Source organism: Sceloporus occidentalis, unplaced genomic scaffold (assembly GCF_023333645.1).
Source record: "Sceloporus occidentalis isolate IW3139 unplaced genomic scaffold, rSceOcc1.0.p SCAF_237, whole genome shotgun sequence".
Classification (NCBI taxonomy): Eukaryota; Metazoa; Chordata; class Lepidosauria; order Squamata; family Phrynosomatidae; genus Sceloporus; species Sceloporus occidentalis.
In genome coordinates, this window is record NW_028317217.1 from 1,040,318 (window position 1) to 1,112,406 (window position 72,089).

General features: G+C 42.9%; 2 protein-coding genes across 2 annotated transcripts; both read right to left on the reverse strand.

Moving 5' to 3' along the window:
* Positions 1-2,131: 2,131 nt before the first annotated feature.
* LOC149276492 (uncharacterized) lies at positions 2,132-36,372 on the reverse strand. The gene is made up of 7 exons (XM_089503604.1): positions 36,200-36,372; positions 35,247-35,367; positions 31,614-31,757; positions 30,406-31,580; positions 12,560-13,287; positions 6,933-7,285; positions 2,132-2,262 (listed from the first exon to the last, which is right to left on the reverse strand). Exons 1-7 carry the CDS (start codon positions 36,269-36,271, stop codon positions 2,132-2,134), a joined length of 2,724 nt encoding a protein of 907 aa, XP_089359730.1. The 5' UTR covers positions 36,272-36,372.
* Positions 36,373-58,755: 22,383 nt separating this feature from the next.
* On the reverse strand, positions 58,756-60,416 carry LOC149276493 (uncharacterized). The gene has a single exon (XM_089503594.1). The coding sequence runs from the start codon at positions 60,219-60,221 to the stop codon at positions 59,232-59,234; it is 990 nt and encodes a 329-aa protein (XP_089359720.1). The 5' UTR covers positions 60,222-60,416; the 3' UTR covers positions 58,756-59,231.
* Between the last annotated feature and the right edge of the window lie 11,673 nt (positions 60,417-72,089).

Sequence of the window (72,089 nt, forward strand, 5' to 3'; positions counted from 1 at the left end):
GTGGATTACAGTAATAAAATAACATACAATTTCAGAACTACAATTAAAATTCAAAAAACCCCAACCCTTCTCCCAATTATAAGAACATTAATCAACCCTTAAAAAGCTAATAAACAGTAAGAAAATGTAAAACATCCAAAACACAATACAGTAAAAAAGTTTTTTCGAGCAAGAAATGGGTCATTTTCTGAAGGCGAGAGGGGAGGGCAGGAACGATACATCGGCGGGATACAGACAGGCAAAAAGGGGTGTATTCATGACGTCATGAAGGTAGAGCCTTCAGACGGGCCTTACCTGAATGCCGCCATGAACACGCCCCCCACACGCCCCAAGCGGGAAGAGGCGGCATTAAAAAGGTGCTGCTTTTCTCCGCTTCTTTTCCATTTGATGCGCAGCTGCGCAGCTCCGTCTGTAAGCTGCTGCACCGGTACGCCAGAATTGCTACGCCGCTAATTTAAGTTGCCCATTTAAAAGCTCCGTGTCTGCTGCGTCGCATAATGAGTCGGGGTCCTGGAACATGCGCAGTTTGCAGTCAGGCTTTAATTGCAGCGTCAGCTGCCATGCAGGTGTGGAAGCTGCAGCACAGCTGCAGCGCATTTTAAGACTCGTAACCCTAACCCTAACCCTAACCCTAACCCTAGAGCAACATGTACGCATGCGCTGCTTGGAAAGTTTGGACTTTAAAGTGAGCCCCTACACACATTCCTGTGCCATTTTCTCCTAACAATAAAAACCGCTAAAACTGTAAATATTTACATATATACAAGGGAGGTGATGGGGGATGGCAGGGGGACAGCGGTGGCAGCGGCGACAGCTGTGGCTGTGCATTGCAGATTCAGCAGGAGCGCGGGGACCAAAGGAGAGGAGGCATCCATGATGCTGGTGACACTGGCAAAGTGCAAGCGGGCAAGGATGCCAACACCAGCTGATCACCAGCTGGCAGGAGACCACCATTGTTCTTGGGCAGAGCGGGGGAAAAAGTTTTAAAGGGGCTTGGGCACTTTAAATGTGCCCATAGGCTTTCTGCCGCAGCTGCTTAGCGCTGCAGCTGCGCAGCTGCGCATCCGCCAGCCGGCAAAGGAAAAAAAAAAGCCCCGTTTTTGGCTTCCCGTGAGGAAGCTGCCTCTCTCTTTGCAGCGTCCTCCGAGGCGGCGGTTTGGAAACTGCGGGTCAGAAACGGCCCCAGGTGAGGTGTCTTCACTGCCCCCCATGTGGAAGCCCCATCTCCTGAGCCACGCCCCCGGGGTGGGCGGTCTGGAGGCTCCGTATTCAGCAGAATACACCTCCAAGATGTCTTCCCCTGCCCGTTTGTATCCCGCCATCAATAATAATTTCCATAACAGTAACAATGGCAAGGATAAGTGTCATGGGGAGTCAGAAACAACTCAATAGATCTAATCCAGTCTGGAGAGGCCTGCCTGAAGGGATCTTTCCTAAAGGCTTCCAAGGTGGAACTATGAGGGACCTCATCTGGAGGTCGTTCCAGAGCCTGGGAGCGGCTGATGAGAAGGACCTCTGGGTCACTGCTGAAAGTCTGGTCTTCTTGAGTTGCAGCAGGTTCTTCCCAGAGGACCTGAGTCTGTGGGTGGATTGTATGGGAGAAGGCACTCCCTCAAGTAGTCAGGACCCAAGCCAAGTAGGGCTTTAAAGGTTAAAACCAACACCTTGTATCTTGCCCGCAAACTAATGGGCAGCCAGTGGAGGGATTTAAGAACCAGTGTAATGTGGGCAGTTCTAGAAGTGCCCGTAACCAACCTGGCTGCCATATTCTGTTCCAACTGAAGTCTCTGAATTTGGCACAAGGGTAGCCCCATGTAGAGTGCGTTACAGAAGTCAAACTGAGGTGACCAGCGCATGTACTACTGTTTCAAGGTCTCCCTGCTCCAGGAAGCAGCGTAATTGGCCTATCAGCCGAAGCTGATAACAAGTGCTCCTGACCTTTGCATCCATCTGAGCCGTCAGATGAAGTGATGAATCCAGGAGACTCCCAAACTGCGGACAGAGTCTTTCAGGGGAAGTGTGACCCATCCAGAACTGGTTGACATAACTCCATTCCCAGATTAGGGGTCCTTCTTACAGTTATAGTTGTAGTTATAGTAGTAACTGGTTATAGAAAGCACATAATGGAAAATTATAGAAGGACAGTTGGAGTGGCTTTTAGATGAAGGAGGGTGTTTGGAGAGGGGATGAGGTTGCAGCTGGACTGTTTATCAAGGAGGAGTGAAGCTGGCTTGGGAACACCGTTCTTCAAGGTGAAGCTGTCTGGGAGAAGGAAAGGGAAGTATAGGCAACCTTGGTATCTATGCAACCTCCGCTTGTGTTGCTTTAGCTTGGGAATTGGGGGCTGGCTTAGGGAGGGGTTGAGCAAGTTCCTTTGGACTTCAGACTTTGCAAAAAGGTGTTAATGGATGTTTCTGCCTGGATTCATCAATAAAGCTTCTTTTGTTTCAAATGAGTTTGATTTTTTTGAGCACAGGATTGACTCTAGATCTCACAGTTTGCAACTTCAGGTTGATGCCGCTTGCCTGAGAGATTGAGACTGTCCCATTGTGACCTCAGTCTGCTGCTCCTTACCTGAAGGATTGATACTAGCCCATTGTAACTTCAGTTTGATGCTGCTTGCCTGATAGATTGAGATGGGACTATTGTGACTTAAGGCTGGTGCTCCTTTCCTGCAGGAATGAGATGAGACTATTGTTACTCCAGACCTGGAGGATTGATGCTGGTCCTTTACGACCTCAGGCTGACGCTCATTGCCTGAGAGATTGAGCCTGGCACAGTGTGACTTCAGGACTATCTCCTTTCCTGATGGATGGAGATAGGACTATTGTGACTTCAGGCTGATGCTTCTTTCCTGAAAGGCTGGGAATGGCTCATTGTGACCTCAGGCTTATTCTTGTTGCCTTAGAGATTAAGACGGGCCCATTGTGACTTCAGGCTGGTCCTCCTTACCTGAACGAATGAGACTGGCCCATTGCGATTGTAGTGATCCCTGGGAGCAATGCCCTGTGCGTGGCTCTTACTCCCAGGGAGTCCCTTTGAACACTTCCCTTCTAGGATCTGCTAGGTCTCCCTTCACACTCCCTGCTGGGTTGAATGGGACCTCTTGAGATCCTGTAGTCTGTGCTGCCACCACCCAGTGAATCTCAATGAACTACGTTTTCCCTAAGCATACACTGGGACTTGCTAGGGAGAGAGATCTAGTTTAAGCAATCAGTAATCAGCAACCGAGCTAAAAGGCATGTGTCCGGGAGCAGAGATTGACAGCAGGTACTTTTAAAGAAAGATATTTATTTTAAAGAAATAGAATAGGATATGAAGATATCATTCATGCAAAGCCTCCTTGCCTTGCAGGTACAGAAAGCATATTTACAAAGTATTCATTTCAGGCAAGCTATTTGGATAAAACATAATAAAAGCCTAGACGCGCTATCTAACACATTTTCCTAACTACTCACGCAGTGATGGGATTTGTAGTCTGTGTTGAGTTTTCAGATACAAGGAGCTGGCCCTCATGGCCTAGCTCCACTGGCATTCCTCCTTGAATGACCAGCCATGAAGAGCAAGGGTCGAGAGGGAAGTTGTCGTCTTCACACGTCCAAGGAGCTTGTCCATGTCCTCAGTATTCAGATTCAAATTGATCCAGTATGATCTTACTCATGGACACCTCACTTATAGCCTCTGCAATAATGCTGACATCCAATTTGGCTCTTTTCAGAGATATATTATCTGTGAAATAGTCATTGAAAGCATCATAGTGAGCTGTGGAAGACTCTAATAATGGGCTCCGGGAGAAAGTTGCCTGAATCAGGTCCCAGATCCCCACCCCCACCCCACTTCAGCAGTCCCTTTATGCTTCTCTTCCCTTGGTACTTTCACTCCTTTATTCCTTCCTTCTCCTCTTTTAATGTATATCCCTTCAAGGGCGCACAAGGCCCTTTCAGTATGATCCCAGAATTGGGAGGGAGGCATTCTGTAAGACGAATGAGTAAGTTCTGACTTAAACCCAGAGCTGAAGAACCGAAGAACCAAGGAATTGTGCTTTAAACATAGCTAAAGGAACAAACAAGATGGTTCTGCGCAAAGCACTGATGTGATGAAGGTATTTGGCAACCGAGGCGAGGAAAGTCTGAAAACTTGGAAGCTGAAGCGGGGTGCCGTCCAGGTGTGACGAACCATGACCGGGAAGAACCTTATCTCCTGAGTCGCCATGATGAGGAACAGACAGGACAATGGAGAACTTTGAACAGAACGAGTTGCTTTGAACACGGACTGATCTGAACAACCTGTCTGTCCTCCCAAAAGAGGAAGTTGAGTAATGGGCTGCAATATTGCAAGACTTCAGCAGCCAAGAGCCAGAGAGAAGAAAAAGTATAAAGACCCTGGACTTTCATCTCCATTTTGTTGGCACCATCCGCGGCAACGGTGTCATCCCCAGCCTTCGAGAACAACTGATCAATGTTCGGCGGAAGGAAAGTGTGTGTGAGTATTGTATGAATGTGTGAGTGAAAGAGCTCTTGATAATCAATGGTTGTATTACTTTGTGATTCAATAAATGTTACATGCATGGTGTTTAAAACCAAATTTGGTGTCTCAATGTCTGTGTCAGCCCTACTGTGAATAAGTTCACGGAGAGGAAGATTCTCATTACACGCTCTCAGGATAAACAGGTTGCCCTTACAATCTTGGGCATAACATTCTTTCTGTAGCTGTGGGTCTATCTGCTGGTCCTCCTGTGTAAGGTTGTTGTGAAGGGAAAGATATGTATATGGGGGGTACACCAACAACGAGCAGCAGGCTTACACTTAGACAGTCTGAACAAAAGGGGACAATGTTGCTAATTTTAGCAGTGAAAGTGGTTCTACTGCTGCAACATAATATTAAAGTTCAAAATCTAGAAAGCAATAATAATAGATGATGCTTGGAGCAAATGAACTTGAAGTTGGAACTGATAATATTGGCTGGTAGCAGGGTCCTAAATGGGTTGAATTCAGACGGGACGGCTACCTCCGGAGTCCTGTGTGGCCGTATCGACTCACCAAGGTCTTCATCAGCATATTACTTTCATAACCGGATTAATATTGTACATTATGTGTTCCAGACTTCCACGACATTGAGCAGCTTGACTTGACTGATAAGAAGAATGCTGCTAAAATTAGCAACATTGTTCACATGGACTGTTATCACTCCACTTTTCGGATGCATATTGGCAATTGTTGATGTCTTTTATAATTATGTACCCTGATATATATAGCTTGTAAATAGAAGTAGTCTAGTAGTTACACAGATCTCTTGTTGTTCCCTTTTGTTCAGAATGTATATGGGGGGTGCCTAATCCAGATCCTGTGGGCCTTTAAGCCTAGTTCCCAGATTGCCAGGGGGGTGTCAGTCTCCCCAGAAGGGGCTTTGGGGTCCCTCCATATCCCTCCTCTTGGCTTTGGCCTAAATTTTGGCTCTTCTCTGCCCCCCCCCTCCCGCAGACAGAGCCCCCTCCGCCCAGGATCCCAGAGAAAACTTCCTCCCCTGAATAATGTTGTTTCCAATGCTTTTGCAGCCTATGCTGTGTGATGCTCTTTATTTGGCACAAAAATCCTCTCCTCTGCCCCACTTTCCAGGAGGAAGAGGGTTTCTCAAAGACCTTTTTACTTTTGGATCCCCCTCCCCTCCATAGCCATGCCTCTCTCCAAGGGTTCCCCCTGCCCTCTTTTCTCATAAAAAACCCCAAGTAATCCCCCAAGGAGGGGGCAGGGAAGGAAAAAGGGAGAGGAGGCCTGGCAGGCCCCTTGCCTTTCTTTGGGGGGGGAAGAGATCTGGGTTTCCTTCCTTCTTACAACAACCCAACCCCTCCAGAAGACCCCCCCCCAAGCCATTCCCCCATATGAACGAGGGCTCTCCCCACTTCCCTCCCTCAGAGCAGGCTGCGAGGGCAGCAGCTTCAGGGATAAGAGTGTGCATGCGCAAATGCCCCAAAGGACCCTCCTGAGCATGTGCAGGGATCGTAAGGCCCTTGTTGCTGCTGCAGGTTATTCCACTGTTGGCCTTTGGAAGAAGGGAAGGACTACGGCCTTTTTTTCCTTCCTTCCGGAATGGAGCCCAAGTTGGGGAGCTGAACTCAGGAGGGAAAGACTGGGAAGGCTCTGCTTTGTACATATACCTCTGTCTCTCTGAGTGTGTGTGTGTGTGTGTGTGTGTATTTGCCTTTGTTTTTATGGCTGGGAATGGAGCTGAGGGCTGAGGAGAGAAGAAAGGGTCAAATTTGTGCAAATGCAGAACTTCTGTACACCAATGAGTCCAATGCGTTGAAACAACAAAGAACTTTATTAAGAACACATAGTCAGAAATTCAGTGTTTAAGTCAGAACTGCCCTCCCCAAGCCAAAGAATACATTAAAGCCCCAAAACCTAAAACCCCACCCTCTTCCAAACCAAGCCCCCACCTCCAATTCCCAGTCTATGCCCCACAGGTAACAAGGCCCTCTTTGCCATTAACAGAAACTAACCCTTTCTGTTAATATCTGCCCCCAATTGTCTTCAGCCAACATCCCACACAGTAAAAAAGGTATCATTCCTATAACTATTCTAACCACATGCAATAAATTCCACCCCTCTCTCTAGCTAATCTATTCCACAACCCATAATCCCCACTCAAATTTATAAACTAAAGTAATGGTCTATACAAATAGCAATTAAAACCTAAACTTAACAAAATATAACTTTAAAACATAAACAGACATATGGACAGACAAACCAAACACACAAAATCACAAGGGCCTTTTCTTATCACCACAGGATTAAAACTATATTCTTTGTATTGCTACTTGACAAAAGTAACGTTAATTTATTTCTGGGATTTGTGTGGCCTCTATCCTGTGTGGCCTCTCTGGTGTTTCACTAGGTGTGACTTCTGAGAAAAACCTTTCCCACAATGCTGACATTTGTATGGCTTCTCTCCTGTGTAGACTCTTTGATGGGTCACTAGGCGTGACTTCAAATAAAAACATTTCTCACAATGCTGGCATTTGTATGGCTTCTCTCCTGTGTGGACTCTCTGATGTTTCACTAGGTTTGAGTTCAATGAAAAACATTTCCCACAACGCTGGCATTTGTATGGCTTCTCTCCTGTGTGGACTCTCTGATGTGTCACTAGGATTGACTTCTGAGGAAAACATTTTCCACAATACTGGCATTTGTATGGCTTCTCTCCTGTGTGGATTCTCTGATGTGTCACTAGGTGTGACTTCAAAGAAAAATATTTCCCACAATGCTGGCATTTATGTGACTTCTTTCTTGTGTGGACTCTTTCATGACTGACAAATTCTTCTGTAAAGGAGAACAATTACAGACAAGACTGAATCTCAGTGTCGAGAGGAAAGTGTTACCCCAAGATTTAGTCCCACGTTCACCCCTCTCTGTTTGAGATTAAGTTAATAAAGTTGGTGTGAGTGACCTGAGCATGACGCTGTTCTGGATGCCCCTAAATCCATATAATGATTGTATCCTTACTCATAGGAGCTACCAAAGAAGTGATTGAAGGGGAACTGCCATGAGGAAATAAGTGGAAGGAGATATTCAGGCCGTTGAAAAATATTCCATTAAATATATGTAAAAGTATTTTAATTGAAAAGTGGCATCACTTCCTGTGAGACTGCCATAAAGTGTTGAGTCAGAGCACATGGCATGATGCAAGCTAACTGCAGAGGATGCTTCATGCTGTGTGGCACCAGGAGAGGACTCTGGAGTTCTGTGTGCTTCTGGGCCTGGCATAGTTGGGATGAATCCCGAGGTCACTGTTGCCTCAATCTCTCCTTTGAGCTAAGGATGAAATTCCCCTAAAAGCATAGCACTTGTGGGTATCCTCCCCGACTCCAGCATTTCAAGTGACAAAGGGCCTCTGGAATCAACCACGGAGCTAAGCAAGGTCAGGTTGGAAAAGAAACAGTAGAGAATAAGGAATTTTTGTATTACCCTTTCCTCTCTTCATTGCTCATAATTGCTAAATGTAACCCTTAATATGTATGAAAACAAGGGCCTGATTTCACGTTCAGTTCTTAAGTTCAGTGCTCTACATGGGGCTACCTTTGTATCAAGTTCGGAAGCTTCAGTTAGTTCAAAATGCGGCAGCCAGATTGGTCACCAGAACATCTAGCTCAGACCATATAACACCAGTGTCTCTACATTGGCTGCCAATTAGCTTCCTGGCGCAATACAAAGTGTTGGTTATTACTTTTAAAGCCCTACATGGCTTGGGCCTGAGCTACTTGAGGGAACTCCTCTCCCTACACAATCTGCCCCGCAATCTCAGAACATCTCGGAAGAATCTATTAGATTACCCAAAGGTCAGGCTAAGAACAACTTTCCACAGAGCGTACACAGCCATGGCCCCCAAGTTATGGAACAACTTGCCGGAGGAGCTCCGTCTTATCACCACCTTGGATGCTTTCAAGAAAGCACTTAAGATGGATCCCTTCCAGGAGACTTACCCACCTGACCTCTTGTAAAGAACTTAAGGGAAAATCCCACTTCTGATTGCAATTGTGCATTTTAAACAATGTTTTTATTTGTCCCGAATTGAGTTTAAGCGACTTGTTGTTTTACTTTGTGTAAATTGGATGCTATTGTTGTTTTGTGGTGTTTTTTTGGGTGTAATACTATTATTATTATTATTATTATTATTATCTGTCAGGTTAGTGGCTGCCTCCAAATCCCCAAGGCCCCTCTCCTGGCCCTTCCCAGAGGTCCCTTCCTGTCCACGTAGAGCTAGGCGATCCTGGCTTCCCCTGTCTCCCAGAGGCCTAGAATCATAGAGTTGGAAGAGACTGCAAGAGCCAACCAGTCCAACCCCATTCTGCCATGCAGGAATCAAAGCATCCCCAACAGATGACTATCCAGCCTCTGTTTAAAGGAAGGAGACTCCACCAAAATCTCAGAGGGAGCATGTTCCACCGTCAAACAGCCCTTACTGTTAGGAAGTTCTTCCTAATGTTGAGGTGGAATCTCTTTTCCTGCAGTTTGCATCCACTGTTCCGTGTTTTGGTCTCTGGAGCAGCAGAAAACAAGTTGGTTCCCTCCTCAATATATCCCTTCAAATATTTAAACAGGTCTATCATATCACATCTTAACCGTCTCTTATCCAGGCTAAATATCCCCAGCTCCCTAAGGCTTTCCTCATAGGGCATGGTTTCCAGTCCCTCCACCATTTTAGTTGCCTTCCTTGGGACACGCTCCAGTTTCTCCACATCATTTTTGAATTGTGGTGCCCAGTATTCCAGGTGAGGCCTGACCAAAGCAGAATAGAGTAGCACTATTACTTCCCTTGATCAAGACACTATACTTCTATTGATGCAGCCTAAAATCGCATTGGCCTTGGTAGCTGCTGCATCGCACTGTTGATTCATGTTCAACTTGTGGTCTACTTGGACATCTCTAAGACAGTTATGGGCTACTGTTGGGGATGGGGGGGTCACATTGGCCCCCAGGGGATCTCAGGGGCAACCGCACATTATATTGCCTTAAAATAATAATAATAATAATAAATAATAATAAATTTTTATTTATATACCACCCTGTGGCGAACCAATCCGGGCAGTTTACAGCATTAAAATAACATACAGCATAAAAACAGTTTATTTCCCTCCCCCCTTAAAAAGTAATTAAACAACATATCTAATTTAAAACCACAATAACTAGTTAAAATAACAATAAATTAAACAAAATAATACCAACCAATAAACCACTGCAACTTCAGTTCTAAAGAAAAGGGGGCTTTGGAGACATTACTGAGGAGGGGGAAATCCTAAGATCCTGAGGCCGGGATATTTCAGTCTGGGAAGGCCTGCCTGAAGAGATCCGTCTTGACAGCCTTTTTGAAGCTGTCCAAAGATGTTAATTGACGGATCTCATCCGGCAGGCCGTTCCAGAGCCTAGGGGCGACAACAGAGAAAGCCCTCCGGGAGGTCGCCGCAAGCCTCGATTTTTGAGGCTGCAACAAGTTCCTCCCAGAGGACCGGAGAGCGCGGGGAGGATTGTATGGGAAGAGGCGGTCTCTGAGATAGCTTGGACCCAAGCCATTTAGGGCTTTAAAGGTAATAACCAACACCTTGTACTGGGCCCGGAAACCAATAGGCAGCCAGTGGAGGGACCTCAAAACCGGAGTGATATGGTCCCTTCTGGATGTTCCTGACACAAGCCTGGCTGCCATGTTTTGAACCAGCTGTAGTTTCCGAACCAGGCACAAGGGTAGCCCCATGTAGAGCGCATTACAGAAGTCAAGGCGTGAGGTTACCAGCGCGTGCACAACTGTCTCGAGATCCCTTACTTCCAGAAAAGGGCGCAGCTGGCGTATCAGCCGAAGCTGATAACAGGCGCTCCTGACCGTCGCATTAACCTGATCTATCATCAGGAGCGACGAGTCAAGGAGCACCCCCAGACTGCGAACGCAGTCACTAGAGGAGAGTGTGACCCCGTCCAGGACTGGTGGTTGCAACCCAATTCTTGGTTTCGGGGCTTTAATAGAAGATACTAGAAAGAGGTAGAGAGATCATGGCTAAAGAATGTCCTTGTTTGCTAGGATTGGAATGTGTGGGAATCACCCTTCTAACAGAGGCTTGAGTTTAAAAGACTGGTCTCTGTAAAAGGAGGGGGAACATAGTTATTGGTATCATTATATTGTATTATGCTGTTATGTGTTTATGCTTATTATATTTTCATATAGTATCATATTAGATTCGGATTGATGGGAGATATATATATATATATATATATATATATATATATAGTTAAGCCATAATGTTAATTAAATTGTTGTGTGGCTGAGTTCTGTGGTCGAAAGTCACAGGTGCAGTGATTGAGAAAAGGCACATGAGAGCTTAATTGTTTTTAGAAACGCTGCCAGAATCCCGGATGGAAGGACACTGTGTGGGAAAGGGCTATCCAGTTAATTAGCTTTATTGGTTAATGGGGTCAGGTTAATTGATATGGTTATAAAAGTGATATATGTATACTTTCTTTCATTCCTGACAAAAAAGTCACTTCTATTGCATGTATTTCCTTCAATAAAAGCTGATCTTTTTTAAAATACTGCCTTTTGTGTTGCAAGAGGGGCTGCAGTTAGGAGCCTGACAGATATCTCTCTCCCCTTCCATTCACCCCGCTATCCCAAAAGAGCTGGAGAGCATACCAAATCAACCACAGAACCTTTCCCTTCTCTTGTGTAATGCCAGGTCAGTCAAAAATACAATGCAGATAGTCCAGGATCTCCTACTGGACGAAGAGGCTGACCTGGCTTGTTTCACGGAGACCTGGCTGGGCGATGATAGCTCTGCCACCTGGGATCAGGCCTTACCAGCCGGGTTCTCCATCAGTGAGCAGGTAAGGGGACGTCGCTTTGGTCCATAAAGACAATCTTGCTTTGGCCAGGATACCTAGCCATACGATGGACCACATCAAATGTATTTGCCTCAGCTTAAAGACTAGGGAAATTCTGGGGATTCTGTGGGTTTACTGTCTGCCCCATTCTTTAACAGATTCCCCAGCGGAGCTAACACAACTGGTCTTTGTGCTGCTGCTGGATTCGCCTAGGCTTTTGGTCCTGGGAGACCTCAACATCCCCCTTGATGCCCCTCCTCAGCATGCGCAGGGATTGCCAGGGCCTAGATGCTGCTGCTTGTTCCGCTGGGGGCCTTTGCGGGAAAGGAAGTTATGCTCTGCGGGTTCAGCGGCCTCCCCTTCCTCCCTTCCTTCCTTCCTTCCTTCCTTCCTTCCTTCCTTCCTTCGAGGAGACTGCAATGGAGCCCAAGGTTCAGAGCTGGACTCAGGAGGGAAAGGCAGGAAAGGAAGGCTCTGCTTTGGAAATATAGTTCTCTCTGTGTATCCTGTATGCTTGTGTGTGTGTGTGTGTGTGTGTGTGTGTGTGTTTGCCTCTGCTGTTCTTATGGCTGGGAATGGAGCTGAGGACTGAGGAGAGAAGAAAAGGTCAGTTTCGGGCAAATTCAGAACTTCTGTGCATCAAAGAGTACAATGTGTTGAAACAGCAAAGAACTTTATTGAGAACACATAGAAATCCAGTGTTTAAGCCAGAACTGCCCACGCCAAGCAAACAGTACATTAAGACCCCAACACCTATAACTCCCCCCTCTTCCAAACCTATCCCCACCTCCAATTCCCAGTCTCTGCCCCACAATTAACAAGCCCCCTTTGCCATTCCCAGAAACTATCCCTTTCTGTCAATACCTGCCCCCAAACTTTCTTCAGCCAACATCCCCCACATTGCAAAAGCTATCATTCCCATAACTATTCTACACATCTACAACAAATCCCAGCCCCCGAACTACCTAACCTATACCACAACCCACAATCCCCAGCTAAATTTACAACCCAAAGTAATTATCTATACTATTAGCAATTAAAACCTAAAAATAACAAAATACAACTTTAAAACACAAACAGACATATCGACAGACAAAGCTTACAAACAAAATCACAAGGGCCTTTTCTTGGCACCATTGGATTGAAAATATATTTTTTGTATTCATTATTGACAAAAAATAATGTTAATTCACTACTGAGATTTGTGTGGCTTCTCTCCTGTGTGGATTCTCTTGTGTCTCACTAGGTTTGACCGCCGAGAAAAACCTTTCCCACAATGCTGGCATTTGTATGGCTTCTCTCCCGTATGGATTCTCTGATGTCTCTCTAGGCTTGACTTCTGAGAAAAATATTTCCCACAATGTTGGCATTTGTACGGCTTCTCTCCTGTGTGGCCTCTCTTATGTGTCACTAGGTTTGACTTCTGAGAGAAACATTTCCCACAATGCTGGCATTTGTATGGCTTCTCTCCTGTGTGGCCTCTCTTATGTGTCACTAGGTCTGACTTCTGAGAAAAACATTTCCCACAATGCTGGCATTTGTATGGCTTCTCTCCTGTGTGGATTCTCTGATGTTTCACTAGGACTGACTTCACTGAAAAACTTTTCCCACAATGCTGGCATTTGTACGGCTTCTCTCCTGTGTGGATTCTCTGATGTGTCACTAAGACTGCCTTCAAAGAAAAACATTTCCCACAATGCTGGCATTTGTACGGCTTCTCTCCTGTGTGGATTCTCTGATGTCTCACTAAGACTGCCTTCAAAGAAAAACATTTCCCACAATGTTGGCATTTGTACGGCTTCTCTCCTGTGTGGCCTCTCTGATGTGTCACTAGGTGTGACTTCCGAGAAAAACATTTCCCACAATGCTGGCATTTGTATGGCTTCTCTCCAGTGTGGACTCTCTGATGTGCCACTAGGACTGACTTGTAAGCAAATTTTTTCCCACAATGCTGACATTTATGTGACTTCTTTCTTGTGTGGATTCTCTCATGACTGACAAGTGATTCTGTAAACAAGGAAAATGACAGACAAGACAATCTCAGTGTTAATAGAAGATGTTACCCCAAGATTTAGCCCCACATTCACCCCTCCCTATTTCAGATTAGATTAATAAAGTTGGTGTGAGTGACCTGAGCATGACCCTGTTCTGGATGCCCCCAAATCCATATAATGATTGTATCCTTACTCATAGGAGCTACCAAAGAAGAGATTGAGGGACCTTTGATGAGGGAATCAGTGGAAGCAGATAGTCAAAGGACTGTTGAAATAATATTCCATTAACCATGTGAAAAAATACTTTGATTGACAGGTGGATTCATGTCCTGTGAGACTGCCACAGAGTGCTGAGTCAGAGCCCAAGGCATGATGGAAGCTAACTGCAGAGGTCCCTTCATGCTGTTTGGCTCCAGGAGATAACTCACAACCAGTATACAGCTCACATGCAGATTGATGTGGATTGGATTGGAGTTGTGTGAGCAAGAGATGGTGAAGTTGATGGAAGTCAGAGTAGAGCTTGCAAATATTTGTATTATTTTGCAACTCGAGATAGAGAACCTCCAAGGATTTAATTGAAATGAATTGTGTTTCTGATTTATTTTTAAGTGAAAAGTGGTCAGTGCATTGCCAATATCTATGTCTGGATATTTGTTTCCATATTTTGCTATGTTATTGTTGAGCTGCATCTGGGAGTGTCACCCTCGGATTGCACTGTATATTGGCTTTTGAACGCAATAGGAATTCAGAGCCAAGAAGGACCCAAGAGCCAATGTGCTAATCCTTTTTGTCTGAGATATTTCCACCAAGCACCCATTATATTCAATTTGGTTTCAAACCATTCTCTCCCTCAGGAATCTTTCTAAAATGATATAAACCTTTCTGAACACTTGGTTTCTGACCCCAAGAAACAATCACAGAATAAATATCTGCCCTGACTGGCTGTTCTTTGACATCAGTCCAATTAAAGACAGACAGTCTGTTGGTTTACGTTGCTAAACACCTCACTACACTCGCCAGCTCCACTTGCCATGGATGTTACTGACTTCTCTCCCCATTCTGGACCCTCAACAATTGCAATCAAGATCCACCTAGGTAAAGTTTTACCATTAGCCTCACACGTTTCACCCACCTTTGTTACTAGTTCTTGTGTGTGTGTGTGAACACCTATATCTGTACATGTGTGTATATTGCTTTTCCCCTAAATAAAACATAAAAACCTATTTCAAATGCCTTTGGAGTTCTGTGTGCTTCCGGGCCTGGTATAGTTGAGCTGAATCCCAAGGTTACTTTTGCTCCAACCAAACTATATGTCTGCTTTCAGCTAAGTACCACATTCCCCTAAAAACATAGCTCTTGCGGGTGTCCTTCCCAGACTCCAGCATTTTGGGTAACAAAGGGCCTCTGGAATCAACCATGGAGCTAAGCTCAAGTTGGAAAAGAAACATTAGAGGAAAAGCAGGTTTGTGTCCCCCTTTCCTCCCTTCATAGATATTACTCATAATTGCTTAATGGAACCCCTAAATATGTCTACAAACAAGGATTTGAGTCGATTCTCAGAAGTTCTCTCAAACCACTTCTTAAAATTTGTCAGGTTTGTGGCTGCCTCACAATCCCCAAGGCCCCTCTCCTTTGGTGTCTCTCTAATAGCGCCTCACTAAACTACAAATTCAAATATTCTACAGGATGTTGCTATCACAATTAAACTACACTTGAAAGGGATCTAGGACTCCAAGTAGATCACAAGTTGAACATGGGCCAACAGTGTGATGCGGCAGCTAAAAAGGCCAATGTGATTCTAGGCTGCATCAATACGAGTATAGTTTCTAGATCAAGGGAAGTAATAGTGCCACTCTATTCTGCTTTGGTCAGGCCTCACTTGGAATAATCCTGTGTCTGGTTCTGGGCTCCACAATTCAGTTGGAACATGCCCAGAGGAGGGCAACCAAAATGGTGAAGGATCTGGAAACCATCAAGCCCTATGAGAAGCACCTTAGAGAGCTGGGTATGTTTACCCTGGAGAAAAGAAAGTTAAGAGTGGATATGATATCCATGTTTAAATATTGGAAACGGTCATCATATTGAGGATGGAGCAACCTTGCTATCTGCTACTACAAAAAAAGGAGACACCACAGTGGATGCAAGCCACATAGAAAGAGGTTCCACCTAAACATTAGGAGGAAACTTGGGACAGTAAGATCTCTTCCACAGTGGAATATACTCCCTTAGAGTTTGGTGGAGTCCTCTTCTTTGGAGGTCTTTAAACAGAGGTGGATGGTGCTTGGAATGTGTATTCCTGCATGGCAGAAGTGGGTTGAACTGGATGGCCCTTGTGGTCTATACCACTCTATGATTCTATAATGCTAGTGGATTCCGGTTCCTTACCCACAGAGGCCACGTTCTCATAATTCTCCATCATTATATAATTATACATAAGCCTCTGCTTCTTTGTCAACAGTTTCCATTCGTCGTCGGTGAAATATACAGCCACATCCGCAAAGGTCACCTGCAACAGAAAATAGCCCTCATCCAGAGAGTGATTAAGCAAAAGGGGAGGAAAGCACATGGTGCATCCAAATATTATTTGATCACTTTAGAATTCAGTCCAGGAAATAAACTTTAAATGCTGTCCTCAAGAAAAAAGCTACTGCCTTTGAGATCCAGTTTGTCTTGAATCCTTTCAATATAATATACAATATAATTTAGGCCATGGCTGGGATACTGAGGATGGATTAGGATACTGACTATCCCAACAGTTACAGTACACAAAAGAATTATGGTGCATTTAGCCATTTCTTGCCAAATTGTAGAACCAAATGTCATTATTAAAAAAACATTTCTGGGAAGCAATCTGGACTTGAGGTCCACTGGGCCCACCCCATATTTAGATCCAGAGATGTTCTCCCACATCCCCCAACTTTTCACAGATTGGAAAAGCAATACACATGTGGACAAGTAATCCAGAAGGCGGTGGAGATGGCCAAAGTTATTTATGAGGAAGATCACACAAGCTAGGAAGGGCACAGCAGTTTGCTGTTGCTTCAGCTTCCTGGGAAGGGCAATACCCTGCTTCCTTCCTTCCTCTCCTCTCCCCACTTTTGAGTTGATGGGGTGCGGACTCCACTGCACTCAGGAACTGAAGTGAGCTAAGAAGGGGGGAAATGGGAGGATAAGAGAGCAACCGGGACATTTTTAAAAGCCCCTGAAAAAGTGGGGTGACAGAGGATTAACCAGGACTGTCTCTGCTAAATTGGAAGAGTATGTTCTCCTCCTGCTTTCAAGAGCTGGCCCAGCAGTGATACAGATGAAACTAATAGTCAAGAACCTCAACTCACCAAAGAGTTCTTGTACCTCTGCATCTTCTTTCTCTTGGGGCCCAACTCCCTCCGCTTGGCCTCTGTGTTGACCATTAGGCGGGAAGGGGTCCTGGTGGTCTTGCACTTGGGTCACTTCCAGCACAAGATATCCCAAAGCTGTGTCCAAAGGGGCCAAGATGAAGTTCCTGCGAAAAGAGACCAGAGATTCGAAAAAGGACGCAAATTGGATCTCCTATAAAGAATTAATCCAAATAGATAGAACTGTTTATAGAGTAAAGACACGAGAAGATCCTAATGATCAGGGTAATGATCTTTCATGGTTCTTTGACAGACAATTAAGAAAGCTCTTCCTAACCGATAAAAAACCAATACTTTATTGGCAAATCAGACACTGATCTAGAACAGGAAAAAATGTTGACTAAAGAGAACAGCATCCTGCTTGTGAGATACGCAAGTGACATATGCCTCCTTTGGGCTGATGCAGAGGTGGACTTCCCCTTCCTCCCTCTGCTTCAAACAAAGCCCCCTGGACCTAGCATAGATTCACTGCAGATCCCCTACACAACAGATACTCCATGACTTATTAGAGTGGTGAAGGATGAGGGGATGGGGAATTGGAGAGGGCCCTGGTTATGTCCCCAAAGCTAGATGTGAAATGAGTGCATCATAAATAAATAAATAAAACATCTGCTGAAACCTCCAGAGTTCTCCAGTGCTTTTCCCCATCATCAGCCCCTTTCCCAAGAAGGCTGCATCCACACTGCAGAAATAAGACACTTTGACACCGCTTTAAACACTCAGTGCTATAGAATCCTGGGCTTTTACCTTTGGGACACTTAGCCTTCTCTGCCAGAGAGCTCTGATGCCACAACAGACTACAAATCCCAGGACTCCATAAGATTGAAACAGAAGAATTAACTCACTTTAGAACTGGACTATTTCTGCAGTGCAGATACAGCCTGAGTTGGTTGTAAAAGGGCAGAAGCACCCAAGTCTTGTTTTTACCTTCCTAATAATGGTTTTCCTTTAAAAGAAATAAACAGTCTGCTTATCTGTCTAATCCTTATTTTTATTGTTCTTGTTTGTTTCTATGTTTACTTGGTCATATGAAATGGTCTGGTCAGTCAGCTTCCTTCTTTCCTGAAAATCTCTTAATAAGAAAACTGAGGAGACTTTTAAAACCTCCCAAAGGAGCTGCTTTTGGCCTTGTTTGAGGGGCAAGCCTCCTCTTAGTAGCCAAAGCCCGATGTTTGTGAAGAAGAAGAATAAGGCTTGTATTAAAAGTATCCTCCCCATTTCTGATCCCTTTTAAAACCCTTGTTCCCCAGAAGGAGCAGAGCTGTGTAATAAGAAAACCCTCTTCAGAAAAGAGACACAAAAGACACACAAAGAGACACACTTCCTTCCTTTTGGCCCAATGAGTCTAGCCTCCTTCTGACTCTGGAGCCTCAGGAGAGAAAGAGGAGCCTATGTTCAACTGAGGCTCAGAGAAGGTTCCAGAACATTATTCCCAACAGTCACAAGCAACACAAAATGGCCACTGGAAGACAAAATGGCCAGGGATGGTGATAGGGACTGGGGTTCTGGCCAATCAGGGCCAGGGATGGTGGGAGGGAGGGAGGGGATTCCAGCCAATGGCAGCCCTCAGAGTCTCCTCAGGAGACAATCATGTGTTAAATACATATCACAAAAACATCACAAAGTATAAATTTCCAATTACAGTAATCACAGGGCAATTATGCTGTTATGACTGGAAGTAAATGTATACACAGTTATGATTATATATACATACTGATGTTGACCAGAATGTGGGGGTGTATACATGCGCAGGTGCATCCATGTGCATTCATATGTACCTCCATATTTCTCCATGCATTTGCTTATGTTTAAATTGTATGCAAGTAGAAGACTATATATAAATGTGTGTGTTTATTCTAGCCAGATGCAACAAATCCCAACCCCCCTCTACCTAACCCATACCACAACCCACAATCCCCAGCCAAATTTACAGCCCAAAGCAATTATCTTTACTATTAGCAATTAAAACCTAATCTTAACAAAATACAACCTTAAAACATAAACAGACATATGGACAGAGAAACCTAACAAGCCAAATCACAAGGGCCTTTTCTTAGCAACACTGGATTGGAAATATAATTTTTGCATTCCTTATTGACAAAAATAATGCTAGTTCACTACTGGGATTTTTGTGGCTTCTCTCCTGTCTGGACTCTCTGATGTGTCAATAATAATAATAATAATAATAATAATAATAATAATAATAATTATTGTTATTTATAACCCACTTTTCCAAAAATAGATCAAAGCAGGGTACAGCAAAGGAAAAAAGTGTAGCACAATATGCAATATAAAAACATACAGTATAAAAACATCATAAAATAACCCAATACTTTAAAACACTATAAAATCTACAACAAGCGTTAAAACCAAAGAAGACAAACTAGCTAGTTAGAACCATTGCATATCAGGGGAGAACAGCATGTAATCAGGGCACATGGGCAAAAGCCTGTCGGAAGAGAAAGGTCTTTAATTCCTTCCTAAAAAGATCAAGGGAGGTGAAGGAGCTTGACTTCATAGAAAACCTTTCTCACAATGTTGGCATTTGTATGGCTTCTCTGCTGTGTGGACTCTCTGATGTTTAACTAGGTTTGATTTCAATGAAACACATTTCCCACAATGCTGGCATTTGTATGGCTTCTCTCCCGTGTGGACTCTCTGATGCCTAACTAGGACTGACTTTGATAATATTATATGTACTTATATATTCTTCTATATATTATACTTATACAGTCTGCCCTTCTTAAACATGGATTTTTAATAGCATCCACGGCCAGAAAAAGTTCCACAACAATATAAATATAAAATATCAAACCTTGATTTTCCAGTTTTTATTACGGACTCCATTTTGCTCTCTCATTATAGTCAATGGGACTTGAGCATCCACGTATTTTGTTATACAATGGGGATCTTGGAACCAAACCTCGACCTACAACAAGGGTCCACTCTGTGTGTGTGTGTGTGTATGTGTGTGTATATATATTATCATCATATATAATCCATATATCTATATCTATATCTATATTTCATGTTAAAACCCATCAATAGTTTTTCCAGCAAGCCTGGAGTTTTTGGCGCATGCGCAAAAGCCTCCTACAGCGCCATCTGCTGTCCAGCAAAAGGTTTGCGTGGGAAGGCCCTGTGGCGAATAGAGCCTCAAGCTGACCAATGAAAAGGCAGCTAGAGTTCAGCCAATCAGGTGCTGGCTGAGAAGAGGGGAAAACCAACCAGTGGCTGTCAGTTGGAGAAGAGTCCAGTTGGGACTTTGGACTCTGAGGGGAAGGCTCTAGCCAAGGCAGTGTGAGGGCTTGGGTTGTTAGCAGTCCTCCTGAGGGACTGGAAACGGGGTTTTCCTTGAGTCCAAAGGGAAGGACTAGGGTTGCAAACAGACTCTAGGAAAGAGAGGGATGAGTTGTGTATCTTAACTGTGACTATAGCCTATGGGGCTTGGGCCCTAGAAGGGAATTTGGTAGCACTAATTATTTATTCATATTGAACAAGCTTTGAAAGGAGTTATATTTATTCCATCCTGTATTACAATAAGCCTTCGTTTTTATTTTAAACACCACTTGGATCGTGGTTAGGGTTGCCATAAGTCAGGACCTCCAAACCAGGACAAATGCAGGACAACATTTTCAAATGTAGGACACAGTTTTAATAAATGGAGGACATGCGAAAAAATTGATGCTTTTTAAAAAATGTTAATATAAATGCATGTTTCTTAGGCATGATCCAAATGGAGGACATTATGAAATGTGACAGAAGAGGACATGTCCTGGAAAAGGAGGAGGATGCCTGGTCACCTTGTCTCTGGTCCAAAAGACACTGCAGAAATAAAACAATGCTGGACTGAAATGCCCAGAGTTCCTCACCAAAGCTGCAGCCACACTGAGGAAATAATCCAGTTTGAGAGTGAATTAACTGTCCTGGGTTAGTGCTGGGAATGCTGGGAATTGTAGTACACTGTGGCCCCAGAGCTATCTCTGACAGGAAGTCCCATAACCCTCCAAACGTAGTTGAACTGCAGTGCCCAGAATTCCTCCCCAGGTGCATCCACACTGAGGAAATGGTCCAGTTTGAGACTGCTCAGTGCTGGGGAATCCTGGGAATTGGAGTCTATTGTGGCCTCAGAGCCATCACTGACAGAGAAGTCTCAATGTCTCCCAAACACTAGCATTCCCAGGATTCCCTAGCATTGAGTTAAAGCAGTCTCAAAGTGGGTTATTATTCCTGCAGTCTGTGAAAGAGATATAAAAGCTAGGGATTGGCGTGATTCATTAACTCACAAAAGGAGGATGTCTGTGTCCAAAACACACTGCTTTGACTGCCAGGGCTCAGTGCTATGGAATCCTGGGAATTGTAGTCTATTGTGGCCTCAGAGCCATCTCTGACAGAGAAGTCTCAATGTCTCCCAAACACTAGCATTCCCAGGATTCCCTAGCACTGAGTTAAAGCAGTCTCAAAGTGAGTTATTACTCCTGCAGTGTGTGAGAGAGATAGAAAGGCTAGGGACTGGATTCGTTCATTAACTCACAAAAGGAGGATATCTGTGTGCAAAACACATTGCTTTGACTGCCAGGGCTCAGTGCTATGGAATCCTGGGAATTGTAGTTTATTGTGGCACCAGAGCTCTCCAACAGAGAAGGCTAAAAATGCCTCACAGACACCAGACTTCCAGAGCATTGAGCCCTGGCAGTCAAAGTTAGAAAAAATACACAGGGACAACATAAATATTGAAAATGGCCACGCACCTCCTCCTCCTCCTCCTCTTCCTCCTCCTCCTCCTCCTCTTCTTCCTCCTCCTCCTCATCATCCTCGCCTCGGTGCCAAAGGAAATGGCCCTCTCCTCCCCCCTGCTGCCTTGCTGGGACCAAACAGAGGAGGAGCTCCTCTTCCTGAGTCTGGCAACCTCCAATAAGCCTCGAAGACAATTCCCCAAACGTTTGGCCAAAACTCACCAAATCCCCCCGTATCTCACCAAATATTCAGTCAAAATCCCTGAAAAGTCCCTGTAATGTTAATATGGCAATAAACCGTAGCCCTAATTGAATAAAAATAATTGGAACTTATTTCAACTCTCAAAATTGCCATTAAAACCAAGCACCAAAATTACACCAAAGGCTCTGAAAAGTACCCATTTTGGTGTGAAAGTCACCAGATTGGCAACAGACCAGGAGTCAAGGAGGAAACCGTGCAGGGACGCCCCCTAGTGGTGAAAAACCGGAATGTCCCGCCGGCAGGAGGGTTATGGCAACCCTACTCATGGTGAGGTTAAAAACAGCAACGCTACCTATAGTTTAAAATCTTTGGTGTGCCTCACACATATTTTGGTGGCAGTGGTGGGATAACAAAAGTCCCAAGCACCTGCCACAATAGAAAGGTTGACCCTCACAGGCCCAAACTCCTGAGGTGAGTTTTGGGTCCTAAGGCTGGGAGTATTGGTAGTGTGCTTTGCTTTACTCTGCCCAGAGACAATGCCCAGAGGGTGGAATCGCTGGACAGATGGGGAGGTCCTGTACCTCTATCACTGTCTGGAGAGGAATGTGGACCTGGACCTCATAATGGGGTCCACATCCCACCCTAAGAGGGCAAACTACTCCAAGATTGCCAGAAAGATGAGGAGAAGGGGTCTGAGAGGTCACAGAAGCAGGTGGCCTCCAAAGTGAAGGTGATGAGGACAGCCTTCTATCTTGCCATGCGCGAGCATGGCAACAGCTGCGCACCATAACACAAACCTCCAGTTTTTGATGAGATGTGGCATCTCTGGATGCTGGCTGGGCATCCTATATTGGACCTCAATGCCATTGCGGGTGAGCCTTGGTTGTTGACATTTCCTGTACTGGGGTGCTATGATTGGTTGTCTTGAGGCACCTGAGCTCATTTCTGCACTTGTGTCTCCTGTTCCTCTTTCCTCCGCACAGAACACCTGGGGAGGCGACACAGGGCGGCCATGCGGAGTCCACCTCGCCCAGAGGAGGAAGACAATGGGAGTCCACGCCATCACCCTGAAGGTTGGCTTATGAATATATACAGTCAGCCCTCCTTATACACGGATTTATTATACATGGATTCAAGCATACACGGTTTGAAAATGTTCCAAAAAAGTATAAATTTCAAATATCAAACCTTGATTTTCCACTTTTTATAAGGGACACCATTTTGTTCTACCATTATATTTAATCGGACTTGAGCATACACGGATTTTGTTATACACGGTGGATCTTGGAACCAAACCCCAGCGTATAACAAGGGTCCACTGTATATATATGTATACACACACACACACACACACACAGTTAATATATATACATATATGATATATATATATATACACACACACATTTATGTATATATAAAATATAATTATATATACATACACATATGTATGTAAGTACGTGTGTGTGAAGATGCACACGTTCAGACAGATATCTATGGTTATGTATGCAAAGACATGTTCTATGCAAGATTTATGTTTAGAGATTTGCAACGGTTAAGAGTTGCCTTCAGGCACTGGAGCTCATTTCTGCAGCCACTAGGTGTTCAGATTAAGGTATAAGTCTGAGTGCACTTAGATAGAGATGCCTCCACATATATACATATATGCACACATCTATCTATTGTTGTCCATTGTTCTGGTTCGTTGTTCCAGGTGATGCTGGAGAAGAGGCCCTGCCTCCAGCGGAACCAGAGGCTGCAGGCGATGAGCGAGAGGGACTCCTTGCCCAATGCATTGCTCACCTGGAGGTCCAGCACCAGGAAGGTCAGTTCCCCACCTTCACAAAGGCCCCATTCCCACTTGGCCCTGTTTATTTGTTCCTTTCCATGATTTTCCCATTCCTCTATAGTTATAGATTTATTTATATCAGGTGCCCATCTTACCATGCTGTGTTTAATAATTTCATCTTCTAGATCTCTTTCTTTTAATAGTTTATAACATTTGGATATGTGTTTACCTTTTTGGTCCATCATAATTTTATCTATTTCATTGTTATCCATCGTTAACTCAAGAGCTAACCCATACCATGACCCACAATCCCCAGCCAAATTTACAACCCAAAGCCATTATCTTTACTATTAGTAATGAAAACCTAATCTTAACAAAATATAACTTTAAAACATAAACAGACATATGGACAGAGAAACCTAACAAGCCAAATCACAAGGGCCTTTTCTTAGCACCACTGGATTGGAAATATAATTTTTGCATTCCTTACTGACAAAAATAATGCTAGTTCACTACTGGGATTTTTGTGGCTTCTCTCCTGTCTGGACTCTCTGATGTGTCAATAATAATAATAATAATAATAATAATTGTTATTTATAACCCACTTTTCCAAAAGCGGGGTACAGCAAAGGAAAAAAATGTAGCACAATATGCAATATAAAAACATACAGTATAAAAACATCATAAAATAACCCAATACTTTAAAACACTATAAAATCTACAACAAGCGTCAAAACCAAAGAAGACAAACTAGCTAGTTAGAACCATTGCATATCAGGGGAGAACAGCACGTAATCAGGACACATGGGCGAAAGCCTGTCGGAAGAGAAAGGTCTTTAATTCCTTCCTAAAAAGATCAAGGGAGGTGAAGGAGCTTGACTTCATAGAAAAACATTTCCCACAATGCTGGCATTTGTATGGCTTCTCTCCTCTGTGGAATCTCTGATGCCTAACTAGGACTGACTTTGATAATATTATATGTACTTATATATTCTTCTATATATTATACTTATACAGCCTGCCCTTCTTAAACATGGATTTTTATAGCATCCACGGCCAGAAAAAGTTCCACAACAGTATAAATATAAAATATCAAATCTTGATTTTCCAGTTTTTATTACGGACTCCATTTTGCTCTCTCATTATAGTCAATGGGACTTGAGCATCCCCGTATTTTGTTATACAATGGGGATCTTGGAACCAAATCCCAGCCTACAACAAGGGTGTGTGTGTATGTGTGTGTACATATATTATCATCATATATCTATATCTATATTTCACATTAAAACCCATCAATAGTTTTTCCAGCAAGCCTGGAGTTTTTGGCGCATGTGCAAAAGCCTCCTACAGCGCCATCTGCTGTCCAGGAAAAAGTTTGCGTGGGAAGGCCCTGTGGCGAATAGAGCCTCAAGCTGACCAATGAAAAGGCAGCTAGAGCTCAGCCAATCAGGTGCTGGATGACAAGAGGGAAAACCCAACCAGTGGCTGACAGTTGGAGAAGAGTCCAAATGGGACTTTGGACTATGAGGGGAAGGCTGTAGCCAAGGCAGTGTGAGGACTTGGGTTGTTAGCAGTCCTCCCGAGGGACTGGAAACGGGGTTTTCCTTGAGTCCAAAGGAAAGGACTTGGGTCGCAAACAGACTCTAGGAAAGAGAGGGATGGGTTGCGTACCTTAACTGTGCTGATCGCCTATGGGGCTTGGGCCCTAGAAGGGAATTTGGTAGCACTAATTATTTATTCATATTGAACAAGCTTTGAAACGAGTTATATTTATTCCATCCTGTATTACAATAAGCCTTCGTTTTTATTTTAAACATCACTTGGATCGTGGTTAGGGTTGCCATAAGTCAGGACCTCCAAACCGGGACAAATGTAGGACAAATGTAGGACACAGTTTTAATAAATGGAGGACACGCGAAAAAATTGATGATTTTTAAAAAATGTTAATATAAATGCATGTTTCTTAGGCATGATCCAAATAGAGGACATTTTGAAATGTGACAGAAGAGGACATGTCCTGGAAAAGGAGGAAGATGCCTGGTCACCTTGTCTCTGGTCCAAAATACACTGCAGAAATAAAACATAGCTGGACTGAAATGCCCAGAGTTCCTCACCAAAGCTGCAGCCACACTGAGGAAATAATCCAGTTTGAGAGTGAATTAACTGTCCTGGGTTAGTGCTGGGAATGCTGGGAATTGTAGTACACTGTGGCCCCAGAGCTATCTCTGGCAGGGAGTCCCATAACCCTCCAAACGTAGTTGAACTGCAGTGCCCAGAATGCCTCACCAGGTGCATCCACACTGAGGAAATGGTCCAGTTTGAGACTGCTCAGTGCTGGGGAATCCTGGGAATTGGAGTCTATTGTGGCCTCAGAGCCATCTCTGACAGAGAAGTCTCAATGTCTCCCAAACACTAGCATTCCCAGGATTCCCTAGCACTGAGTGAAAGCAGTCTCAAAGTGAGTTATTACTACTGCAGAGTGTGAGAGAGATAGAAAGGCTAGGGACTGGATTCATTCATTAACTCACAAAAGGAGGATATCTGTGTCCAAAACACACTGTTTTGACTGCCAGGGCTCAGTGCTATGGAATCCTGGGAATTGTAGTTTATTGTGGCACCAGAGCTCTCCAACAGAGAAGGCTAAAAATGCCTCACAGACACCAGACTTCCAGAGCATTGAGCCCTGGCAGTCAAAGTTAGAAAAAATACACAGGGGCAACATAAATATTGAAAATGGCCACGCACCTCCTCCTCCTCCTCCTCTTCCTCCTCCTCATCATCATCCTCACCTCGGTGCCAAAGGAAATGGCCCTCTCCTCCCCCCTGCTGCCTTGCTGGGACCAAACAGAGGAGGAGCGCCTCTTCCTGAGTCTGGCAACCTCCAATAAGCCTCGAAGACAATTCCCCAAACGTTTGGCCAAAACTCACCAAATCCCCCCGTATCTCACCAAATATTCAGTCAAAATCCCTGAAAAGTCCCTGTAATGTTAATATGGCAATAAACCGTAGCCCTAATTGAATAAAAATAATTGGAACTTATTTCAACTCTCAAAATTGCCATTAAAACCAAGCACCAAAATTACACCAAAGGCTTTGAAAAGTACCCATTTTGGTGTGAAAGTCACCAGATTGGCAACAGACCGGGAGTCAAGGAGGAAACCGTGCAGGGACGCCCCCTAGTGGTGAAGAACCGGAATGTCCCGCCGGCAGGAGGGTTATGGCAACCCTACTCATGGTGAGGTTAAAAACAGCAACGCTACCTATAGTTTAAAATCTTTGGTGTGCCTCACACATATTTTGGTGGCAGTGGTGGGATAACAAAAGTCCCAAACACCTGCCACAGTAGAAAGGTTGACCCTCACAGGCCCAAACTCCTGAGGTGAGTTTTGGGTCCTAAGGCTGGGAGTATTGGTAGTGTGCTTTGCTTTACTCTGCCCAGAGACAATGCCCAGAGAGTGGAATCGCTGGACAGATGGGGAGGTCCTGTACCTCTATCACTGTCTAGAAAGGAATGTGGACCTGGACCTCATAATGGGGTCCACATCCCACCCTAAGAGGGCAATCTACTCAAAGATTGCCAGGAAGATGAGGAGAAGGGGTCTGAGAGGTCACAGAAGCAGGTGGCCTCCAAAGTGAAGGTGATGAGGACAGCCTTCTATCTTGCCATGCGCGAGCATGGCAACAGCTGCGCACCATGACACAAACCTCCAGTTTTTGATGAGATGTGGCATCTCTGGATGCTGGCTGGGGGTCCTATATTGGACCTCAATGCCACTGTGGGTGAGTCTTGGTTGTTGACATTTCCTGTACTGGGGTGCTATGATTGGTTGTCTTGAGGCACCTGAGCTCATTTCTGCACTTGTGTCTCCTGTTCCTCTTTCCTCCGCACAGAACACCTGGGGAGGCGACACAGGGCGGCCATGCGGAGTCCACCTCGCCCGGAGGAGGAAGACAATGGGGGTACACCCCATCACCCTAAAGGTTGGCTTATGAATATATACTGTATATATATGTATACACACACACACACACACACACACACACACAGAGTTAATATATATACATATATGATATATATATATATATACACACACATTTATGTATATATAAAATATAATTATATATACATACACATATGTATGTAAGTACGTGTGTGTGAAGATGCACACGTTCAGACAGATATCTATGGTTATGTATGCAAAGACATGTTCTATGCAAGATTTATGTTTAGAGACTTGCAACGGTTATGAGTTGCCTTCAGGCACTGGAGCTCATTTCTGCAGCCACTAGGTGTTCAGATTAAGGTATAAGTCTGAGTGCACTTAGATAGAGATGCCTCCACATATATACATATATGCACACATCTATCTATTGTTGTCCATTGTTCTGGTTCGTTGTTCCAGGTGATGCTGGAGAAGAGGCCCTGCCTCCAGCGGAACCAGAGGCTGCAGGCGATGAGCGAGAGGGACTCCTTGCCCAATGCATTGCTCACCTGGAGGACCAGCACCAGGAAGGTCAGTTCCCCACCTTCACAAAGGCCCCATTCCCACTTGGCCCTGTTTATTTGTTCCTTTCCATGATTTTCCCGTTCCTCTATAGTTATAGATTTATTTATATCACGTGCCCATCTTACCATGCTGTGTTTAATAATTTCATCTTCTAGATCTCTTTCTCTTAATAGTTTATAACATTTGGATATGTGTTTACCTTTTTGGTCCATCATAATTTTATCTATTTCATTGTTATCCATCGTTAACTCAAGAGCTTTATTATCTGCCTTAAAACGATTGTTTAATTAGTTGTATAAAAACCAATCCTTCATGTTTCCTCTTTCGTTAACTTCTTCCATAGATTTCATATTGTATTTTCCTTCTGGTGTTTTGTTTATTAAATCTCCATATCTTAGCCATGGAGTATCTTTGTCCTTTGTTCTATTGTAATAGGCTTCTTGCAATGACCCCCAAAATTGATGTCTCATTTTATACCATACTTTTAGCAATGATCTTCTTATAACATGATGGTTAAAAGCATTATTATATTTTGGTTTTGTATACCACATATATGCATGGATACCAATATTCAGGTTAGCTTTTTCTATATTCAATAAATTCTTGTTTTCTTATTTGAACCATTCTTCTAACCATTTGAGACAAGCTGCATAATAATACAGCTTAAAGTATGGTATGTTACATCCCACCTTGAAGCAAAGATCATTTACTAAGGCAACCATAACAGTTTCGACTCCGTATCCCATCCTGAGGCCAGTTTGAAATGGGTCCAGATAATCTGTTTCATCCAAGACCGCTTGGAGATGAAGAGCAACTGCCCTCAAAATTATGTTGGTTAGAAATGGAAGATGGGAGACCGGTCTGTAATTGTTCATCTCCAAGGGATCTAGGGAGGGCTTTTCCATAAACGGCCGTAGTGCCGCTTCTTTTAAGCATGATGGAAAATAGCCCTAACTAAGAGATGCATATATGATATATCTCAGGTGATATAAAAAGGGCAAGGGTCGGGAGGACAAGTTCTCCTCTTCACACTTACAAGGAGCTTGTTCATGTCCTCAGTACTCAGATTCAAATTGATCCAGTATGATCTTACTCATGGACACCTCACTTATAGCCTCCACAATAATGCTGATTTCCAATTTGGCTCTTATCTGAGAGATATTATCTGTGAAATAGTCATTTAAAGCATCAATGTGAGCTGTGGAAGGCTCTCATAATGGGTTCCGGGAGGAAGGCGCCTGAAACAGGTCCCATATCCGCCCCCCCCCCCCCCCAACTTCAGCAGTCCTTTTATGCTTCTCTTCCCTTGGCACTTTCATTCCTTTATTCCTTCCTTCTCCTCTTTTTACATACATCGCTTCAAGGGGGTCCAAAGCCCTTTCAGCATGGTCCCAGAACAGGGAGGTTCCCCCAAATGAATGCGGGCTCTCCCCACTTCCCTCCCTCAGAGCAGCATCAGGGGCTGAGAGTGTGCATGCACAGATGCCCCCAAGGACCCTCTTCAGCATGCGCAGGGATCATAAGGCCTTTGCTGCTGCTGCTGCTGCTGCTGCTGCTGTTTATTCCACTGTTGGCCTTTAGAAGAAGGGAAGGACTACGGCCTTTTTTCCTTCCTTCCGGAATGGAGCCCAAGCTGCAGAGCTGGACTAAGGAGGGAAAGGCTGGGAAGGCTCTCCTTTGTACATATAGCTCTGTCTCTCTGAGTATATATGTGTGTATGTGTGTTTGCCTCTGTTTTTATGGCTGGGAAAGGAGCTGAGGGCTACGAAGAGAAGAAAGGGTACATTTTGTGCAAATGCAGAATTTCTGTACACCAATGAGTCCAGTGTGTTGAAACAACAAAAACTTTATTGCAAACACATAATCAGAAATTCAGCGTTTAAATCAGAGCTGCCCTCCCCAAGCCAAACAATATATTAAAACCCCAAAACCTAAAACATCACCCTCTTCCAAACCTAGCCCCCCTCCAATTCTCACATTCTGTGCCACACAGGTAACAAGGCCCCCTTTGTCATTCCCAGAAAATAGCCCTTTCTGTTAATGCCTGTCCCGAACTTTCTTCAGCCAACATCCCACACATTCCAAATGCTATAATTCCCATAACTGTTCTAACCAGCTGCAGCCAATCCCACCCCTCTGTTTAACTAACCTATTCCACCACCCATAATCCCCACTCAAATTTATAAACTAAAGCAATAATCTATAATAATAGCAATTAAAACCTCAACTCAACAAAAGATAACTGAAAAACATAAACAGACATATGGACACACAAACCTAACACACAAAATCACAAGGGCTTTTCCTTATCACCACAGGATTTAAAATATATTCTTTGTATTGCTTATTGACAAATATAATGTTAGTTCATTTCTGGGATCTGTGTGGCTTCTTTCCTGTGTGGACTCTGTGATGTCTCACTAGGCTTGACTTATCAGAAAAACATCTCCCACAATGCTGGCATTTGTATGGCTTCTCTCCTGTGTGGACTCTCTGATGTGTCACTAGGTCTGACCTCCGAGAAAAACATTTCCCACAATGCTGGCATTTGTATGGCTTCTCTCCTGTGTGGACTCTCTGATGTCTCACTAGGCTTGACTTACTAGAAAAACATCTCCCACAATGCTGGCATTTGTTTGGGTTCTCTCCTGTGTGGACTCTCTGATGTGACAATAGGTATGACTTTGAAGAAAAACATTTCTCACAATGCTGGCATTTGTATGGCTTCTCTCCTGTGTGGACTCTTCGATGTATCACTAGGTGTGCCTTTGAAGAAAAACATTTCTCACAATGCTGGCATTTGTATGGCTTCTCTCCTGTGTGGACTCTCTGATGTTTCACTAGGTTTGACTTTGAAGAAAAACATTTCTCACAATGCTGGCATTTGTATGGCTTCTCTCCTGTGTGGACTCTCTGATGTCTCACTAGGTCTGACTTCGAAGAAAAACATTTCCCACAATGCCGGCATTTGTATGGCTTCTCTCCTGTGTGGACTCTCTGATGCATCACCAGGGCTGACTTCCAAGAAAAACATTTCCCACAATGCTGACATTTGTTTGGGTTCTCTCCTGTGTGGCAACTTGCATGTGCCAATAGGTATGACTTTGAAGAAAAACCTTTCCCACAATGCTGGCATTTGTATGGCTTCTCTCCTGTGTGGACTCTCTGATGTATCACTAGGTGTGCCTTTAAAGAAAAACCTTTCCCACAATGCTGGCATTTGTATGGCTTCTCTCCTGTGTGGACTCTCTGATGGATCACTTGGACTGACTTCGAAGAAAAATATTTCCCACAATGCTGGCATTTGTATGGCTTCTCTCCTGTGTGGACTCTCTGATGGATCACTTGGACTGACTTCGAAGAAAAACATTTCCCACAATGCCGGCATTTGTATGGCTTCTCTCCTGTGTGGACTCTCTGATGCATCACCAGGGCTGACTTCCAAGAAAAACATTTCCCACAATGCTGACATTTGTTTGGGTTCTCTCCTGTGTGGCAACTTGCATGTGCCAATAGGTATGACTTTGAAGAAAAACCTTTCCCACAATGCTGGCATTTGTATGGCTTCTCTCCTGTGTGGACTCTCTGATGTGTCACTAGGTGTGCCTTTAAAGAAAAACCTTTCCCACAATGCTGGCATTTGTATGGCTTCTCTCCTGTGTGGAATCTTTGATGAATGACTAGGACTGACATGTAAGCAAAATATTTCCCACAATGCTGGCATTTATGTGACTTCTTTCTTGTGTGGTCTTTCTCGTGACTGACAAATTCTTCTGTAAAGGAGCACAATGACAGACAAGACTGAATCTTAGTGTTAAGAGAGGAAAGGGTTACCCCAACATTTAGCCCCCCCTTTCACACCTCCCTATTTGATATTAAATTAATAAAGTTGGTGTGAATGACCTGAGCCTGACCCTGTTCTAGATGCCCCCAAATCCATATAATGACTGTATTCTTACTCATAGGAGCTACCAAAGAAGTGATTGAAGGGGAACTGCCATGAGGAAATCAGTGGAAGGAGATAGTCAGGTCGTTGAAAAATATTCCATTAAATATATGTAAAACTATTTTAATTGAAAAGTGGCATCATTTCCTGTGAGACTGCCATAGAGTGTTGAGTCAGAGCAGATGGCATGATGCAAGCTAACTGCAGAAGATGCTTCATGCTGTGTGGCCCCAGGAGATGCCTCACAACCAATACAGTATACAGCTCACATGCGGATTGGAGATGAGTGTAGAAGAGATTGTGAAGTTGATGGAAGTCAGAGAGGAGAGCTGGTACATATTTGTTTTCTATTGCAACTCAAGCTAAAGAACCTCCAAGGACCTGGAGGAAATCAACTGTGTCTGTGAGTTATTTTTAAGTGTGGATAGTGGTTAGTGCATTGCCAATACCTATATCTGTTGATTTGCTTCTGTACTCTGCTATGTTATTGTTGAGCTCCAGGAGTGTCGCCTTCAGACTGTGCTATGTATTGGCTTGTGAATGGGACCAGAATTTAGAGCCAAGAAGGACCTGAGAGCCGGTGGGACAATCCTGTTTGGATGAAGTATTTCCACCAAGCACCCATTGCATTTATTTCAGTTTCATATAATTCTTTCCCCTCCCAGGAAACATCCTAAAGCAATTTAAACCTTTTCGAATGCTCGGTTTCTGCCCCCAAGCAACAATTTCAGTATAAATCTCAGCCCCAACTGGCTGTTCTTCAGCGTCAGTCCAGTTGCAGACTTACACTCCATTGGTTTACATTACTAAACACCTCACTACACTCGCCAGCCCCACTTGCTATAGCAGTTACTGACTTCTCTCCCCTTTCTGGACCCTGAGCAATTGGGATCAAGATCGATCTAGGTAACGTATTACCATTAGCAAAGCCTCACACCTTTGTTACCCAATTCTTGTGTATGTGCGTGAACACCTATATGTGTATATTTGTGTGTGTGTGTGTATTTTGCTATTCCCCCTAAATAAAACACAAAAACCTATTTGAAATGCCTCTGGAGTTCTGTGTGCTTCTGGGCCTGGTATAGTTGGGATGAATCCTGAGGTCACTGTTGCCTCAATCTCTCCTTTGAGCTAAGTATGAAATTCCCCTAAAAGCATAGCACTTGTGGGTCTCCTCCCCAGACTCCAGCATTTTGAGTGACAAAGGGCCTCTGGAATCAACCACGGAGGGAAGGCCTCTCCCTACACAATCCGCCCCGCATTCTCAGAACATCTGGGAAGACTTTATTAGATTACCCAAAGGTCAGGCTATGAACAACTTCTCACAGAGCATACACAGCCATGGCCCCCAAGTTATGGAACAACTTGCCGGAGGAGATCTGTCTTATCACCACTTTGGATGCTTTCAAGAAAGCACTTAAGACTGATCCCTTCCGGCAGGCTTACCCACCCGACCTCTTCTAAAGAACTTAAGGAAAAATCCCACTTCTGATCGCAATTGTGCATTTTATACGATGTTTTTATTTGTCCCGAACTGAGTTTTAAGCAACTTGTTTTTTTACTGTGTGTAAATTGGATGCTATTATTGTTTTGTGGCTATTATACAGGTAAATACAAATAAAACCTATTATTATTATCTGTCCGGTTGGTGGCTGCCTCCCAATCCCCAAGACCCCTCTCCTTGCCGTTCCCAGAGGTCCCTGCCTCTCCGTACAGAGCTATGCAATCCTGGCTTTGCTCCTGCCTTCCCCTCCTGGCTCCCAGAGGCCGGATCCCCTTCCGTTTCTCCCTCCACTCTCCAACCTTCCCTCTTGCCCATCTGCACTGCTTTACCTTTTCTCCTTCAGCATCTCTTCCCTGCCTTTCTGTTTTTCACATTGCCTCCATCGCTCGATCACAGACACACACCCACATAGTGTGATGCATAAAAGGGACACTTTGAGGCTCATTTCTTGAGAAAGGCAGGGCCATCAATATACAACTAATGCATTAGGAAAGGCAGAACAAGGGGTGTGGTACCTGGTTTTTGATATTAGTGCGGGTCAAGTGCCAGGGTCCACCTTAAATGGGTCTAGATAATCTGTTTCATCTAAGACCGCTTGGAGATGAAGAGCAACTGCCCTCACAATTATGTTGGTTAGAAAGATGGGAGACTTTAAGACATCTCCAAGACTGGGATGGATTACTGTTGGGGTTTGGGGGGAGGGCATATTGGGCCCCAGGAGATCTCAGAGCGGAGGTGGGGCCATTTTGCCACTGTTGTACCCTCTCTGATCCATTGCAGGGGCAAGGGAAGTCCTTTTCCCACAAAGCCTCTCCAGAGCCTCAAAAGGCTGGAAGAGGGGCCACAAAAGCCAGGAAACTTGCTCAGGAATGGGCTGAGGACCATTTAGGGGCAAAAAGCATTAATCTCCATGGCTCCTTCCCACAAAATTCCAGAACTGGCAATTTAGGATTGGAGATTTAGAATCCTTACGAAGTGGAGAACAATAGTGCCTCACTAAAATTAGAAATTCCAAGATTCCACAGGAAGTTGTTATGACAATTAAATTACGTGTGAAAGGGAACTAGGAATCATAGTACTGCACAAGTTGAACATGTGTCAACATTGTTATGCAGCAGCTAAAAAGGCCAATGTGATCCTAGGCTGTATCAATAGTATAGTGTCAACATCAAGGGAAGTAATAGTGCCACTCTATTCTTTGTTGGTCAGGGCTCTCTTGCAATAATCCTGTGTCCAGTTCTGGACACCACAATTCAAACAGATGTGGAGAAACTGGAGCATGTCCAGAGGAAGGAAACCAAAATGGTGAACAGTCTGGAAACCATGCTCTCTGAGGAACGACTTAGGGAGCTGGGTATGTTTAGCTTGGAGAAGAGAAGGTTAAGAGTGGATATGACAGCCCTGTTCAAATATTTGAAGAGATGTCATATTCAGGATGAAGCAAGCTTGCTTTCTGCTACTCCAGAGAAAAGGACATGGAACAATGGATGCAAGCCACAGGGACAAGAGATTCCACTTAAACTTTAGGAGGAACTTCCTGACAGTAAGAGCTCTTCAACAGTGGAATATAGTCCCTCAGAGTATGGTGAAGTCTCTTTCTTTGGAGGTCTTTAAACAGAGGGTGGATGGCCATCTCTTTGGGGTGCTTTAAATGTTTATTCCTGCATGGCAGAGAACTGAACCGGATGGTCCTTGTGGTCTGTTTCAACTCTTTGGTTCTATAATTCTAAAGTGGAATCACAACGCTCTGACAGTAAATTATGAAAGGGCCCTCATTCTTCACAGGAAGGGCAATGGATTCAGGTTCCTTACCCACAGAGGCCACATTGTCATAATTCTCCATCATTACAGAACTGTACATAAGTTTCTGCTTCTTCGTCAACAGCTTCCATTCCTCCTCGGTGAAATATATCGCCACATCCGCAAAGGTCACCTGCAACAGAAAATAGCCCTCATCCAGAAAATGACTAAACAAAAGGGGAAGAAAGCACATGGTGCATTGCAAATATTATTTCAACACTTCAGAATTCAGTCCAGGAAATAAACTTCAAATTCTGCAAGCAAGAAAAAGCTACAGCCTTTGAGATCCAGTTTGTCTCGAATCCTTTCAAAATAATATATACTATGATAAACAATATAATGTAGGCCATTTCTGGAATATTATTGATTGATTAGGATACTGACTATCACAACATGTATGAGTTAAAGTACATTTAGCCATATATCACCTAATTTCAGAGGCAAATTTTAAAAAACAGTTTAGGGAGTACTCAAACTTGAGGACCACTTGGCCTACCCTCAATTTAGGTACAGAGATATTTTTCCATCTCCCCCAGCATTTCACAGACTGGGAAAGGAAGACACATGTGGCTAAGCAACACCAGAAGGGGATCAAGATGGCCCAAGTTGTTAATGATAAAGATCACACACGCGAGGAAGGGTGCAAAAGTTGGCTTTTGCCTCCGACTCCTGGCAAGGGCAAGACCCTGCGCCCTTCTTTCCTCCCCTCTCCCCTCTTTTGAGCGAATCAAATGCACACTCTTTTGAACTTGGAACACATTTTGCAGCAACTGAACTGACCTGAAAACAAGGGGGAAAGTGGGAGGAAGAGAATAAAATAGGACATTTTCAAAGTCCCTGAAAAAAATCAGGTTACAGAGGATTAATCAGGATTCCCTCTGCCAAACTGGGACAGTATGTTTCCCGCTTGCTTTCATGAGCCAGTCCAGACATAGATGAAAGTAATAATCAGGATGGTAACTTACCAAAGAGTTGTACTTCAGCAGCCTCTTTCTGTTGGAGCCCAGCTCCCTCGGCTTGGCCTCTGTGTCGGCCATCAGGTGGGAAGGGGGTCCTGGTGGCCCTGCACTTGGTCACTTCCAGCAAGAGAGGCCCCAAAGCCGTGTACAAGGAGGCTGAGATGGAGTTCCTGAGAAAAGGGACCTGGATTAGGATTGACTTGGCAAGAAACCCTGCAGCACTCAAAGACACAGAGAACAGCATCCTGCTGGTGACATACGCAGGTGACATAAGTCTCCTTTGGGCCGATGCACAGGTGGGCATCACCTTCCTCCCTCTGCACCAAACAAAGCCCCCTGGACATAGCATAGATTCACTACAGCTCCCCTACACAACAGATACTCCATGCCTTATTCAAGTGGGGGGGGGGGGGTTAGGGGATGGGGAATTGGAGAGGGCCCTGGTTATGTCCCCAAAGCTAGATGTGAAATGAGGGCATCATAAATAAATAATTCATCTGCTGAAACCTTCAGAGGTCCCCAGTGCTTTTCCCCAGCATCAGCCCCTTTCCCAAGAAGGCTGCATCCGCACTTAGAAATAAGGCACTTTCATACCACTTTAACCGCTCAATGCTATGGAATCCTGGGATTTTACCTTTGGACACATAGCCTTCTCTGCCAGAGAGCTCTCATGCCAAAACAAACTACAAATCCCAGGATTCCATAGGATGGAAACAGGAGAGTTAACACACTTTAGAACTGGATTATTTCTGCAGTGCAGATACAGCCTGAGTCAGCTTTAAAATAGCAGAAGCACCAAAGTCTTGTTTTTACCCTCCTAATAATGGTTTTCCTTTAAAAAAAGTAGTTTCTTTTAGTCTCTAATCCTTATTTTTGTTGTTGTTTGTTTGTACGTTTGTTTGTTTCATTCTTGGTAATATGAGTTATTCTGGTCTGTCTCCTTCCTTTTTCCCTGAAAATCTATTAATAAGGAAACTGGGGAGACTTTTAAAACCTCCCAAAGGAGCCACTTTTGGCCTTTTTTGGGGACAAGCCTCCTCTTAGAAGCCAAAGCCCAATGCTTGTGAAGAAGAAGAATAAGGCTTGTATTAAAACTATCCTCCCCATTTCTGACCCCCTTTAAAACCCATGTTCCCCAGAAGGAGCAGAACTGTGTAATAAGAAAACCCTCTCAGAAAAGACCCACAAAGAGACAGACTTCCTCCCTTTTGGCCCAAGGAGCCTGGCCTCCTTCTCTCTCTGGAGCCTCAGGAGAGAAAGAGAGGCCTCTGTTCAACTGAGGCCTCAGAGAAGGTTCTGGAACATTATTCCCCACAGTCACAAGCAGAACAAAATGGCTGCCGGAAGACAAAATGGCCTTGGCAGTTGCTTGGCAGTTAGAGGCCTCAGCGCACCAGTGAAGCCTACCACTTCCAGGCCTTGTCCCTCTGCTTCCTCTCCACTCCCCACACTTTCTTTCTTTCCTTCCTTCTTTTCTGTCTGTCTCTCCTCCTCACTCTCTCTTCCCAACACAGATCTAAATAGAGAGGCAGAAGCTCCTCCTCTTCTTCATTCTGCCTCCTGTTCCCATGTACAACCTGAGAAATAATTGCACTTTTTTCCTATTCTTCATTTTTGTCTTCAAGTCGTTTCCAACATATGGCAACCTTATCATGGAGTTTCCTTGGCAGGTTTCTTCAGAGAGTGGTTGCCACTGCCATCCTCTGAGGCTGAGAGAGTGTGACTTGCCAAGGGTCACCTAAGTCCAAAACACACTATAGCAATAATCCAATCTGAGACCGCTTTAACTGCCCTGGCTCAGTGCTAGGGAATTCTGGGAAATGTAGTTTTGTGAGACATTGAGCCTTCTCTGTCAGAGAGCTCTGGGGCCACAATAAACTCCATTTCCCAGGATTCCCTAGCACTGGGCCAGGACAGTTAAAGCGCTCTCAAACTATTGCTGCCGTGTGTTTTGGACCTTTCTTTGCCACAAATTGTCCATAGCCTGCAATGCATCTCCTAATTCTGTTGGCAGTCCCTCCCTCCCAACACTTTCTCATTTCCCCCCAAAACCAGCGCAAAGCTGGCAGATGGAAAGAGGTTTTAAAGCAGCATTTAAATCTCCCATATTTGTTTTAAAAGACTAAATGTCCCAAATGCTATTATCAGTTTTGTAGCTATTATTACAGAAAGACGTAGAGTGCAAACTCCTCAAGTACCTTTATTTTCTGGAGTGAGATGGGCTTTTCCAACTGACTCACTTTGATGATCTCCGTTGGTCCAAGCAGCCAAACTGCGGTCCTGAAATAATAATAATAATAATAATAATAATAATAATAATAATAATAATAATAGTTTTATATGCCTCTCTTCAGCCAAAAGGCTATCTGAGTGGATTACAAATTGTTAATTAGACATTTAGAAATTATGGCTCTTAGCCCAGCAGACCCTTAAATTCCTGAAATCCCGCCGCCATCATCCAGTGAATCATAAAAGGACTTCCCTTAACCTACACTGGGACCAGTTAAGGAACCTTATTTCTACTTCTTTACTGATCTTCCCAAACATCAACCGATCCAAGACACATGTAAGAGGAGCATTGAGTAGTAGATACTCCATGGAGGTATTTACTATAAATAACAAAATATAACTGAAATATAAGTCACACAAGGTATTAAGAATCTTGCAGGTACAATATTTGTAAGTATATAATATTCAATTCATACAAGCTATTAAAGAAAGAAATAAACCCAAGCGTCCAATTCTGAGACTAACTTCCAAGATCCGCTCTTTAACTCTCTCTCTCGATCTCCAACCGACACAATTCCCCCAACTGTCTCTTGGTCTCTCAGTCCTTATATCTCCTTCTCACGGAAGCTTCCAGAAGAACCTTCATCTTGCTCTCTGATTGGTCAAGAGAGCCTTCCGTAGCAGTGATGTCATTCTGCATTTGCATAAACCTCCCTTTTCTGCCTGAAGAAGACCTCCATTGACTGGAGCCCAGTCATTACGCAAACAGTTCAAGGATTTGTGCCTAACGATGACTAAACCGCTTCTAAACTGCATCCAAACTACTCTTAGTCTCCTGGACGCTCAGAAACGCCTCACAAACGAAGCCGGAAGCGGCGTACCCTCTAAATCAATTCTATCAATTATAGCTTTCCATTATACTCTACATTTTAGCTATTTCATGCTGAAACTCAGGCAAGGGTATTAACAGCATGGGTATTTAAAACATCATAATTTTCTAAAAGATAACTTTCTGAATGATGATTAATTAATCTTATATGTTCGTTTTTAAAAGAAAGTCTTGCCTTTAAATTCTCAGCTTGACATAAAACATGTGGGTGTTTCCATCCACTCACAATCCCAGTGGTATCAAATTTCAGGCTGGATCATTCCACAATCATGTGTAAATTTTTATCATCTTGTAATCTGATGTGAAGAGCTCAAGAATGTTTGGGGAATACTGCTGAAGGTAAACAAGGGATGAACTGGCGTCTGCTTGGACTGGAGACTAAAGAAAGTCTCAGTTAAGGTGCTTAGGGCTCTACAAATGTTTAGTAAGACATCAAAGCGGGGTCATTGAAAATCAGTCCACAATGCCAATTTTTATAAAACTTCCACCTTGAAGTTCACTGCATGAGAGATTTTGGTGGCTACTGTAAGAAGATAAACACACAACAATTTCCAGATCTTATTCAATTCAGTCAATCATGCTTCAGTTACTACAGCTTTACTTCATACAGTCAGTAGATAGGCATCACCTAAGCACCAATTCTTTTATTGTTGTTGTTGTTGTTAACTACTTTCAAGTTGACATCTAAATTACATATCATTGGGGTTAACCAATATACACATATACATTCTGTCAGCTGTTATCACCTTGAGAAACAAAACCTTCACTTCCACTTCAACTTAATCTATACCCAGAACATCATTTCCCCCCATTCTTTTTGGAGAAAGAGCATAATGTCTTTCCAATCTTCTTTATATACATTCTTGGATCCATTCCTGATTTCTCTCTAGAGTTTGTCCATCTCCATCGCGTCTAATAACTTGAGCATCCAGTCCTCCTTAATAGGCATTTCTTTCAGCTTCCATTTCTGGGCGCAGACTATTCTTGCCGCTGATAACATATAAAATAACATTTTACCATATTTACTCTCTAAATCAAGATCAATTATATTTAACACAAAAACTTCAGGTGAGAACTTCAGAGTTATGGCAGTTATTTTCTTGACTTCAAAGAAGATTGATGTCCAAGGTTTACATGCTTCCCGACAAGTCCACCGCATGTGAGAGATTGAGCCTTGCTCTTTCCCACATTTCCAACACAGGTTGGGACAATTAGTATACATTTTGCTGATCTTAAGCGGAGTTAGGTACCATCGGAAGTAGACTTTACAATAGTTTTCTCTAAGGTTCTGGCTACAGGTATATTTCAGTCGCTTTATCCACTTATATTCCCATTGGTCCAAATCAATAGAAAAACCAAAATTTTGGGACCACTTAATCATACTGTCTTTGCATCTTCTTCTTCAATACACATTTCAAGAATACGTTTATACAGTCTTGACAATAAGGCATCTTTCTTTAGCATTAACTCCCGCTCTAACTCAGAACCTACTTTACCAATCTCATACTGGTTTTGTCCATAAGAAATGGTTCGCTTAGCTGTCTGCAAAAGAACCACGATATTTGATACCCTTCTTCAGTAAGGTTTTCCCATGTCTTTATCTCATTTCCATTATTATTTATCACCATCAAAACTTCATATATAACCCAACTCTCTTTCTTAGGGTGATATTTAAAAAGGGCTTCATGGGCAGATGCCCAAACAGGGATTTTAGGACATATTAGTTTTTGTATTCTTTCCAAGTTCTGAGTAGAGCGTGTCTCACAATGTGATTATTAAAGTCCCGGTTTACTTTATCCTTGTCATAAAGTAGGTAGAAGTGCCAGACAAATCTCAAATTCACGCTTTCCAGATGTAATAAATCCTCCTCTTTTAGAATGATCCAATCTTTTAACTACGACAGACAGGCTGCATCCTAATATACTTTGAGATTTGGCATGGCAAGTCTCTCTCTTGAACCCTGAAGGTATTTCATTTTCACTCTTGCTTTCTTACCCTTCCAGATAAACTTAGACAAGGCCTTTTGCCATTCTACAAATGGCTTTTCATTTACAATAATTGGGATAGATTGAAATAAAGAAAGAAATCTTGGCAATATATTCATTTTGACCACAGCAATTCTTCCCAACAGTGATAGATACAAGTTTTTCCAATTTCCTAAAGCCTTTTTAACACTGGATCACAATCTTTCATAGTTATTTGGGAATAAATCAGAGTTTTTACTTGAAACCCAAATTCCGAGATATTTAGTTCTTTTACTTGAGTTAAAACCTGCAATTGATTCTAACTCTTTTACTTCCGATATCGTCATATTTTTAGTTAGTATCATTGTTTTATCTTTATTTAATTTTAGTCCTGAAATTAATTCAAAATCCTTGAATACCTTTATTAGTTCTTTGGAGTCATTAATGGGATTACTAATAGTTACAATAAGGTCATCCGCAAATGCTCGGGTTTAGTGTTCAGTTCCTTTAATCTTTAATCCTTTAATTTTCAAGTTATTCTTACATTTTGTAACAGCACTTCAATAATCAGCACAAAAAGTAAAGAGACAAAGGCCATCCCTGCCTGGTACCTTTGTAGATGTTTATCATTTCAGATCTCTCTCCATTCACATTAAGTCTTGCATGTTGTTATTGATATATGGCTTGTACCCAACTTAAAATCCTATCCCCCATTTCCAACTTTTGCATAACACCAAATAACAAATTCCATGAAACGTTATCAAAACCCTTTTCAATATCAAAAAAGGGCAGCCAATTTCTTATCGATATTAATTTCGTGATACTCAATCAAAACTCCAAAATGCCTAATGTTATGTTTAATATATCTTTTGAGGATGAACCCTCTTTGATTGCTATGTATCACTAATGGTACTATTTCTTTAATTCTCTCTGCCAAGATACTTGCATACAGCTTATAGTCATTATTGAGTAGAGAAATCGCCCTATAGTTCTTTAGTTGTGTTGGGTCTCTTTCGTCTTTGGGTATCAAGGGAATTACCGCCTCTTTCCAGGTTGGTGGAAAAGTGTTTTCTCTTATACTGTTCATCATGTTTCTTAGTGGATCGATTAGTTCTAACTGAAATGTCTTATAGTACAAGGCAGGGAAACCGTCTGGACCAGGAGCACTGCCTGGTTTACTGCATTTAATAGCGTTTAGGACTTCGGTCGCAGTTATTGGTTGGTTCAAAAGGTTTCTTTGTTCTGTAGTTTTTCTGGGTCATTCAGTGTTTTGTAAATAGGAATTCATTTTGTCCAAATCTTCTTCCTCTTGGTTATACAATTTCCCATATCATTTATGATGAGCCTTTTTTATTTTGCTTTGTTCTGTGACCATCCTCTTAACAACTTGAATCTTCGTTATCATCTTCCTTTCTTTCTTTTCCCTAACTTTATGAGCTAACCACTTCCCCGGTTTATTAGACTGTTGGAAATTATTTAATTTGAGATGTTTAAGCTTGTTCTCCATCTCTTCAATTAGCATAATAGAGAGTTGTTTTTGTAGGAGTTAATCTCTTTCTTTGTCTTTACATCAGTTGGGGTTTTTTGGAGAGCCTCTTCCTTCTCCTTCAGCTCTTCTTGAATTTTCTGAGTCTTTTCTTGGCTTTTTCTCTTGTATTCCACATTAAGTTTTATTAAAAAAAAACCTCTTAACGCGGCTTTCAACGCTTCCCAATTTGTTTTATGATCATTGTCTCTCTCCACGTTTTCTTCAAAATACCATTTAAGAGTCTATTTTGCTTTCTCTAACTTTTTAGGAAATTGTAATAGTTTTTCATTCAGTGACCAATTAAATGACATTTTAGTTTTCTTAACTTTCATGGTTATAGGATTTTGGTAACATTTCCATTTCCAAAATTTGCACAGCTAATGTTTTAGTAGCTAAAAGAAAGTCAATCCTAGAAAAAGTCTTATGTCTGTCAGAAAAAGGTGTAATCTTTGCCCCAAATAGAGATGTCCCCAAACATCTACTAGTTTTGGGTTGTCCATCAGTTTAAAAAAGGACATGGGGAGTTTTCCTTGGTTCTTTTTCCTGGCTTTACTACAAGATCTGTCCAGTAAAGGGTTCATTACAGCGTCCCAGTCCCCCATCATTATTATTTCTGTGTAATCTAAGTCTGTCATCAAATTATATATTAATTGAAAAATTGATCTTTTTTTCCCTGGGGGCTGTATATTCCAAACAATAATACTTTTTTGCCCTGAAGGTTCACTTCAACCCCAAGATAATGGCCATTTACATCATTGAACACTTCCTTTGCTATAATCGTCTCTTTTACATACATCACAATCCCCTTTTTCTTTTTTGTTGATTCCCTAATTTCTTGTTCTTTAATAATCTAATATCCTTTTGCCTTATGTGGGTTTCTTGTAAACAGACAACATCTTTCTTAAGTTTCCCTAAATAGTGATATATTTTCTTTCTCTTTATAGGTGAGTTTACTCCTTTTATATCCCATGATAAAATGTCCATATTCAGATTTGGCTATTTGTTGGGGTTTCTAGTTTCCCTTCTTTTTCCCTTTATTAGGTCTAATATTATCATATTTACCTTTAACTCCTTTTCTATTCGGTCTCTCCTCTATCACATTCCTCTCATCATCATCTTTTATTTCTTCCTCTAGATTTGGATTAACGTCCTGTTCATCTTCTTCACTGTCAATCTGTCCTGGTTCCATGTAATCGTTTAGATTCCCATTTTGTTCATTGTTTTGCTCTATATCATCACTTCTTTTTTTCATTTCTTCTTCCAGGTCCATTTTCAATCCTCTTGCCATATTTAATCCAGAAATCTTTCGCTTTTTGAACCGTGTTCAGTTTGAACCATTTTTGGTTCCACTTTACTGAGATTCCCTCCAGCTTTTCCCATTTATAAAGAATTTTATATTTATTCAGGTTCATTGTTATGAATTTATAATTCCCCCTTTTTTGAAGAACTCTTTTCAGGATGTCTTTAAAGATTTTTATCGCACAACCTTCTATTTCCAAAGGGCTTTCATAGCTCAATAATAAAAGTTCATCCCGTATTGTTTTCCTCACAAGAGAAATAACAATGTCCCTGGGGAGGCTTTTGTCTTTTGCAATCTGAGAGTTAATCCTGAAGTTTTGTTGACATCATTAATGAAATCCTGATAGGGGATCTCCATATAATCAGCTAACGCTGGAACAAGATATTCATAGAGGTTTTCATGTTGGATTTCCTTTAGTCCTCTTATTTTCAATAAGTTTTCCCTTTGCTTTAAATCATCCAATGCTTTAGCATCCAGTTGCATTTCCTGTTGTTGAATTAAAAAAGCAGATTTTTCTTCTAATATTTGAGACTTTTCTTCCAATTTGTCAATTCTTGTGGTAACTTGACTTATTTCTTTAGTGACTTCCTCCTTAGATAGTTTGATTTCTCTTAATTCTGTCTTCAATTCAGATTTCATGTCCTGTTTCAGATCTCTCCTTAAACTATGATTGTGAGATCACAATAGGACTGTCTCAATGCTTCTGGTAAGGATCATAATAGTCCTGTCTCAATCCTTCAAGTAAGGAACACCTGCCTGAAGTCTATAAACCCATCTTAATCCTTCAGGGAAGGAACATCAGCCTGAAGTCACAATGAGTTAATGTCAGTTCTGCAGATAAGGAGCATCAGTCTGAGATCGCAATGGGCCAGTCTCATTCGTTCAGGTAAGGAGGACCAGCCTGAAGTCACAATGGGCCCATCTCAATCTCTCAGGCAACAAGAATCAGTCTGAGGTCACAATGAGCCATTCCCAGTCTTTCAGGAAAGAAACATCAGCCTGAAGTCACAATAGTCCTATCTCAATCTATCAGGAAAGGAGCGTCAGCCTGAGGTCGCAATATGACAGTTGCTCAGGCAAAGAGCATCAGCCTGAAGTCACACTGCGCCTGTCTCAATCTCTCAGGCAATGAGGGTCAGCCTGAGGTCGTAATGGACCAGTTTCAATCCTCCAGGTCTGAAGTGACAATAGTCTCATCTCATTCCTACAGGTAAGGAGCACCAGCCTTAAGTCACAATAGTCCCGTCTCAATGTATCAGGCAAGCAGCATCAAACTGAAGTCACAATGGGCCAGTATCAATCCTTCAGGTAAGGAGCATGAGCCTGAAGTCATAATAGTCCCATCTCAGTCTTTCAGGCAAGGAACCTCAGGGTAAGATCACAATAGTCCTGTCTCAATCTTTCAGGTAAGGAGCAGCAGACTGAGGTCACAATGGGACAGTCTCAATCTCTCAGACAAGTGGCATCAGCGTGAAGTTGCAATGTGAGATCTAGAGTCAGTCCTGTGCTCAAAAAATAAAACTCATTTGAAACAAAAGAAGCTTTATTGATGAATCCAGTCAGAAACATCCATTAACACCTTTTTGCAAAGTCTGAAGTCCAAAGGACCTTGCTCAACCCCTCCATAAGCCAGCCCCCAATTCCCAAGCTAAAGCAACACAAGCGGAGGTTGCATAGATACTGAGATAGAAGATTTTTAAAGTTTCATATTTAGTATGCATATAAATGTAGTTTGTAGAAATAAAGGTACATGCATTGGAATGAATTTGAGAGGCCCAGGAATGCAGGCAAAAGAGTAAGATTTAAGACATAAGGGCTCAGAGTGACCCAAGGCTCTGACCTCGAGGTTCTGGAGATTGTTGTTAGTTGAAGTTAGCAGAGAGACATGAATCCTGGAGAAGAGATATCTCCGCAAGGACTAGAAGGGGGGCAAAGACAGATAAGACAAATAGGCTAATGGAATGTGGCTAAAATGTACCTTTAATGTATTCATGCATCTGTACCCTGATTGTACGAAAATCCTATATGTTTAACTTTTGCCATGTCCAATGGGATATGCCAGCTAGAGTTCTTTGTTTCTATCCTATATAAAGGAGCCATTTTTCTTTATTCGGGGCTCTGGGATCTTTGTTGGAATGTGAATTCCTCCCAGAGTGACAGCTGTCTAAAATAAACAATCTGTGTTTTGCAAATTCATCTTTGGTCCCCTCCTTTCTGATTCTGTCAGACCGGGTTTGCTGTGAGTCAAGTGGAAGAACTTGCAGTGTTTTATCAGTTTTCCACAACAGTTTTTTGGTGCCGTGACTCGGATTTTGACAAGCAGATTTGGAAGGGTGGAGGATTTTTCCTCCCTCGCCGGCAGGAAGCTGTCTCCTGAGGCAGTGACGGGTCTTCATCGAAGCTCTGCGCGCATCCAACCTTTTGCTTGGAAGGGCCGACATAGGATCCCTTGCTGACCGCAGGGGACAGTCTTCAGCCACAGAGGACCACGCCAGGAGTGCCGTGAATTGGAAACACAGATCGGGGAAAGAGGCGCCTCTACAGGAGCAGGTGGAGTATGAAAAGGGAATTTTGAGATAGGTGTACACAAAGAAAAAGGGAGCCCCGTTGACCGGTTCAGAACTTCTGAACGCGAGTGAAAGTAAGGAACCACTTTCTGTGTTTGCTGAGCCAGTAGCAAAGGTTCTGCCCAGAGAAGCCTTTTGCCAAAACTCAGAAACCAGGCCCCTAGAGAAGAGAGCAAACAAGTAAACTGGGAGAGGGGAGGTAGAGTGTTGTGACTGTTTGTTGTGGTGAGTGAATGGTTGCTGCGGTACTTGTTTCATGCTGTCCAGTTTTGCTGGGGCAGGGGCAACTCTGCTGATTTCCAGGTGAACAAGCCAGTGACAAGGTGCGAGATTGTTTTAACCCTTATTGTGTCGATCAGGCTGGACCCCTTACCAACTGATCAAACCCTTTCCTTATTGTTTCTTGTCTGTCTGAATAGTTTGGGAGGCTATGGGAGGTCGCAATAGTAAGCCTGAAACTCCTTTGGAGTGCATGCTACGTAATTTCAAGAGAGGTTTCAGTCAGGAATTTGGACAGCCTTTGTTTCCAGGCACATTGAAAACACTTTGTGAATTTATTTGGCCAAGTTTTCATCTTGGATGGCCAGCAGGGGGCACCTTATGCTTGGACACTATAATGAGAGTCTATTTCAAGATCACTGATAGCACCAATGGCCTTTTAGATCAATATCCCTATATAGAGTGCTGGAGAAATGTTGTGAAAAGCAATCCCCCTTGGTTGAAGAAATGTCTTGAGAAGTCTTCAAAGCTGTTACTAGCTAAATCAATGCCACAGCTAGCTACACAGAAGCCAATTTTTGCAGCTACTCAGAAACCAATTTTTACTGACTCTAGTGAAGGACAGGAGCTGCTGCTTGACCCCCCACCATATTTTCGGTGGCTCAATCAAACTCCAAATAACCCCCCTCCAGCTCTCCCTCCTGTACAGCTTGACCCTCCTCAAGTATTGCCCCAGCCGAGTAATCCAATTCCAGAAGAAAGGAGTGATCCACCCCCAGAAGGGCCCATAGAGGAGAAAGAGGAGGAAGAAGAGGCAGAACAGGAAAGACCAGAGTTGCCAAGTTCCACAGTCCCACAGAAAACTAAAAAGAAAAAGGATCCAAAGAAATATGCACTTAGAAAATATGACAATGATGATGAAGAGGATTCAGCCAGTATAAGTTCTTCTAGCTCTGGCCAGGGAGCTGCTCTGATGCCCCTAAGGCAAGTGACACACCTTGTCCCAGGACAAAACCAAGGAGAAGTAGTCACTAGAAATGTCATGGTGTACACACCTTTTTCTACTAGTGACTTGCTAAATTGGAAAACACGCTTCCCTAGTTATACAGAAAAGCCTCAAGCCATGATGGATTTGTTTTCCTCTATTGTGGCCACACATAATCCCAATTGGAGAGACTGTCAACAGCTTTTAATGACTTTGTTTAGCACTGAGGAAAGGAGACGAATAATGTCAAATGCTGAAAGTATAGTGCGCTCCTTAGTTCCTGAAGGAACTGCAGATGAAACTGCTTGGATCAGAGCTAGACTCCCTCTTGAAGAGCCAGACTGGGACCCAAATGATAATGCTCAACTCCAGCTTTTAAAAGATTACCAGGCACGTATAATAGCAGGAATAAGGAAAGGAGCAGTCCGTCCTGTTAATATGACAAAACCCACAGAGGTGATGCAAAAGCCAGATGAAACACCAGGAGCATTTTTGGAAAGACTGTATGATGCATATAGAAAATACACCCCATGTGACCCTGATTTAGAAGAAAATAGAAAGATGATAAATGTGGCTTTTGTAACCCAAAGTGCCCCTGATATAAGAAGGAAACTTCAAAAGCAAGAGGGTTTTGCAGGGATGAACACAGCCCAGCTGTTGGAGATAGCCCAAAAGGTTTTTGTAAACAGAGACCAAGAAGAGAGGAAAGAGAAAGACAGACGCATGAAGCAAAAAGCAGATCTTTTAGCTGCTGCCCTAACTGGAGCACGCACGGACACAGCACAGAGAGGGAGAGGAGCTGCAGCCAGAGGAAGGGGGGTCACTTTTCGCCCAGGAGCAGAAGTAAGAGTAAAGGGAAGAGGACAAAGACCATTAAGTGGGGTGGATCCTAATCAATGCATGGGATGCATGGCTTTTGGACATTGGCTCAGGGATTGTCCATACAAAAGAGGACGTGGAGGACCCAGAGGATCTAGAGGGATGAGAGGACATATCTCTGACAACATCTATCATCAGGACAACAGTTTTCCCCCTCCACCACCACCCATGGCAAGCCATCAAAACTACCAGGATGAGTTCATAGGCAGAGCAGAGATAGAGGAAAGCTATGAATGAAGGGGACCGGGTTCTAACACTAATAAGACCCCCCCAGAACCTATGGTCGGAATTAAAGTGGGAGGTCAAGAGATTTCCTTTTTGATTGATACTGGAGCAGATAGATCAGTAGTTACAAAGAAGATTGCCCCTGAGACAAATCAAAAGATTCCTGTTGTGGGAGCTACTGGCTATAAAGAACTAAAACCATTGCTCCAACAAAGAATTTTTAATCTTGCAAATCATCAAGTTGCCCACAAGTTTTTGTACATACCTGAATGCCCAGTTCCCCTACTGGGAAGAGACTTACTCTCTAAAATGAGAGCCCAAATTTCTTTTGAAACTGATGGGACTTCCAATGTGATTTTTAGAGGTCCTGATAAAATGCCAGCTTGCCCAAAGATATTGACACTGCAATGCCCTATAGAAGAGGAGTGGAGATGTTTCCAAACCTATGTAGTACAAGAGGATCCTGAAGCCTGGAAAGCTTTTAATACACCAGGAGTATGGGCAGAAGACAACCCGCCAGGGATGGCAAGATTTATAGCTCCTGTGGAAGTAGAACTAAAGCCAGGAGTAACACCAATACATGTCAGACAATATCCTATTCCAAGGGAAGCCGTGATCGGAATCCAAAAACATTTAGACAGGTTGCTGCAACACAACATCATTCGACCATGTCAGTCGCCTTGGAATACGCCCCTACTTCCTGTTCGTAAACAAGGAACTGATGATTACAGGCCAGTACAGGATCTAAGGCTAGTAAACCAAGCCACAGTGACTATACATCCAGTAGTGCCAAATCCATATGTTTTAATGGGCTTGATTCCTGCAAGTGCAACCCACTTTACCATTCTGGACCTGAAAGATGCTTTTTTCTGTATAAGACCAGCACCCAAAAGTCAGCTGATTTTTGCCTTTCAATGGGAAGATGGGATAACTGGAAGGAAAAGCCAATTCTGTTGGTGCCGCTTAGCTCAGGGATGGAAGAACTCTCCAACCTTGTTTGGATCTGCCCTTAGTCAAGACCTGCAACAATTCCCATCCATACCTGGGAAAAGAGTATTGCTGCAATATGTAGATGATTTAATGTTGGCAGCAGACTCATATGAAGAATGTTGGGCAGCAACAAAAGAACTATTACAACTGTTGTGGCATGCAGGATACAAAGTCTCCAGAAAAAAGGCCCAAATATGCCAGCAGAAAGTGAAATACCTAGGATTCCATGTGTCCCAGGGAAAGAGGGAATTGGGAGCTGAAAGAAAGGAAGCAGTGTGCTCCTTGCCTGAGCCAAAGAGCCGCAGAGCCATAAGAGAGTTTTTGGGAGCAGCAGGATTTTGCAGAATTTGGATCCCTAACTATGCACTGATGGCAAAACCCCTGTATGAAGCCACTAAAGGAATGGAACAATCACCAATACAGTGGGGCCCAGAACAGAGAGCCGCTTTTGTGCAAATTAAAACAGCACTACTGCAGGCGCCAGCTCTGGGACTGCCAGATGTCACCAAGCCATTCACTCTATATGTCCATGAGAGAAATGGAATGGCTGTGGGAGTTCTAACACAACAACTGGGATCATGGCATCGTCCTGTAGCCTATTTTTCAAAGCAAATCGATGCAGTGGCAAAGGGATGGCCTGGATGCCTGAGAGCAATTGCTGCTACTGCTCTTTTGGTCAAGGAAGCTGATAAACTGGCTTTAGGCCAAACCTTGCAAGTAAAAGTACCTCATGCAGTGCTGCATCTGATGGACTATAAAGGGAACTATTGGTTCACAAATAGCAGAATGCTAAAGTACCAAGCCATGCTGTGTGAAAACCCTAGGGTTCAACTAGGGATATCTACTACCTGGAACCCAGCTACACTCCTTCCTACAGATCCTAATGGGAAGCCAGATCATGATTGCATCCAAACCATGGATGAAGTATATTCCAGCAGACCAGATTTGAGAGATGTGCCATGGCCACACCCAGATGTGACTTACTTCACTGATGGAAGCAGCTTTGTACAGGATGGAGTGAGATATGCTGGATATGCTGTTGTTACACTGAACAAAGAGATAGAGGTAGGCTCATTGCCCACAGGTACCTCTGCACAGAAGGCGGAGTTAATAGCTCTCATTAGAGCCTTGGAATTAGCAGACAGAATTACAGTCAATATATACACTGATTCAAAATATGCTTTCACCACCTTGCATGCTCATGGAGCCTTATATAGGGAAAAAGGATTCATTAACTCAGCAGGAGCCCCTATCAAGTATGGAGCTGAAATCTTGCGATTGCTAGAAGCAGTTTGGATCCCGGAGAAAGTGGCAGTGATGCACTGCAAAGGACATCAAAAAGGATCTGGACCAATCACTTTGGGAAATAAAAAGGCAGACCAGGCAGCAAAAAGGGCAGCATTCAACAAACATGAGGTTAAAGCCCTTAACATCATAGCTCCTGTTTTCCAGATTTCATTAACAGACATGCATCCAAAATACAATGCAGTAGAGGATCAAATAGCAGAGAAGGAAATGCAAGGGAAGAAAACTCAGAATGGATGGTGGCAGCTGCCAGATGGAAGGATTTTTGTTCCAAGAACTCTGGCATGGGAAGTTGTGACTCAAGCACATACCACCTCTCATCTGGGAAAAAGTGCACTGAGCCAGCTGCTGGAGAAACAACTGTACATAGATGGACTACATACATTGACTGCAGTAGCCTCATCAAGGTGTCTCACCTGTGCTAGGAACAATCCAAGACAAGGGCCTAGGAAGCCTCCTGGAATCCAGCACAGAGGCATTACACCATTTGAATCACTAGTGGTTGACTTTACTGAGATGCCTAGAAGTAGTGGCTACAAATACTTACTGGTGTTCGTGGACACCTACTCCGGTTGGCCAGAAGCTTATCCTACAAGGACTGAGAAAGCCATAGAAGTTGCCAGAGCCCTATTGAGAGACATCATCCCCAGATATGGAATGGTACATCATATTGGATCTGATAATGGCCCTTCCTTTGTAGAGAAAACCCTGCACAGCTTGTCTAGCTTGCTAGGCATCACATGGAAACTGCATTGTTCCTATAACCCGGGAAGCTCAGGCCAAGTTGAAAAAATGAACAGAACCTTAAAGACCCAATTAGGAAAGATCTGCCAAGAAACCAAATTAAAATGGACTCAAGCCCTACCTTTGGCTTTGTTTAGGATCAGGTGCATTCCAAACAGTGCAACAGGACTGTCTCCCTTTGAATTAATGTATGGCAGACCTCCACAGATCCTAGATGGAATAAGGGGGGACATTGGAGAATTAGGGAGATCAGCTCTGTTTCAAGAGGTCCAGGAACTGGGAAAGACTCTGCACAAGTTAAACCAATATGTGCTAGAGCAAAGACCACCTCTACTCCAAACTAGATTACATTTATTCAGTCCAGGAGATGAAGTATGGCTAAAAGAATACAAACCCAGTTCTTTGAGTCCCAAGTGGAGAGGTCCTTTAACTGTTTTGCTCTCCACCCCCACCGCTGTAAAGTTAGCTGGAATTAAGCCGTGGGTACACTGGACCAGAGTTAAAAGAGCTGCACCTCAATGGAAATCAGATCTGGATCCTGATAATCCATTAAAATTAGTTTTCAGAAGAGTCCCAGAAGAAACCTCTGCGTCCCCCCTCAGCCGGAAGGAGGGTGGGGCCACAGGTGAAGATAGATCGTCAGCGCCTAGCATATAGCCTGACCGGAAAAGGGCTATCGACGCTCGGCCGAAGATTAAGAGGAACGAAGTTTAAGCCCCACTTACAACCGGAAGCTGAGTGGGCTCTACTTCGTCATCAATCAAGAAGAGCTAGGCTGCACCCACCAGGACTTCAGGTGCTCTACGCCAGCTCCGCCGAAAGAAAGAAGATTTCTTAAAGATCATAGTTAAAAATGCTTTCTATTACCCTTTTTACTTTTAGATGCTTTTCTGTATGCTTTCTGATGATAATTGGGTTTGCTATAAGTGGTAAGCCAGAATGGAGTACAAATGAGTTTCACCAGCTAGTTAACAACATATCTGAAATAGCTAACATAACCAGTTGTTGGGCCTGTACACATATGCCCCCCACACAAATGAAAGGATGGCCAGTGAAAGTGGTTTTCACCATGAGTTTAACAGGCTGGAATAGTGCTGAAATCCACACCACTACAAAAGAAGCAAAACAAATTATAAAAGATTCAAGCCAATTCATGTTATCACACCAAGCACAAAACCCAATATCTCCTTTGTGTGTTAGAAATTGGCAAGAAATTAAGGGTCAAGCAACTGTTTCTAAGGCACACCCTTGAACACGCATAAATGTGGGAAACTATAACAATTGCACACGCATAATAGTGTTGAGACCAGGATGTCTGTACATATCAGACCATATAGAGACAATTCTTACTTGTGAGCGCCTGGACCCTATAGTGGGTTGGATGGCACTCTATGGAAATGTTAAAAATACTGCTCCAATAAACAGAGTTCAGGAGCAAGAAAGAACACCACAAGATCTGTTCCTATATGGTCTCCCACAAGGATTCTATTGGGTGTGTGGGGATTGGGCAGGGAAAATATTGCCACCGGGGTGGAATGGCACATGCACAATAGGTGGCCTAGCTCCGGCAGGCATTTCCTATCATCCCCTAGAACAGTCCAAAGGAACATGGCAAAAACAGTTTGCTTGGCAAAAACAATTTGTAGAACACCGAGTCCGCAGAGATTATGACCCGAAACTGGGTTATGATCCTGGCAACACCTATTTGACAGACGTTGAAACTTTCTTTGCTGTTGGAATTCCAGGAATTGGTGTGCGATGGAATATAGAACAAATAAGAAAGCTATCAGCACACTTAGAGAGAGTGGCAAACTCCACAGCAAAAGGTTTAACTGCTGTCCAAATTGAAATAAACTCCCTAGCTGGTGAATTAGCTCAGCACAAACTTGCTTTAGATTACTTGTTGTCCCGCCAAGGTGGGCTCTGTGTTTGGCTTAATGCAACATGTTGTCATTTTATAAATCAGTCTGGACTGGTGGAAGAAAGTGTGGAAAAGATCCATGAAGTGGTCAGAGATATAAGAGCTGGCTATGAAAAACCTGGAGAATTCTGGTCATGGTTAGATAATTTACTGCCAAATGGCCAATGGATTCGAAGTCTGCTCATGTCCCTGACCATGATGGTTTTGGTTGGAATACTGGGATGTTTGTGCTTACCATGCTTTGTGAAATTTGTAAGACAGAAGTTAGAGACTGTAATTGAGACCAAAGCAGCTACTCAAGTTTGTGCTATTTTCAATATGCAAACTCAAAATAGAATGTTGGAACAACAATATTATAACTGAATGATGATGTTATGCAATAAAATATTGATAAATATCATAAAGGGGGGAATGAGATAGAAGATTTTTAAAGTTTCATATTTAGTATGCATATAAATGTAGTTTGTAGAAATAAAGGTACATGCATTGGAATGAATTTGAGAGGCCCAGGAATGCAGGCAAAAGAGTAAGATTTAAGACATAAGGGCTCAGAGTGACCCAAGGCTCTGACCTCGAGGTTCTGGAGATTGTTGTTAGTTGAAGTTAGCAGAGAGACATGAATCCTGGAGAAGAGATATCTCCGCAAGGACTAGAAGGGGGGCAAAGACAGATAAGACAAATAGGCTAATGGAATGTGGCTAAAATGTACCTTTAATGTATTCATGCATCTGTACCCTGATTGTACGAAAATCCTATATGTTTAACTTTTGCCATGTCCAATGGGATATGCCAGCTAGAGTTCTTTGTTTCTATCCTATATAAAGGAGCCATTTTTCTTTATTCGGGGCTCTGGGATCTTTGTTGGAATGTGAATTCCTCCCAGAGTGACAGCTGTCTAAAATAAACAATCTGTGTTTTGCAAATTCATCTTTGGTCCCCTCCTTTCTGATTCTGTCAGACCGGGTTTGCTGTGAGTCAAGTGGAAGAACTTGCAGTGTTTTATCAGTTTTCCACAACAATACCAAGGTTGTCTATACTTCCCTTCCCTTCTCCCAGACAGCCTCACCTTGAAGAGTGGTGTTCCCAAGCCAGCTTCACTCCTCCTTGATAACCAGTCTCCAGCTGCAACCCCAACCCCTCTCCAAAGGCCCTCCTTCATCTAAAAGCCACTCCATCTGTCCTTCTATCACTTTTCATTACGTGCTTTCTATAACCCATTACTATTATAACTATAACTACAACTGTAAGAAGGACACCTAATCCGGGAATGGAGTTATGTCATCCAGTTCTGGATGGGGGTCACACTTCCCCTGAAAGACTCTGTCTGCAGTTTGGGTTTGCTCCTGGATTCATCACTTCATCTGATGGCTCAGGTGGATGCAAAGGTCAGGAGCACTTGTTATCCGCTTTGGCTGATACGCCAACTGTGCCTCTTCCTGGAGCAGGGAGACCTTGAAACAGAAGTACATGCGCTGGTCAGCTCTTGGCTTGACTTCTGTAATGCACTCTACATGGGGCTACCCTTTTTCCAAGTTCAGAGACTTCAACTGGTACAGAATATGGCAGCCAGGTTGGTTACAGGCACTTCTAGAACTCTCTCTCTCTCTCTCTCTCTCTATATATATATATATGTTTAAATACGTGTGCGTACACATGCACACGTCCAGACAGATAACTATGTGTATGTATAGATGTATCTATGGATGTTGTATGCAAGATCTATAGACTTGAAACATTCCATATATATGTGGGGTGGGTGGGTACGTAGGCTCATAAAGGTATAGGTCTGAGTGCACTTAGATAGAGATTCCTCCACACACACACACACACACACAGATGTGCAGATATATATGCACAAACACACATGCACACATACATCTGTTGTTGTCCATTGTTCTGGTCCGTTGTTCCAGGTGATGCTGGAGAAGAGGCCCTGTTCCTACTACCCTTGACTTCAATCGGGGTAATCTACCCCCTGAACTTGATCCGATCATGACCGGGGCTGAGTTCATATTTGCCGGCAGCAAGGAAGAGCCGGTTGTTTCCAAAAAGAAAGGGTCAATAGTCCACTTTCAGAAAAACCGCACTAAGGGGGATTTGCCCTGGATATCTTGCGGAAGCCCCTGATTGAGTTGTGTTAAAATTGGCGCAAGTGTGAACTTCTGACTTTTAAACCGGATTGGGAACCAGGGTAAAATGTAGTCTGAATGGCCCCTACATTTAAGGGTGAAGGGAGCAAGAAACAACAAGCAAAGTCTAAACACTTCCTTTGACCATTGCAGCGTTGGAGCGTGTCGCCACCCTGGAACTGTCAATGGCTCACCTGCAGCAAGGCCAGGAGCAGCACAGAATGTGGCTATACAACTCGGTGTGTGGCGCTCCCCACAACAATTATGTGGGCTATCCTATTTTTATTTTCAAACATGTTTATTACACTGAGATATTCCCATTATAGTATTTAAATTACCAAATATCAACCAAATATTAACTATTGATTTAATGGAATGTTATTACCCTTTTCTTCAAATGTTTTAAGACAACTCCATTCCATTTCTAAATGTTCTTTTGGTTTCCCTCTTAGTAAGGCAGATACTATATCCATATTTCTAGCTTCATATATCTTAATCAACCAATCTTCGATAGAAGGATTAATTGTACATTTCTAAACTTGAGCAAATAAGATCCTTGCACATGAGACCATATATAAAACAATTCTATTGTATTTTACTGACTTTATGTTGTGTGTCATGTTTAGTAAAAATAAATTTGGTTCAAAGGGAATATTTATATCAAGAATGTTTTGGATGCTTCCATGAATCATTTGCCAGAATCCTTGAGCTTTAATGCATGTCCACCAATATGAAAGAAGCTTCCCTCGGGTTCCCCGCATTTCCAGCACTTAGTATTGCCAGTTTTGTATATCTGGTGGATTTTTTGGGGGGTTAGATACCACCAGTATAACATTTTGATATCATTTTCTTTATAGTTTTGGCACAGAGTGAATTTATTTGGTCCTTTCCAAGATTTTCCCCATTCCTCTATAGTTATAGTTTTATGTATATCACATCCCCATCTTACCATGCTGTGTTTAATAATTTCATCTTCTAGATCTCTTTCTTTGAATAGTTTATAATATTTGGAAATGTGTTTACCTTTTTTGTCCATCATAATTTTATCTATTTCATTGTTATCCATCGTTAACTCAGGAGATTTATTGTCTGCCTTAAAACAATTGTTTAATTGGTTCTATAAAAACCAATCCTTCATGTTTCCTCTTTCATTAAGTTCTTCCATAGATTTCATGTTGTATTTTCCTTCTGGTGTTTTGTTTATTAAATCTCCATATCTTAGCCATGGAGTATCTTTGTCCTTTGTTCTATTGTAATAGGCTTTTTGCAATGACCCCCAAAATTGATGTCTCATTTTATACCATACTTTAAGCAATGATCTTCTTATAACATGATGGTTAAAAGTATTATCATCTTTTGGTTTTGTATACCACATATATGCATGTATACCAAGATTCAGGTTAGCTTTTTCTATATTCAATAAAGTCTTGTTTTCTAATTTGAATCATTCTTCTAGTCATTTGAGACAAGCTGCATAATAATACAGCTTAAAGTTTGGTAAGTTACATCCCCCCTTGAAGCAAAGATCATTTACTAAGGCAACCATAATATTTCGACTCCGTATCCCATCCTGAGGCCAGTTTGAAATGGGTCCAGATAATCTGTCTCATCCAAGACCGCTTGGAGATGAAGAGCAACTGCTCTCAAATTTATGTTGGTTAGAAATTGAAGACGGGAGACCAGTCTGTAATTGTTCATTTCCAAGGGATCTAGGGAGGGCTTTTCCATAAACAGCCGTAACACTGCTTCTTTTAAGCATAATGGAAAATAGCCCTAACTAAGAGATGCATCTATGATATATTTCAGGTGATATAAAAAGGGGAAGAGTCGGGAGGGCAAGTTCTCCTCTTCACACTTACAAGGAGCTTGTCCACACCCTCAGTACTCAGATTCAAATTGATCCAGTACGATCTTACTCATGGATACCTCACTTATAGCCTCTGCAATAATGCTGACGTCCAATTTGGCTCTTATCTGAGAGATATTATCTCTGAAATAGTCATTTAAAGTATCATAGTGAGCTGTGGAAGGCTCTCATAATGGGTTCCGGGAGGAAGGTGCCTGAAACAGGTCCCAGATCCAACCCCCCCGCCCCCGACTTCAGCAGTCCTGTTATGCTTCTCTTCCCTTGGCACTTTTATTCCTTTATTCCTTCCTTCTCCTCTTTTAACATACATCGCTTCAAGGGGGTCCAAGGCCCTTTCAGCGTGATCCCAGAACCATGAGATTCCCCCAAATGAATGAGGGCTCTCCCCACTTCCCACACTTAGAGCAGCTTCAGGGGCTGAGAGTCTGCATGCGCAGATGCCCCAAAGACCCCTTCTCAGCATGCGCAAAGACCGTAAGGCCTTTGCTGCTGCTGCTGCTTATTCCGCTGGCGGCCTTTGGAAGAAGGGAAGGACTACGGCCTTTTTTCCTTCCTTCCGGAATGGAGCCCAAGCTGCAGAGCTGGACTCAGGAGGGAAAGGCTGGGAAGGCTCTGCTTTGTACATATAGCTCTGTCTCTCTGAGTGTGTGTGTGTGTGTGTTTGCCTCTGTTTTTATGGCTGGGAATGGAGCTGAGGGCTGAGGAAAGAAGAAAGGGTACATTTTGTGCAAATGCAGAATTTCTGTACACCAATGAGTCCAGTGTGTTGAAACAACAAAAACTTTATTGCAAACACATAATCAGAAATTCAGTGTTTAAGTCAGAGCTGCCCTCCCCAAACCAAACATTAAAACCCCAAAACCTAAAACATCACCCTCTTCCAAACCTAGCCCCCCTCCAATTCCCACAGTCTATGTCCCACAGATAACAAGGCCCCCTTTGCCATTCCCAGAAAATAGCCCTTTCTGTTAATGCCTGTCCCCAACTTTCTTCAGCCAACATCCCACAAATTCCAAATGCCATCATTCCCATAACTGTTCTAATCAGCTGGAGCCAATCCCACCCCTCTGTCTAGCTAACCTATTCCACCACCATGATCCCCACTCAAATTTATAAACTAAAGCAATAATCTATACTAATGGAAATTAAAACCTCAACTCCACAAAATATAATTGAAAAACATAAAGAGACATATGGACAAACAAACCTAACACACGAAATCACAAGGGCCTTTTTTATCACCACAGGATTTAAAATATATTCTTTAGTATTGCTTATTGACAAATATAATGTCAGTTCATTTCTGGGATTTGTGTGGCTTCTTTCCTGTGTGGACTCTCTGATGTCTCACTAGGCTTGACTTATCAGAAAAACATCTCCCACAATGCTGGCATTTGTTTGGGTTCTCTCCTGTGTGGACTCTCTGATGTGCCAATAGGTTTGACTTTGAAGAAACACATTTCCCACAACGCTGGCATTTGTAAGGCTTCTCTCCTGTGTGGACTCTCTGATGTGCCAATAGGTTTGACTTTGAAGAAACACATTTCCCACAACGCTGGCATTTGTAAGGCTTCTCTCCTGTGTGGACTCTCTGATGTTTCACTAGGTGTGACTTCTGAGGAAAACATTTCCCACAATGCGGGCATTTGTATGGCTTCTCTCCTGTGTGGACTCTCTGATGTCTCACTAGTTCTGACTTCCAAGAAAAACATTTTCCACAACGCTGGCATTTGTATGGCTTCTCTCCTGTGTGGACTCTCTGATGTCTCACTAGTTCTGACTTCCAAGAAAAACATTTTCCACAACGCTGGCATTTGTATGGCTTCTCTCCTGTGTGGACTCTCTGATGTCTCACTAGTTCTGACTTCCAAGAAAAACATTTTCCACAACGCTGGCATTTGTATGGCTTCTCTCCTGTGTGGACTCTCTGATGTCTCACTAGTTCTGACTTCCAAGAAAAACATTTTCCACAACGCTGGCATTTGTATGGCTTCTCTCCTGTGTGGACTCTCTGATGTCTCACTAGTTCTGACTTCCAAGAAAAACATTTTCCACAACGCTGGCATTTGTATGGCTTCTCTCCTGTGTGGACTCTCTGATGTGCCAATAGGTTTGACTTTGAAGAAAAACATTTCCCACAATGCTGGCATATGTTTGGGTTCTCTCCTGTGTGGACTCTCTGATGTGCCAATAGGTATGATTTTGAAGAAAAACATTTCCCACAACGCCGGCATTTGTAAGGCTTCTCTCCTGTGTGGACTCTCAGATGCATGACTAGGACTGACATGTAAGCAAAATATTTCCCACAGTGCTGGCATTTATGTGGCTTCTTTCTTGTGTGGACTTTCTTGTGACTGACAAATTCTTCTGTAAAGGAGGACAATGACAGGCAAAACTGAATATCAGTGTTAGGAGAGGAATGTGTTACCCCAAGATTTAGCCCCACGTTCACCCCTCCCTATTTGAGATTAAATTAACAAAGTTGGTGTGAGTGACCTGAGCATGACTCTGTTCTAGATGCCCCCAAATCCATATAATGACTGTATTCTTACTCATAGGAGCTACTAAAGAAGTGATTGAAGGGGAACTGCCATGAGGAAATCAGTGGAAGGAGATAGTCAGGCAGTTATAAAATATTCCATTAAATGTATATAAAACTATTTCAATTGAAAAGTGGCATCATTTCCTGTGAGACTGCCATAGAGTGCTGAGTCAGAATCCAAGGCATGATGGAAGCTAACTGCAGAGGTCACTTCATGCTGTTTGGCACCAGGATATGACTCACAGCCAATACAGTAAGCAACTCACATGCAGACTGGTGTGGGTTGGAGTTGGGTGTGTAAGAGATTGTGAAATGGATAGAAGTCAGAGAGGAAAGTTGGTAAATATTTGTTTTATATTGCAATTCAAGATAAAGAACTTCTAAGGACTTTGAGCAAATCAACTGTGTCTGTGAGTTATTTTTAAGTGTGGAAAGTGGTTTGTGCATTGCCAATGCCTATATCTGGAGATTTGCTTCTGTACTCTGCTATGTTATTTTTGAGCTCTGGGAGTGTCGCCTTCAGACTGTGCTATACACTGGCTTGTGAATCGGATCAGAATTCAGATCCAAGAAGGACCTAAGAGCCAGTGTGACAATCCTGTTTGGCTGAAGTATTTCACCAAGCACCCATTGCACTTATTTCAGTTTCAGACAATTCTTTCCCCACCCAGGAAACATCCTAAAGCAATTTAAACCTTTTTGAATGCTCGGTTTCAGCCCCCAAGCAACAACTTCAGTATAAATATCAGCCCCAACCGGCTGTTCTTTAGTTTCAGTCCAGTTGCAGACAGACAGTCCATTGGTGTACATCTCACTACGCTCGCCAGCCCCACTTGCCACAGGACTTACTGACTTCTCTCCCCTTTCTGGACCCTCAGCAATTGGAATCAAGATCCATCTAGGTAATGTATTACCATTTGCAAAGCCTCAAAGTATTCGCCACTCCCACCTTTGTTACTCAGTTCTTGTGTGTGTGTGTGTGTAAACACCTATATGTGTATATGTCTGTGTATGCGTGTATTTTGCTATTCCCCCTAAATAAAACACAAAAACCTATTTGAAATGCCTCTGGAGTTCTGTGTGCTTCTGGGGCTGGTATAGTTGGGATGAATCCCGAGGTCACTGTTGCCCCAATCTCTCCTTTGGGCTAAGTATGAAATTCCCCTAAAAGCATAGCTCTTGGGAGTGTCCTCCCCAGACTCCAGCATTTCGAGTGACAAAGGGCCTCTGGAATCAACCACGGAGCTAAGCAAGCTTAGGATGGAAAAGAAACATTAGAGAAAAAGGAGTTTTTGTGTTACTCTTTCCTCTCTTCATAGACATTGCTTATAATTGCTAAATGGAACCCTTAATATGTATGAAAACAAGGGCCTGATTTCAAGTTCAGTTCTTAAGTTCAGTGCTCTACAAGGGGCTACCTTTGTACCAAGTTCAGAAGCTTCAATTACTTCAAAATGCTGCACCAAATTGGTCACCGGAACATCTAGGTCAGACCATATAACACCAGTTCTAAAATCTCTTTATTGGCTGCCAATTAGCTTCCAGGTGCAATACACTGTGATGGTAATTACTTTTAAAGCCCTACATGGCTTGGGCCCGAGCTTCTTGAGGGAAGGCCTCTCCCTACACAATATGCCCCATACTCTCAGAACATCTGGGAAGAATCTATTAGATTACCCAAAGGTCAGGCTAAGAACAACTTCCCACAGAGCGTACAAAGCCATGGCCCCCAAGTTATGGAACAACTTGCCGGAGGAGATCCGTCTTAACACCACCTTGGATGCTGTCAAGAAAGCACTTAAGACGGATCCCTTCCGGCAGGCTTACCCAGCTGACCTCTTGTAAAGAGCTTAAGGAAAAATCCCACTTCTGATCGCAGTTGTGCATTTATACAATGTTTTTATTTGTCCCGAATTGAGTTTTAAGCAACTTGTTTTTTTACTGTGTGTAAAAAGATCCTATTGTTGTTTTGTGGCTATTTTACAGGTAAATACAAATAAAACCTATTATTATTATCTGAATGGTTGGTGGCTGCCTCCCAATCCCTAAGGCCTCTCTCCTGGCCCTTCCCAGAGGTCCCTTCCTCTCCGCACAGAGCTAGGCAATCCAGCCTTTGCTCCTGCCTTTGCCTCCTGGCTCCCAGAGGCCTGATCCTCTTCCCTTTCTCCCTCCACTCTCCAATTTTCTCTCTTCCCCATCTGCACTGCTTTACCATTTCACCTTCAGCATCTCTTTCCTGCCTTTCTGTTTTTCACATTGCCTCCATCGCTCTATCACTGACACACATCCACAGAGTGTGGTGCATAAAAGGGACACTTTGAGGTTCATTTCTTGAGAAAGGCAGGGCAATCAATATACCACTAATGCATTAGGAAAGGTAGAACAAGGGGTCTGGTACCTGGTTTTTGATATTAGTGAGGGTCAAGTGCCAGGGATGAGCATTAAAACAGCCTCTCCAGAACCAAAAAAGGCTGGAAGAGGGGCGACAAAAGCCAGGAAACTGCTCAGGAATAGGCTGAGGACCATTTAGGGGCAAAAAGCATTAATCTCCATGACTCCTTCCCACAAAATTCCCGAATTGGCAGTTTAGGATTGGATATTTAGAATCCTTGCAAAGTGGAGAACAATAGTGCCTCACTAAAACTAGAAATTACAAGATTCCACAGGAAGTTGTTATGACAGTTAAATTACGTGTGAAAGGGAACTAGGAATGGTAACAGAGCACAAGTTGAACATGTGTCAACAGTGTGACGCAGCAGCTAAAAAGGCCAATGTGATCCTAGTCTGTATCAACAGGAGTATAGTGTCAAGATCAAGGGAAGTAATTGCCACTCTATTCTATTTTGGTCAGGGCTCACTTGCAATAATCCTGTGTCCAGTTCTGGGCACCACAATTCAAACAGATGTTGAGAAGGTGGAGCATGTCCAGAAGAAAGAAACCAAAATGTTGAACAATCTGGAAACAATGCTCTCTGAGGAACAACTTAGGGAGCTGGATATGTTTAGCTTGGAGAAGAGATGGTTAAGAGTGGATATGACAACCATGTTCAAATATTTGAAGAGATGTCATATTCAGGATGGAGCAGGATTGCTTTCTCCTACTCCAGAGAAAAGGACATGGAAGAATGGATGCAAGCCACAGGGACAAGAGATTCCACTTAAACTTTAGGAGGAACTTCCCCACAGTAAGAGCTCTTCAACAGTGGAATATACTCCCTCAGAGTTTGGTGGAGTCTCTTTCTTTGGAGGTCTTTAAACAGAGGCTGGATGGCCATCTCTCAGGGGTGCTTTGAAAGTCGATTCCTGCATGGCAGAGGAATGAACCAGATGGCCCTTGTGGTCTATTTCAACTCTTTGATGCTATAATTCTAAAGGGGAATCATAGCGCTCTGACAATAGATTATGAAAGGGTCCTCAGCCTTCACAGGAAGGGCAATGGATTCAGGTTCCTTACCCACAGAGGCCACATTGTCATAATTCTCCATCATAACGGAACTGTACATAAGTTTCTGCTTCATTGTCAATAGTTTCCATTCCTCCTTGGTGAAATATACAGCCACATCTGCAAAGGTCACCTGCAACAGAAAATAGCCCTCATCCAGAGAGTGACTAAACAAAAGCGGAGGAAAACACATGGTGCATTGCAAATATTATTTCAATACTTCAGAATTCAGTCCAGGAAAGAAACTTTAAATTCTGCAAGCAAGAAAAAGCTACAGCCTTTGAGATCCAGTTGGTCTTGAATCCTTTCAGTATAATATACAATATAATAAAGAATATAATTTAGGCCATGTCTGAGATATTATTGATTGATTAGGATACTGACTATCCCAACATGTATAGTATATTGAGTCACCAATGAATTATAGTGCATTTAGCCATAACTTACCTAATTTCAGAGGCAAATTTCATTTTTAAAAAACAGTTCTTGGAAGTACTCTGGGCTTGAGGGCCACTGGGCCCACCCTCAATTTAGGTCCAGAGATATTCTTCTATATTTCTCAGCATCCCAGCATTTCTCAGATGGGGAAAGGAAGACACATGTGGACAAGCAACACCAGAAGGGGATCAAGATGGCCAATGAAGATCACACAAGCGAGGAAGGACACAGTAGTTTGCTTGTGCCTCCGACTCCTGGCAAGGGCTAGACCGTGCCGTCTTTTCGCCTCCCCTCTCCCCTCTTTTGAGTTGATGGGATGCACACTATTTTGAACTTGTAACACATTTTGCAACAACTGAACTGACCTGAGGAGAAGGGGGAAAGTGGGAGGAGGAGAGAGAAATAGGACATTTTCAAAGCCCCTGAAAAAATGAGGTGACAGAGGATTACCCAGGACTCTTTCTGCCAAACTGGGACAGTATGTTCTTAGCTGGCTTTCATGAGCCGGCCCAGACACAGATGAAACGAACAGTCAGGATGGCAACTTACCAAAGAGCTGTTGTTCCTGGGCAGCCTCATTCTGTTGGAGCCCAACTCCCTCTGATTGGCCTCTGTGTTGGCCATCAGGTGGGCAGGGGGTCCTGGTGGCCCTGCACTTGGTCACTTCCAGCAAGAGAGGCCCCAAAGCCGTATACAAGGAGGCCGAGATGAAGTTCCTGAGAAAAGGGACCAGGGTTAGGATTGGCTTGGCAAGAAACCCTGCAGCACTCAAAGAGACAGAGACCAGCATCCTGCTGGTGACATATGCAGGTGACATATGCCTCCTTTGGGCCAGTGCAGAGGTGGATATCCCCTTTCTCCGTCTGCACCAAACAAAGGCCACTGGACCGAGCATAGATTCCCTGCAGCTCCCCTACACAACAGATACTCCATGCCTTCTTAGAGTGGAGGGGGATCAGGGGATGGGGAATTGGTTATGTCCCCGTAGCTAGATGTGAAATGAGTGCATCATAAATAAATAAATAAATAAATAAATAAATAATCTGCTGAAACCTTCGGAGGTCCCCAGTGCTTTTTGCTAGCATCAGGCCCTTTCCCAAGAAGGCTGCATCCACACTATAGAAATAAAGCACTTTGACACTGCTTAACCTCTCAGCGCTATGGAATCCTGGGATTTTACCTTTGGGCCACTTAGCCTTCTGTGACAGATAGCTGATGCCACAATGAACTACAAATCCCAGGATTCCATAGGATGGAGCTAGGAGAGTTAATGCGGTTTCGAAGTGGATTATTTCTGCAGTGTAGATACAGCGTGAGTCGGTTTTAAAAGGATAGAAAGCACCCAATTCTTCTTTTTACCCTCCTAATAATGGTTTTCCTTTAAAAAATAAGTAATTTGTTTTAGTGCCTAATCCTTATTTTTGTTGTTATTTGTTTATATGTTTGTTTGTTTCATTCTTGGTAATATGAGTTATTCTGGTCTGTCTCCTTCCTTCTTGTCTGAAAATCTATTAATAAGGAAACTGGAGAGGCTTTTAAAACCTCCCAAAGGAGCCATTTTTGGCCTTGTTTGGGGGACTAGCCTCCTCTTAGAAGCCAAAGACCAAGGTTTGTGAAGAATAAGAAGAATAAGGCTTGTATTAAAACTCTCCTCCCCATTTCTGATCCCTTTTGAACCCCATGTTCCCCAGAAGGAGCAGAGCTGTGTAATAAGAAAACCCTCTCAGAAAAGAGACACAAAAGACACACAAAGAGACACACTTCGTTCCTTTTGGCCCAAGGAGCCTGGCCTCCTTCTGACTCTGGAGCCTCAGGAGAGAAAGAGAAGCCTCTGTTCAACTGAGGCCTCAGAGAAGGTTCTGCAACATTATTCCCCACAGTCACAAGCAGCACAAAATGGCCTCTGGAACACAAAATGGCTGCCGAAACATAAAATGGCCACCTCTGCCTCAGCACTTGGCAGTTTGAGGCCTTCAGGGGAGAGAGAGAGACGGAGAGGAAGAGTGGAAGGAGGTTCTGGAGGGAGGGGGCCTTGGGAGATATAGAGCCTCTTCAGATACTCGGACTTCGCTTCCTAACAAAGGGGTTTCTGGCCTCATAAAGGATTTGAGGCAAGCTGCCAATGGAATTTAAAGTATATTTCCCGGATTGGATCTCCCAGCATCCACATGGCCAGAAAGGGGAGGGGTCCTGCCCTGCAGTAAGGCCCCTCCAATCTCTCTGAACCAAGGACTACAACTCCCACATCTTCTTTCTTTCTTTCTCCCTCCATAGCTGGCTTGTGAGGTGTGATTAAGCCCTGTTAGTGGTGTTACTCCTCTTGTTGTCGTTGTGTGCCTCCAAGTTGTTTCTGACTTATGGCGACCCTAAGGGAAGCCCTTTGCAGGCTTTTCTTGGCAAGATTTGTCCTGAAGTGGTTTTGCAAATGCCTCCTTCTGAGGCTGAGAGAGTGTGACTTCTTGCCTAAGGTCACTCAGTGGGTTTCCATGGCCAAGAGGGCATTCGAACCCTGGTCTCCAGGGTCATAGTCCAATGCTCCAGCCACTAAACCACGCTGGCTCTTTCTTGAGGCTTTGTAGTGTTTTGTGGAGTGGCTCCAAGTCATTGCCGACTTCTGGGGAGCCTCTCCTGGGGTTTCCTTGGCAAGAGTTGTTCAGAGGAGGTTTGCCATTGCCTTCCCTGAGGCTGAGAGAGTGTGACTTCTTGCCCAAGGGGCCCAGCTGGTTTCATGGAGGAGTGGGGCACTGGACCCTGGCCTCCAGAGTTGTAAGCCAACACTCAAAGCACTGGACCACACTGCCTCCCATTCCCATGTACAATCTGTGAAATAAATGCAGACTTTTTTCTGTTCATGTGTGTCTTCAAGTCGTTTCCAACTTATGGCGACCCTAAGGCAACCTTATCATGGGGTTTCCTTGGTAGGTTTCTTCAGAGAGCGGTTGCCATTGCCATCCTCTGAGGCTGAGAGAGTGTGACTTGCCAAGGGTCACCTATGTCCAAAACACACTGCAGCAATAATCCAGTCTGAGACCGTTTTAACTGCCCTGGGTCAGTGTTAGGGAACTCTGGGAAATGTAGTTTTGTGAGACATTTAGCCTTCTCTGTCAGAGAGCTCTGGTGTCACAATAAACTCCATTTCCCAGGATTCCCTAGCACTGAGGCAAGGGCAGTTAAAGCACTCTCAAAATGGACTATTGCTGCCGTGTGTTTTGGACCTTTCTTGGCCGCAAAGTGTCCATAGCCTGCAATGCATCTCCTAATTCTGTTGGCAGTCCCTCCCTCCCAACACTTTCTCATGTCCCCCCAAAACCAGAGCAAAGCGGCAGATGGTAATAATAATAATAATAATAATAATAATAATAATAATTTTATACCCTCTCTTCAGCCAAACCCCTCCCAACACTTTCTCATTTCCCCCCAAAACCAGCACAAAGTAGTAGTAGACACTCTAAGGAGGTATTTATTATAAGTAACAAAATATTACTAAAATCATACAAGATATTAAGAATCTTGCAGGTTACAATATTTGTAAGTATATAATATTCAATTCATACAAGCTATTAAAATAATAAATAGACCTAAGCGTCCAATTCTGAGACTAACTTCCAAGATCCACTCTTTAACTCTCTCTCTCGCTCTCCAACCAACACAATTCCCCCAACTGTCTCTTGGTCTCTCAGGCCTTATATCTCCTTCTCACGGAAGCTTCCAGAAGAACCTTTATCTTGCTCTCTGATTGGTCAAGAGAGCCTTCCGTAGCAGTGATGTCATTCTGCATTTGCATAAACCTCCCTTTTCTGCCTGAAGGAGACCTCCATTGACTGGAGCCCAAGGCAAGGCTTGCCCCTATTTCCCAATGTTGTTCTTGGGGTCTGCCTTCCAGTTGTTTCCAGGTCTTATGGTGACCTTATGGGAGTCTCTGAAGGGGTTTTCTTGGCAGGTTTCTTCAGAGTGGGTTTCCCATGGCCATCCTCTGAGGCTGAGAGAGTGAGACTTGTCCAAGGCTTCAGTTCTTTTGGAAGCCTTTTTGCTTTATCTTCTAGAAGGAAGCTGAGGTGTTGCTTCTTGCATTGAAGCATGAGAGGAACCTTCTGGCATCCAAAAGGCTAACATTCTCTGGAGTTATGTCTGATAATATGTATAGATAGGATTGCAATCCCTGTTCATTTATTAAAAGGTTTCATATCAAAGAATCTCATAGCTATGCACCTTAATAGCAGTTAACCAAATTAAACAGTATATAAAACAAAAACATGAAACAATCTAGACAAGGTAACTGTTACATGGATTTGTAATTGGTTGACTGGACGAACCCAAAGCGTGACTAGTGGGATGGCCAGTGGGGCTCTGTCCTTGGCCCAGTGCTATTCAACATATTTCTCAGTGACTTGGATGACAGAATTGGGCGCATATTCATCAAATTTGCAGACGAAACCAAATTAGGAGTAGCAGCTAATACTGCAGAGGACAAGATCAAAATTCAAAAGGACCTGAATAGACCAGAAAGCTGGGCCAAAGCTAACAAAATGAAATTCGACAAGGAGGAATGTAAGGTACTGCATTAAGTGCAGGAAAATGAAATGCACAGATATAAGATGGGGGACACCTGGCTGAATGAAAATACATGTGAAAGGGATCTAGGAGTCCAAGTAGACCAAAAGTTGAACCAAATGAGATTATAGGCACATATCAGGCTTTAATATCACAAATAAAACCTTTATTATGTTCAACCTATGTGCCCCAAAATACCAGAATCAATCCTAAGACATGGTTTGACCAGGAATGTAAAGAGTTTAATAAAGTTTAGTTAATGAAATCAGAAAACTGAAGACAAAGGGCATCAAAGGAAACACCTCAAAACAGATAGCCCAACTACGGCAAAATTATAAAAAACTACTTAAAGAAAAGAAACGAAAATACCATGAAGCAGAATGGAAAGAACTAGGAGAGGCAGCTATTCAAAAAGACTCCCAGAAATTTTGGTGCTTAATAGCCCAGGGCTCCAGAACATCAAAATATGTACTGGAGGCCGCAGTGCAAGGAAGAGACTGGGTGAGGCATTTTTCCAACATCTATAAACCTCAATACGACCCGTCACAATCAATTTGTCTTGCCAAACCACTAGATACCCCTGAATGGCCAGATGTCACTGTGAATCAAATTAAAGGAATAATCACCAGACAATCTACCAACAAAGCACCCGGTGAGGACATGATACCAATTGAATTATATAGGGCAAAATTGGAATATTGGTCCCCGATTCTAGCAAAACTATTTACTCATATAAATCGCTCTGGATGTATTCCTGAAGGTTGGCAATTGAGTATTATTGCCCCAATATATAAAAAAGGTGACAGGAAAGATCCAGCCAATTATAGGCCCATTAGTCTCTTGGATATTGCTTCTAAATTATATGCTAGGTACCTCTTGGGAAAAATTGAAGACTGGGCAGTTAGTAATAATCAATTGACAGAAGTACAAGCCGGTTTCCAAAAGGGGAAGTCAACAATTGATTCGTGTTTTGTGTTGAACTTCCTCATGTGTAAATATGTTCATAACCTGAAACAAAAATTGTATGTTGCATTTGTTGACTTGAAATCTGTGTTTGATTCAATCTCTAGATCTTTGTTGTGGCAGAAACTGGAAAAAACAAATATTGACCATTGTTTATTATTTCTTGTAAAGTCATTGTATTCCGATACATCGTTACAGGTTAAAGTGGACCTGGTAGGACATCTTACTCCAAAGATTGGTACATCCGTAGGAGTTAAACAAGGTTGCATTTTAGCTCCTTTCTTATTTAATTTTTTTTATTAATGACATTGTAAAGGATCTGGAGGGTTTGCAATATGCCCCTGTCACAATTCTTGATACAAAAATTTCTTTGTTTATGTACGCGGATGATATTGTATTGATTTCTAGAACGGAGGTAGGTCTAAGGAGACTTCTTGCAAAACTATGCACATATTGTAAAAACAACAAACTAATAATTAATTATGACAAAACCCAGGTTATGGTCTTTGGAAGACGCCCCAAAAAACATGTTTGGCACTTAGATGGAAACATTATAAGTCAAGTAAAATCATTTAGATATTTAGGCCTAGTATATTCAGACACAACATCTTGGAAAGAACAACTGTTAAATTTAAAAGTAGAATCCTATAGATCGGCAAAAGCTACATTAAAGTTTGCGGCAACTAGAGGGGGAAATTTAGTAAATCCTGCCTTAATAGTATATAAAGCCAAAACAACGGCACAGTTTCTATATGGGGCAGAGGTTTGGGGTGCCACAGGTAAACCAAATATAAACCTGGAACCCCCCCCCAGAACTACTTCTTGAGGTCGTTGCTGGGTCTCCCCAGAGACACACCAACTGCCATGCTTAGATTGGAAACCAACATGCTTAGTACAGAAAACCTTATAGATAAGAGAATTTTATGTTATTGGCTCAAAGCACAGAGGATGGATAATAATAGACTTCCAAAAAAATGTTTGATAGAATTGAATAACAGCATGCCCAACAAGAACTGGGTACATCAGGCTGCGCAATTAATGATCAAATATGGAATTTCATTAGCTGAAATTAATGAACTCCAATTGGAAGCACAGATAAAGTCTATCAAGAACATAATAAGTGAAACATCGATACAAAAAGATCTCCATACTGCTTATCTGTGCTCATGTGCCCCCCTATACTATAAACTCAAGAAGTCCTGTATTTTTCCAGATTACTTTGTTAGTTTAACATTTGCAAATTTACGGAAAGCTTTTACCGAATTAAGATTAAATATGATGGATACAGCATACAGAGACGGAAGATATAGAGGTATTCCTGCAAAAGGACGTACTTGTGTATATGGTTGTCAAGAGGTAGAGGACCTTGTTCATTACATGTTATTTTGCCCTCTCTACCAAGAACCAAGAGAAAGATTCGTTATACCTATAATAGAAACCAGTCCCAGGCAAAACCCACAGGATATGATTTTCTATCTTCTATTGGACCTGAATAAATATGTAACCTGGAAAGTAGCTTTGTTTGCCTTAGCAGCTAAAAAGATCAGGAATAAGTATATAACAGGGATAGCCATAAACTGTAAAGGTGATGACTATATTTGACAAAATTTTAATGCATAATGACAATTGTTACTTGTTTGTTTAGAAATTCTATACAAGATATGAGATACTTGCATTTTAGATATAATTTCCATGTATTTTTATATGGTTATATTGTTGTATGTATTGTTATATTGTTGTGCTGTGCAATGACCTTTGGTCAAAAGCAATAAAGTTTGATTTGATTTGATTTGATAAGAAGTTGAACATGAGTCAACAGTGCGATGCGGCAGCTAACAAGGCCAATGCGATTTTAGGCTGCATCAATAGAAGTATAGTGTCTAGGATCAAGGGAAGTAATAGTGCCACTCTATTCTGCTCTGGTCAGGCCTCACCTGGATTATTGTATCCAGTTCTGGGCAGCACAATTCAAAAAGGATGTGGAGAAATTGAAGTATGTCCAAAGGAGGATGACTAAAATGGTGAAGGGTCTGGAAAGCACGCCCTATGACGAATGACTTAGGGATCTGGGGATGTTTAGCCTGGAGAAAAGAGGGTTAAGAGGTGATATGATAGCCCTATTTAAATTTTTGAAGGGATGTTGTATTGAGGAGGGAGCAAGCTTGTTTTCTGCTGCTCCAAAGAACAGGACCTGGAACAATGGATGCAAGCTTCAGGAA

Bases quoted from the DNA above. Each gene is read 5' to 3' on its own strand.
- LOC149276493 (XM_089503594.1), bottom strand. From the start codon at position 60,221: ATGTCAGTCCTAGTCATGCATCTGAGAGTCCACACAGGAGAGAAGCCT.
- LOC149276492 (XM_089503604.1), bottom strand. From the start codon at position 36,271: ATGGCCGACACAGAGGCCAAGCCGAGGGAGCTGGGCTCCAACAGAAAG. The intron at 31,581-31,613 runs GTGGGAAAGGTT...AGGCACACCTAG, and splicing joins GCCATACAAATGCCAGCATT to TGACACATCAGAGAGTCCAC. The intron at 13,288-30,405 runs GTGAGACATCAC...TTTGCTTACAAG, and splicing joins TTTCTGATAAGTCAAGCCTA to TCAGTCCTAGTGGCACATCA.